This window comes from Vigna unguiculata, chromosome 8, assembly GCF_037176805.1.
Source record: "Vigna unguiculata cultivar grain cowpea cultivar isolate G323 ecotype 2 chromosome 8, ASM3717680v1, whole genome shotgun sequence".
Lineage (NCBI taxonomy): Eukaryota > Viridiplantae > Streptophyta > Magnoliopsida > Fabales > Fabaceae > Vigna > Vigna unguiculata.
Window position 1 is genome coordinate 4,231,501 of NC_140799.1, and position 72,089 is coordinate 4,303,589.

Genomic DNA, 72,089 nt, shown 5'->3' on the forward strand with positions numbered 1-72,089 from the left:
TCCCATATCCTTGTAACGCGAAGGGTTATTGGTCCAACTAAAAGGGAATTTTGTACTCCCATCCGCATTCAAAAAATACGGCTCGCCTCCCTCCTTCACCACAACCTTGAAGTATCCGTCCTTGAAGTGCTTGAAAGATTGGGAGAATGCATCCAACCTGCTAATGCTAGGACGACTGATCAATGACAGCCAGGTAGCCGGCCTTCGGGGTCTGGTATCATAGAAATACAAGAACGCATAAGGTGAAGGCTCCAAGTACAACGACTCGCACAGAATGCGGAAAGCCTGTAAGTAAGCCCAACTATTAGGGTGTAGTTGAGTAGGCGCCACATTCAAAGCCCGCAGCACGCCCATAGTAAAGTCGTCGAAAGGTAGTCGTATATGAAGCTGAGAAAAATGGCACATGTACATATAAAAGAACTTCTCGGTAGCCTACTCTTGCCCGTGGCATACCCGGTCGATGGCATTCACTCTTTCCAATGAAACAATATCTCCACTGACCCCTCTAGATATGACGGGTGTACAGTTTAGCCAAGAATTCAGCAGACGAGACCACCTAAACAGTGATGACTGGTCACGAACATCGGATGCAACCCACGCATAACCGCCCTTAGCCGGCCAGTTACTTTCCTCCAGCTCTTCAGGAGGATCTTCTCGGACCTCCCTCACCACCTCCATTGGCATCCCGCTTGTGCCAACTCCAGCACTCATACCCTCTCCACGAAGCTGGTCATCTCTATTCCTATCCGACTCAGTACTCTGACTACTACTAGACGCAGATAACGATGAGCTATCGCTACTAGACATACCTGTTTTCATTTTTACGGAAAGATGTCGGCGGAATTTGGGAACTAGTCGGACAATATGATGCGCACAGGATCTCTGATTCCGAAACTCGCAAATGAACCAAGTGAACCCTCAGCTGCTTTCAAACCCATATTTATAGTCCACGATCCCAAACGACTAAAACTCTTCCCGCCAAAATGAAACCCCAGACCAATCGACACCATTATGAAGGATATGACACATAAAAAACGACGGCGCCAAAATTTTAACGATGTGACCACCTGACGCCTTTTCACCTACCTTCTGACACTTCCAAGCCTTAACACTGTTCACCACACTTAAAGGCTGGGGGACTGGTGTATCACACCTAGCCGGTTTTGCTAGTTCACCAACACATATCATCCTTGACCGACAACCCATATCGGACAAGGCTGGGGGACTAGTGTACCGTACCTAGCTAAACTCAACCAAGTAAACATTATACACGTCAAAACCACCTACCATCTAGTACCCGGACACCACCAGCACAAGCCATCTAGGCAGGTAGCCAGTCGAAACCGACTACCTGCCTAGAAAGTTAACCAACATCAATACCCTATCTTCAATAGACCTCTAAGACCTGTTTTAGGACCAGGCCCACTCATGGCCCAAGCTGGAGCCCAAGCTGGAGCCCAAGACAAAACCCAGCCCATACGATAGTCAAACGTCATTAATGTTCTATAAATACACGTGGACCCCATCATTTAAAGGTACGCATTCATTAATTGCTGATTTGACTCCCTGAGAGCTCTGACTTACTTGAGCTTCGGAGATTCTTCTGCAGGTAACCCCTCTTGGGTTCAAGCCGACATCTATCGAATGGGAAGAGGCCAACTGAGGAGATAGCGGACTACATGGTAAGGTGACTCTTGTGCCTGACTTCTTGTTTGTTCTTCTGCAAGAACAAAAATCATTGTTAAAATATAATAATAATAATAATAATAATAATACTATTAATAATAATAACATTATTATTATTATATAATTGTTAATAATAATATTATCATATATTAATAATAATTAATAATATTAATATATCAATAATACTATTAATAATTATATATTAGTACTATTATTATATTTTTAATAATATTAATATTAATAATAATATTATTATTATCATATAATCTTATTAATTACTAATATTACTAATATTAAAAAAATATTAATAATAAATAATAAATAATGATAATAATATTATTAATAATATATAAAAATTATTATTATATATATTATATATATATATATATATATATTAATAATTATAATATTAATAAATAATAATATTATTAATTATTATTACTGATATATTAATATTATTAATATATAATTAATATTAATATTAATATTAATAATTGTTATAATATTATTATTTATTTTAATATTATTAATAATTATATATAATAATAATAATACTATTAATAATTATATATTATTATTATTATATAATATTATTATTATCAGTATAGTATTATTGTTATTATATTATTATTATTCAATGTGTAAGGAGTCAAATTTCAACCAGGGACCATTTTCAAATTAAGTTCAAACTTCAGTGACAAAAAAACATATTTTTTCTAATTTTTGTGAAAAGCGTTGGCTAGGTCAATGCTTATTCTTTTTTTATAAAAAAAAATTAAATAACATGTGTCACGCCGTTTGTTATTTTTAACACAAAAAATAGGGTCTAAAAACAATGATTTTGAAAATACAAGGATCAAACAGTGATCAAGTTTCGACCAGAAACCATTTCCAAATTTGGATCAAACTTTAGGGACCAAAAACATAGTTTTCCCTTAATTCTAAAACCATAACAAGCATAGAAAGGTTCATATGTGTACTAAATGTACCAATTTTCTTCGCTCTGCAAATTTTTTTTCTTCAAGTGGGTTAGTTTAACTTTTTTTTCTTCAAGTGGGTTAGTTTAATTGTAAATTGATAAAGTTAATTATGAATTAGATTAAAGTTAATACAAATGTCTAATACAAATCACTACCGCTAACTTACATATAGATTAAATGTATAATACAAATCCATTAAATTTATTTTTTCAATTAAATTAAATTAAATTTGACGTAGGATCAACATAATAGATTTATCGTTGGATAACCCTATTCAGCTTGAAATGGTCTAAGTTTGATATGGGCTTGATGTATCAATTGAAAACAGACCGAACTTGACTTGTTCCGAAAAGACTTAGTTCTATCTTGACCTAGTTCAACTTTATTCTAATTTGACTCAACTTAGCCTAGACCTGGACTGATTTGACTAAACTTTGACCAGTACCAACTCAACTTGACTTGATGTTAGGATGACTTGCCTCAATTTAGGGGTGGAATAATGTGAATAGAAAATAATAAAGGATCATTCTAATGTTCAACAGGGAAAGAATATTGATGGTACATTCAAAAAATATGAAATATGAGTGATAAGTCATAGAGTTCGTCATCACATGTTAGCTTGATAAGATCAAATTTGAATTCTTATAACTTTGAACTCTAAAGGTTCCTAGAAAGAGAAACTCAATTTTTCTATCGCAATTGATATATCTCCCATTCTATTACAAATACAACTTTTTATAAGATGAATGATCTAGGACCTTATAATTTTCACATTAATTCTCACTAAGCAATATTTAATATATACTAGTAATTAACTCCATGTAGTATTGTCTTTAATTCTCATTATATACATAATTATTTCACACATGAGAACGCCAACCGTTAACTTTCTTGTGATTTTTTAATTTTCTCTTGTGATCATTCAACTACATAACAAAAAATATATAATAGCATTATAATGAGAACTCAAAATTGTATTCACCCATCAAACTTACTTTAACCTTGGTTTAAGTTGACTCTACTCAACATGAACTTACACCGACTTGACTTAATATAGGCACAAGCGAACTTAACTAAACATGGACACAAACTAACTTGATTTGGCCTAGACTCGAATGAATAGGCTCAACCTAGGGTTGAGCCTACTAGTCTCTAACTTTGTTCAGTTGACTCGCCATGACCATAGTTTGATTAACTTGCCTCGACCTTGGCCTAGGTTAACTCACCTCAAGTTCCCCTTGACCAACATGGCTAGACATATGATCATGTTGAATCGATTAGTCTTGAGCTTAGGTAGAGTCACCTTAACGTTGACTCAGACCAGCTTAACTTGACTAGTCGGGTCTGACTCAAATAAACTGGATTTGGGTCGGACTTAACTTGAATTTTGACATGAGTTGACTCAACTTTGCCTTTGATTCATGCCAACTTGGTTCGACCTATGGCTCGAGCCAACTCAACCTTGGCTTAAGCCAAGTCTCCTCAACCTAAGTTCGAGTAAACTCGCCTTGGTTTAGACTCAAACTAACTCGACTTGTCTTTTGGTCCAATCGATTCGGCTTCACTTGGACCTTGATCGACTCGAGACAACCTTTGTTCTAGATTGACTTAGCTAATCCTTTGGCTCAAACTAACTCAATTTGACCTTTGACCCTACTAACTCAACTCAACTTCCGATCAAACCAACTTGGTTAACCTAAGCCTGAACAAACTTGATTTAACCTTGACACATCTTGATTTTGGATTTTTAAAGTCCAATATCTAGTTTACATCTAACACAAATCTAATAAAATAAACGACACTTAAAATTGAAAAATATGAATAGATTCTACAATCTAGAATTTACAATTTTTTTTATCATGCTTACCCTTTTGGTTCATATATTCAACGACACTATTGAAATTTTGGTAATTTTTTTATTTCATATTGTATTGAGTAAACTTTGATATATATATATATATATATATATATATATATATATATATATATATAATATTTTCTTTTACTATAATTAAGGTTAGAAATGTCAATATATGATTCTAACCTCGTATTCAAATCAATTCGTAAGAACTCAAGTAAGGTATGTTTGAAAAAAATGTCATTGTCTCAGATGTTTTAGTCTCACACCCTTAGTTTTAGGGATGACAATGTTGACCCGACGGGTGAGCTAGGAGGCCTGTGGAAATAATATGAGGTGGGCCAAGATATTGAGTTCACTAACTTGTAAAAATTCAAATCGCATAACCCACAGTCCGCTTGGGCCAGACGTGGGGTGAGGTAGGTTGACCCGCAAACTCGCATAACCTAACACTCTTATTCCAAAGTTAGTAACTTCAACTTGTGAATTGTCCAAGATGCATACTTATTTTCACTATTTTTGTCGTGAGTTTCCTAATATTATGATTTTAATTTGTGAATTCTAATGCTTGGCTTTGTCAGGAAATGTAAATCTAAATCTGCTTGACTTTAGAAACAGTAGACTAGTAGTATTTGAAACTTATTTTTTAGTTTTTTTAGAGACTTTAGTTCATGGTCAATTTGGAGAGGAAGTTAAGTTGGAGTTGATCTTACGAGTTGCAACTCACGTTGGTCTAATTGTAAATTTTGGTCTAATTGTATGTTTATTTAGTAATATGTTCTCTTACTTTTATTTCAATAATAAATGTAAGCCTAATACATGTAGTCGAAAGAATAAACACCTCATTCAAATCACCTTAACCGATTTTGAAATCAACTTGGTTTAAATGTATTAGAACTCTCGTAGGGAATGACAACAAAATTTTGGGAAACAATTACATCTTTAATCAAAATGACTGAGATTATATTGATCGAGATGTGCAAGTCCAACATAATACATTACCAGGTCTTAGAATCCATTTACTAGGTCGAGATGTGCAAATCTTGGACAATCCCAATTGTGCAAGTCGTACACAACACATATATAAATATATTAAATAAATAAATAAAATGAGATTAATAACAATTTAATATTTAAAAAATACTTATAAGACTAATAAATAAATAAAATAGGATTGAAGATGCTTATTTAAGTAAAAATAATTTCAAAATAAATAAGTAAATCGTTAAAATGATAAATGACTCATTACATTATCTTAATGAATTCTTATACTTGACATGCTATAATTTTAATAATAACGTGTCGCTTACTTTTATAAATTTTTTACCTCTACTTTTTTTTTTGTCTTACTTTCTTATACTATTTCTCCTTTTATTTCCTCCACTAAATTTTTCTATCTTGATTCATCCTATGGATATACTTAGGCAAAGAAAAATTCGTTTTTATTTATTTTTACTACATGCAATGACGGAGAAAGAAATATTTTAATTTCTTACTTCTCTCTTCTTGTGTAAGACGAGATAAGTTTATGTTATCTCCTTTTCTATTTTTAAATTCTATTAATTAAATTGTTGATCATATAATATTTCAGGAAATAGAAAATTATTTAAATTATTCAAAAGTAATTTAATTTAATGTATCATATTTAAAAAATAATGAGTTCTAAATTTTAAAATTTTCTCACCCTTCGCTTCCTTTATTCATCACAAAAAAAAAAGAAGGGAGAAATGGTTGCATATTAAAGAGTGAGTTGATGCATTGGTTCCATCCAAAAGAAGAATTTTTCTTCCTAAACGTAACTCTCAACGATTTATATACATAAATAGCAGTTGTGTAATTGATGAGCATCGTAATCAAATAAAGAGGATATGAGAATCCAAGGACAATGGCACACCTTAAAAGAAGGAAAAAATGGTAATGAGAAAAACATCAAGATTTGGATAACATTAGTTAATAAGAGTAAAGATATAAAAGTACAAATATTTTATTGATTTGTAGGAGAAAGAGTTAGTTGCTCACAGCTTAGGATGGAAAATTAAAAGTTGGGCCATTAACTTTTCTTTTGTGCCAAAAGTTGGGCCATTAACTTCGTGAAAGCGATTTCTAAAAAGGTCTTTAGAACTCGCCACTTCCCAATTTATAATTGCTTTACTTCAAATTAATATCTCAATACAAACTTATATACCATATCAGATCTTCCATTCCAAAATTTGTATATTTTGCCTACTCCAAAAATAAAAAAACCTATATCACCTAAATTTTCTAAAAGAAATTTTGTTTTTCTTAAGGTATATTTTTCTAAACATTTTATTTAACACATATGTGTACAATATTTTATTTATTTATTTATTTTTATCAGCAAAGAATAAACTAAAAATTAAAAAGAGCACTTAAGGGATGCTCTAACCCTTATACAAAAAGTTGTCCTGTATACATTGATGCATTAGTTTGGCATCATAGCACTAGCTAAACACATATCTGCCAAACACCAAAAAATGACAATGGAAAACTACTTGAAATCCTCAAAGCAAACCGAAAATTCAAATATATGCATTATACTACAGTAATGGCTAAAACACCAAAACAATGATCAGGACTAAAGTATTTTTATCTTTGTTGTTGTACCTGCAATCGTTCCTTTGCTACACTTCCCTCTGCATATTCCATTGCATCTTTAAGAAAGAGCTTCTGACATAGTGCATAATGTGCAATTGTGAGCCAAGATAACTTTATATTCTCATACAAACATCCCTCTTCCTCACCAGTTCAAGGGCACAACCGTGTCTTTCATTTGATTCCGCAATTGGACTTCAACCAACTGGTGCTATTGACCTTGCAATACCAAGTTTCTTTCCTCTATAATTCCTGTATTTGTTCACCTGACACACTTGAACACACAACAGTTACCATATCAAAGAGATTTTAAACAAGTATACGGAGATAAGCACCAATCACTCTATCGTTCACAATTTTAAAAGGTTAAATAGGTAGTTAGTTTTGTTTTAAAACTTTGAATTATTTTTTATTTTCAAATTTTATTAGTGAATAGAGGTAATCTTTGTGACCAAACGACGTTAAAAATGTGTTGATATAACAAACTATATTGTTACGTGTGTTCATGTGTTGATGTATAGACGACGCACTCGTAACAAAGCTCATGGAGAGACCTTAGTGTAGGTATAGAGGGGTCATGGACTCCTTCACCTCCCCAATTTTCTTATATTTATATAGGTACAATTTATATATATATATATATATATATATATATATATATATATATCATATTAAATATGCTTTTAATTTCTGAGTTCTGACATGAAATTAAAAGTATATCTTAAACTTTAATATGGTTTGACCTCTAAACGTTAGAAATGAATGAATATAGTCTTTCTAGTCCAATTACTTTAAATTTCTTTTAAAGTATAGACGCATTTCATGCTACACGTTCCTTTTTCAATATCTATTGAAAAACACATTTGACACATAAAAAAAAAATTAACCTAATTAGGTTAAAAAGACTATATCCATTTATTTTAAAGTTTGAAGACTAAAATATATTAAAATTTCAGATAATAACGAATTATTATTTTGCGTCAAAGTTAAGAAACTTAAAACATATTTAACTTTTTATCTTGACATCCCCAAGTTTTGTCTGAAGATCCATTACTGATAGTTGTTAGCACATTAGCACATCTTTAACGCCGTTAGAGCTATGTGACTTCATTATTAAAGTTTGGAGAAGAAGATGATTCAAAGTTTAGGTGAAAAACAAAATTTAAATTTGCATCAAAGTTAAGGACAAATTGATGTATTTAATCCAATATAAGATGTACACCAATTGGGACATCATTTTTTTTTTCTTGAAATATATATGTAGAAGTATAAGGTATATTAAGTGGAGTAGAATAGGAAGCATGAGAAATGAACCTGATGTGGTTAGATTTTAGTTGCATGCAGAGTACTATCTGGAATCTGGTTAAGGGAAATGCACGTTCACATGACCCACAAATTAGACGTTTAAATGGGTACACGTCCCTCCCAGAATTGTGATCAACATATTTCACCAAAATATACATATTCATAAAAAGAAGCCAATGAGAAGAATACACATATATGCAACTTTCAAGAATAAAAAACACAAGTTAGGTGACAAAACAAATAAGACATAATTTTGGTTGCAACTTCATTGCCCCAGCAAGGCAAACTAAGGTGGCCAATATCCAATGGTAAACCTAGCACAAAATACCCAATAAGAGAACTACAACAGATAGTGCAGTACTTGCAAAAAACAAACAAGAAATTTGTGCCACTTATCTCATTACCGACAAAAGTGCTAGTCACTCAAACTCTTCAATCATTCAACTCCCACAAACAAACAAAGTGGAGTTTATACCAACAATAGAATAACAATAAATCGGAAAACATTTATCTGTCATGCTTGTTAAAAGAGAGATTATTATTGCTATTCTTTTTACCACGCTCAAGAGTCTCACATCTTTTAAGAGTCGAGATAAAAAACGGTTTAAATATTTTTTTCTTCCTTCTATTCTCATATATGTTTTTTAAGGATATACCTCAAATTCATATTAATTGACAGTTATTCTTGTTGGAACTCTCACATCGATTATAGATAAAGCAATTTCATAATATATAAGTGAGGTGCAAACCTCACCTTACAAACCGATTTTGTGGGGTTGAGTTAGACTTAAAATCCACTTGTATCAAAGCCAGGTTAGAGCCTATATTAGTAAGATTTCTTGGACATTCTGTTCCACCTGCAATCGGATCACTTACAGACTACCCACTAATTTCTAGTCTCATGCACGATATGAATATACTTCGACGTGAAGGAATACCACAATCGGCCGCTAACGGACCACTAATTTTTATTCCCACACTCGAAATGAATATACATCGACATGGGAAAGTGTGTTGGAAGTCCCACATTGATCAGAGGTAAGACTTAAAGCCCACTTCTAATAATTCTACCACGGGATCAAATCTTATTGTACGAGATTCAATATTTTTAACCTGTTGTTTTTTTGTGAGCTTTGCTGAAAACCATTTGTTAAGTGACAAATCAACGAATTTAACAGTTACAGACAGCGATAATAATGATGTGTTGAAGCATGAAAAGTAAAAGGTTGGTGTTAATAAGAGTGGTAGAAATTAATTGTAATATATCTTGAATAGGGTTTCTGACAAGTGACAAGCTTCTAAATTGACTGAGTTGATTAAAATTATTGCGTTGTGAGAAATGATAAGTGGATAAGAATGTGTAAGAAAAGGACTTATCAATTATATGATGGTTTTTGTGTGTTGGATTTGGAGTATGAAATATGCAGAGAGTGTTGATATTATTGGTTATTGGATTGAGAAGTTATTTGACTCCGACCAATATGGTTTTTTGAAGAGATGGTGATATAATTTCGCATGAGACAAGTTTGTGCTCACATATGTTGTAACGTGTCAAAATAGGAAGAATCAAGATGAGAAGCCACTACCTATTATTTTCTGCCACCATCTTTGATTGAGCCAAAGACTTGAAACACTGAATCATCACAGCTTTGAAAATAAGAACCCTTGCACTATCAAACCTTCAATTCAAAAAATATACAATCTCACACACTCTCTAATGTAACGTGGGTTATGCATGTACACAAGAATTTCTTTTTCAGGAAAAATAGGCCAAGCAAAACAACATATGTAATGAAATTTGTTCAAGAATGTGTCGTTAACCAACTTAAAGGAAATAATAAAGTGACTCAAAACCTTACTACACTAAAGTTAATTTTATAAGCTTTAAGTCAAGTTTAACATTTACTTAATATGGTTTTAAACTTTATTCGTATGTATCTTGCTTTGTTTTATTGAATTAATCATGTGTACTAATCTTCTTTTTTTTTTCATGTTTTAGATTTGAATATTTCATATGTGATGGTAAGCGTAGTTTAAATTAACGTGAATTTTATCTTTCAAATTAATTCTTAAAATTGAGTTAAACTTAAAATTCAGTTCATAAAATTATATTATAATTTATTTTAATGTTATTGAGTCTACCATATTATCTATTATCGACTCACTTTATATTATAATGTTTAAAATGTTATATATATACTTCTTGTTTTCTCTAAAAGTGTTGAATATCATAGACAAATTAATTTGTTTGTGTTTAATACGTTTTATATTCAAGTTATAGAATTTGCAAACAAAACAAACGAGTGTATAAAATTATTGAGAACGTATTTATGACTTATATAAAATTTTGTATTAGTGTTATATAGTTTATATTACTCTTTACTTTTAAAGATTTGATATTGTTATAAAATCAAATTATAATATATAACCAAGAATAAGTCTTATTTTATTAAATACGTAAGATTAAGTTAAATTTAAATTTGTATTATATAATTCAGTATTAAACTCTTTCAATTTTCATATAATGAAGATTCCATAAGAAAAATAAAACTGGTTTTTTAATATTAAATTAAACTCAAATTTATTGAGTTAATAATATTTAAATTTTGAAAATTGGAAAATGGAAAAAATGAAGAATTGTCGTATGAGTTAATATATATATATTTTTTTAACATTTGAGGGGTGCAACGTGTGTAGTACAAATATTAAAGAGGGTCAGAAACGTGTCACTCTTTGATGCTTGAGAAAGCAAAAAGTCCTTTAAAATTATTGTACTGATAAAATGGGTTTTATTAGTGAGGGACGGTGCACATTGTCTCGTCATCTTTTATTTTATTTATTTCTTGTTTAGTTCCATAATGTTTCATATGTGAAACTTAGGTTTAATTTTCCCATTTATAATTGGTCACAAAGAAGCACACAACTAAGATAGTTGTTCGTAGATGCAGCAATTTCAACCTCAGTCACATCAAACATGTGTATTATTTATACGTGCATATCTTAACGAACCTAAACCATATCCTACAAAATCTAGTAATAGTCACACTTAACTAATTTCATTAAAACTTCCAAACCCTCAAGATGCGACACAAAACTTCCACACCCACTCTAACAACATTTTTGCTTTTCAACAAATCAAAATCTTTTTTTTTTCTACTATTCAAAAATACAATCTACATTTTATAACCATGTTTCAATGTTATTTTCTAATTTAGATTACAATTTTATCGTGAAAATATTTATTGCACAATTTTTTAAAATGAACAAGATTATTGCAAAGTGATTACCAAAAACGCTTACCTTGTTTTTAGATGAATTCTAAAACAAAATTTATTTTTTAGTTTGTGGTGAAATATTTAAATTAATGATAATTATTTTTAGTTTATGAAAAAAAAAATTCTAGTTTATTCTTTCAATGTAAAATATAGGACGATTGCATTCTACAATTTAAAGAGAAAAAAGATGGTCATTCTTTATGATTTAGTATCAATTTGACCTTCAAAAGATACAAGTTATTGTTAAATTGGTCCTTAAATATTTGCCTTATTATGTGAGCAAAAACCCCTGTAAATTAGTTACAATTTTCCTTCTTTTAAGACTAAAAATCAACCATTTTTTCATTTTTATTTGAAATTAAATTTAAGTATAATTTAAAATTCCAAAAGTTTATGAAAATATTTTTACGAAATTATGAAATTAAAATTAAACAACAGTATAAAAAAATGAATTTTTTTTAATGTTTGCCCTTTTCTCACCCATGTCTCTAATTGCTTATGTGTACTTTTGCCCCTTTCTTTCTCTCTTTTCTCTTTCGTCTAAAATTTTCCTCTTTCTTTTCATTCATCTCTTTCTTTTACACATAAAAATATCGATATTTGTGTTTTAATTATTCAATATACAAAAGCTATTGAAAAGGTAGTCAATATATTTATTTTCATGAATTTCATGAATAAAAATGATACTTTTAAAAATAAGATTTAATTACGTACATGGTATAATTAAACTGTCCTACCCAAATTAAGAATTTCAAATGTAAGAAATTTGAATTAATTTATTGAAAATTAAATTTCAATAAATTAAAACTATAAATTAATAAAAATTTTAAACATTATTAAAGTTTTGTGCTCAACTTTTGTCGAAATAAAGTAGCAATATGAAAGAGGAAACTAATTAATCATTTCACACCCATCTCAAGTGCTATATATATATTGACATGGTGGCACGATATGTATCTTTAAAAAGAATTGGTGAAACTTGATTTTAATGTCAAGAATTTGTATACGAAATGTCCCCTTAGTCTGATACAGCTAAATTTTATTGCAGAAAAAAAAGAAAAAAAAATGAAGATTATGGAGAAAAGGAAAAAGGGAGAAAAAAGTGGAGAATATTAAAAGTACTACCTATGATTATGTAAAGAAAAACCAATGATAGCATGAAGTAATAGGTGAGGTTCACATGTATGGTTGCTCGTGTTATCGTGACTGTGACTGCATATTGACAAATTGCAAAACAAAAAACCTTTCATGCTTTAACATACCAACCAAACTAAACGTAAAAGTTGAGTTTTTTTCAATCCAAACACATTAATAAATCTAAGTGATGTGATTGAGATCTTTTATGAATCTAAAACATGCCACAAAGTAACATCGTACGTAAGTCAATAATCTAAACGCATGAACTCAGAACAAGTTTGGTCTACTTCTGCCTAACCTTCATCATGATGACGAAAAACAATTCTCAAAAACTGCTTCAAGATCACGCTTAGATCAAACGTTACCATTTTACTCTATTTATCTAAACGTTTCAAATTTATCAAATTGTTTTTTTTCTGAAGATTTCGTCAAAATTTGAAGTGTGTGATGATTTTTTTGTTTCACAAGAGAAAATACGCATCACTGAAGTGTGTTATTTGTTAGATCATGTGCTAACCACTTAGTCAAAAACTATAATTGTGAGTCAGGGTGCAACTCTTTCTACTTAAGAGCGTATGTGTTCAAACATTATGATTCGACTGTGACTTGACCCACGGACCTCCGACACAAGATAATTACTATCACCCACAATATTATTTTGAATAAAGTATGCATCTTAATAATGCCACAAGCCACTTATGAGGAATCAGTTTGGTGGAGTTGATGAGGTTGGGTGGGGATAAGACATGTTAAAGTTTCAAAGAAAAATAACTCATTTTTAAGCATTTGAAAGAGAGAAAAAAAACATCATTATTTAGATTATATATTAAGTATTATATGTAAAGAAAATCTATAAATTTGTATCATGTATAATAAGATAAGGAGATTCTGAGATGGTGAAGTGTGACAACATTTCACCATGCTCCAATCGTGTTTGCCAAGAACCCCACTTGCTCATTGAAGCTTAGAAGATTATTATCTCTTACTGATCCACTTGGGAACAAAGAAAAAGATTTTGTTTTGATAATTTTGAAATTTATATTTGAATGATGGACCCTCATGTCACAACCACATTGTAGAAAGATCTTATTACAAGTCTTATATTTAAATTTCGTTAGGTCATTGTATAAAAAAAAAATCTATAAGTAGTTTTTTTTTATATTAAATGAGTTTATGACATTCTAAAATGTTTTTTTAAAAAAACTTGTGACTAAAAGTTTCAAATTAAGTGATTGACCTGCAAATATTAAGTCAATGACTAGAAATTGAAATAAATAATTAGTTTCATTAATAAAGAAAGTTATTTCTCTTATAAAGAATACTCTTTCATGCTGAAATGAATAATACTCACATGGAAACGAGAGTTCTTTTGTTGGTTAGAGAAACTATGGTTTATATTTCGGTTCATATTTCGTATACAAAATTTAATGTAATAATTACATAGTACTAGTTTTAAATAATGTTTCAGATCTAGTTTTGAGGTATAAATACAATCCTCATAATATGTTTTAATTAAATGGGACCCGTGCATAATTTGTAGTCGCATTTATGAAAAAGAAATGTATACCCTGATTATAAAAACAAAATATCGACGAAATAAAGTTAAATAATTAATTAAAAAATCAGAAATAATATAGAGTATTCAAAGGGGTCCATGATGTATGCAAGTTAGTCATTGTTGCAATGATTTTAGAACATTAGCTTAGAAATTTTAACATGATCCCAAAACATGAATAGGAAAAGAAACATAATTGTTTGCATAAGTATATAATGTAATTGTAACTCATGTTTGCTTTTTGTTCGCATTTTGCATTCTGCTTTTTCAAACAAACTATGTATGCAATTACGGTTTGTCTGATAATGACAGAACTAAAAAAAGCACTCAAATAAATTACTTTTACCTGTCAATGTTTCTTTTTTACCAGGGATGAAATGATTATTATTATTTTCAACTCTTTTATTAATAATATTATCTATGACAATGATTCACATATACTTTTAATATATTATCATATCATAATATATCATCATTATAAAAGAGATAACAACGAAATATTTAGACAAAAAAAAAATCTTTTCTATTACATAACATCCACACTCATATATGATCAATAGCAAGATATTTTCATATTTTCAATTAGTTTTTATTAGGAATTCAAAGTGAATCGTAAATTTTACATTTGGTGAAGATGGTTGAGATGAGATGGGTAACACGAATGGAGAAAAGCCTACAAACTTTCACTATTTTAGGTTGAAGGTGAAGTGTATGATTTTTTTTAATTTTAATTCAAAATTATTAATGATTCATTAATGTTAAATCAATCTCCCTCCCTCTATTGACAGTTGTTTGTTTTATAAAAAAAATAATGCAACCCTTTTACTCCTAAAACAACTATTCTAACTCCACATCTTGGACCTAGAAAATTAGGACTCTATGCATCTATTTAGCAAGGTATTGAATTTTACCTATTTTAATATGTGCCTAATAAAAGGAACAAATCAATCATAAAATTTTATTTATGTGATACATTTAAATAATCTATTCATGTGATACATTTATGTGATTGAAAAGAATATAAAAATATATACCTTTAAATAAATAAACTATTTCAAATCTATTTATAAATATTTAATAAAAATATATTTATTCTCTATTTAATTTAAATTCGTATATATTCGTATAAATAAAATTAATCCCATTCATTTTATTACGATCTTGATAGTTAAACACATACTTTTGGTTTATTTAGTAACATTTATTTTGGTCTTAATGTTTGTTTTTTGCATTTGTTCCTACTTTGGTAAAAAAGTCGATGTAGTGTAAGCATAAACACAGGATATGATCCTATTATTGATTTTAACAATCAATCATAAACAATATCCATACTGATAATCATGCTGTAAAAAGTAAACGGAAGCGTACCTGACTCTGTGTGTGTGCTCTCAGAAGGGGACCACGACCATTTATAAACTGAATTACTTAAGTTTTAGTATTTCTAATTTGGTCCCTCATCAAATTAGAAATTACTAACTGATCTCTACACAACATTTATTTTCATGACATATGCCTTTAGCCAAATTTTTAATTTAGTCAGATCACTTTATTATTTGGCTTTATAAATAATGGCCCTAACACATTTAATTATGTGTCATATATATGCATGACCCAAAATTACTAACAATCTCCCACTAGTCACAAATATATATGTCCTTACAACCTTATAAATGTGTTAGACTTTATGAGCTCAAAATTGTCATTATATTACTCGAGCATACTCCAAAAGTCCCGTCCATTGATTATATCAGTATGTAGAACCAAACCAGTTTTTCATTGCATCAATCGCAACTAAAACCAACAATGATCACTAATTCTGACACAACCAAATGACATGGATTCATCATGAAATGTGTAGCATGAAAATTTATGTGAAGGTGATCTGTATATACACATCTATTTTCAACTAGTCCAAACTTTAATTTAATGAGATCAATATAAAAACTTAATGTATAAAGTGTAAAATTAAAACCACATATATAAATAACCAAATATGTCTTAAAGTTTAATGTATGCATACAAGAAATTAAACATAGAACATAAAACATATAAAAAATGACTATCTCCCACTAAACCTCATATTCCTCAAACCGTAAAACACACATGTGAGCAACATGCTCATGAAAGACCTTGGGTGGAAGTCCTTTAGTTAGAGGATCTGCAATCATGGAGTTTGTCCCTAAATGTTCTATGGAAATCTGTCCACTCTGTACTTTTTCTTTAACAACTAGGAACTTAATGTCGATGTGCTTCGACTTAGTCGAGCTCCTATTGTTGTTGGAATACAATACAACTAATTTATTGTCACAATATAACTTAAGTGGTCTTTCAATGTTGTCCACAATTTTCAGTCCTGTGACAAAATTTCTCAGTCATATCCCGTAATTAGATGCCTCATAGCATGCTACAAATTCTGCTGCCATGGTGGATGAAGCTGTAAGGGTTTGCTTGACACTGCGCCAAGAAACCACACCACCTGCCAACAAAAAAATGTAACTTGAAGTAGATTTTAAGCTATCTTGACATCCTGCAAAATCTGAGTCAGAAAACCCAGTGATCTCCAACTGGTCTGGACCTCCGGTATGTGAGCATATAACCTCTTGTTCTCTTTAAATATCTCATGACCCTCTTTGCTGTTTTCCAATGGTCCATTCCTGGATTGCTTAAGTATCTGTCTAGAACCTCAACTATGTATGCTATGTCTGGATGTATACATCCTTGGGCATACATCAAACTCCCTACAGCTGACACATAAGGAATCTTCTGCATTTTCTCAATTTCCAAATTTCCCTTTGGGCACTGATTGATAATCCTAGTATACCCCAAGATCGATCTCGATGTATCTGAATTCCTAATACAAAGGAGGCGTCACCAAGATCTTTCATTTCAAAATTCTTTGACAGAAATTTCTTAGTTTCGAGCAATATGCCTATATTATTAGTGGCAAGCAGAATGTCATCAACATACAAGATCAGGAAAATAAACTTGCTCCCCTTAAACTTGTGATACACACAGTCATTAACAAGATTCATCTCGAAGCCAAATGAAAGAATTACTTGATGAAATTTATGGTACCATTGACGGGATGCTTGTTTTAGGTCATAAATGGATTTAGTCAATTTGCAAACCATATTCTTTGGGTCTCCCGACGCAATTTTCTGGTTGCACCATATAGATCGTCTCTTCAATGTCACCATTGAGAAACGTCGTTTTGACATCCATTTGATGAAGCTCCAAATCATAATGTGCAACAAGAGCCATAATTGTCCTAAAAGAGTCTTTTGATGAAACTGGAGAAAAAGTCTCTTTAAAGTCAATCCCTTCTTTTTTAGTAAATCCCTTAGCTACAAGACGAGCCTTATACCTCTCCACATTACCGTTAGAATCCCGTTTGGTCTTAAATAACCATTTACAACCAATGGATTTCACACCTTCTGGTAATGGGACAAGTTCCCAAACCTTATTGTCTTGCATGGATTTATACTCTTCCCCCATTGCTTCAATCCATTTTTCTGAATTAGGATCCTTTATGGCTTGACGGACGGTGATTGGGTCATCTTCCATCACACCATTGTTAGGATCTTCATTTTCTTGGAGAAATACAACATAATCATCTAAAATGGAACTTCTCCTTTCTCTCATGGATCTTCGCAAAGGTGCTGGCTCATGAAGCATAGGCTGTTGAGGATCTTGAGTTTGTTCTTCACGAACAACCAAATCATCTTGAGTATGGGGTTCATCAGCAATGTTTTGTGGAGGTTCCGAACTTACTTCATCAAAAGTAATTGTTTGAATCAGTTCTGGAATTATTACTGATTCTTCCTCCAAAACAAATTTCCTAATCTGATTCTTCCCCCCAAACTCAATATCCTCAAAGAATGTAGCAGTCCATGTCTCAAAAATTGTCTTTAATATGGGATCATAAAATTTATATCCCATGGATCTCTCAAAATAACCAATAAAGTAACTACTTACTGTTCGGGAGTCCAATTTCTTTTCATTTGGCTTATAAGGCCTTGCCTCAGCTGGACAACCCCACACATGGAAAAGCTTTAGACTAGGCTTTCGTCCAATCCAAAGCTCATAAGGTGTTTTAGTAGCTGCTTTAGTTGGTACTCTGTTTAGAATATAAGCTGCCATCTTTAGTGCCTCTCCCCAGAGTGACTCTAGTAAGGTGGAATGACAAATCATACTCCTTACCATATCATTAAGAGTCCGGTTTCGTCTCTCAGCTACACCATTCATACTGGGTGATCCCGGCATGGTGTACTGTGGGACAATTCCACACTCCTCTAGGTACCTGGCAAAAGGTCCTGGACGCTGTTCACCTGATCCATCATATCTGCCATAGTACTCACCACCACGGTCAGATCTAACAAACTTAATTCTTTTTTTGAGTTGATTTTCAACTTCAACTTTAAAAGATTTGAACACATCCAAAGATTGTGACTTTTCATGTATAAGAAATAAGTATGTATATCTTGAGTAATCGTCTATGAATGATATAAAGTATTGTTGACCATTCCAAGAAGGTGTAGGAAATGGCCTACAAATATCCGTATGAATCAACTTTAAGACGTCTGAAGCTCTATATGCACCCAATCTCTTCGATTTGGTTTGTTTGCCCTTAATGCATTCAACACAAACATCAAAGTTTGTGAAGTCAATGGACTCTAAGATTCCATTTGACACAAGTCGTTCAACTCTATTTTTAGAGATGTGACCTAAGCGCTTGTGCCATAATACTCTTGATTGAGTATTGTCAATTTTAAGTTGAGTACCATGAGATTCTGTATTGAGGGTTTCATTATAGGTGGTCAAAGTATCAAGCAAATATAGATTATCATAAGCCAAAAGTGAACCAGTTCCAAAAATATTTGAATTAAAAGACAAACTAAATTCATTGTTTCCAAATGAACAAGAATAACCAGATTTGTCCAAATAAGAAACTGAAATTAAGTTCCGTCTAAATGACGGCACAACAAAAGTGTCTTTCAAATCCAAATAAAAACCAGTACATAGTAATAATCTAAAATGCCCAATAGCCTCCACCTCCACCGATTTTCCATCTCCAACATATATCCATCTTTCAGAATTAGTTGGCTTCCGATAGTTCAGGCAACCCTTCATAGAAACACTGATGTTAGTAGTTGCACCTGAGTCTAACCACCAAGTGTTACTAGGTACTAACGCTAAATTGACATCAGAACAGACCAAAGTAAGAAACATACCTTTCTTTGCACGCCAAGCATGATATTTGTCACATTTCTTCTTTATGTGTCCAGTCTTATTGCAAAAGAAACATTTGCTTTCCTGAGATTGTTTCTTTTGTTCTGGACCCTTAACAGCTTCCTTCTTGGGATCCTACGATCTCTTTCTTTTGCCCTTAGCCTTTGAGGTGCTTGCAAAATGAGCACTTTCTGTCTTGTCTTGCTTTTGTCTTTCCTCTTCTTGCACGCAATATGAAATGAGCTCATTAAGAGACCATTTATCCTTTTGACAGTTATAAGATACTTTAAACTGATTAAACTGTGCAGAAAGAGAAATCAACACCAAATGAATGAGTAAGTCTTCTGAGATTTCAAGCTTTAGTGCCTTGAGTTTGAAGACAATATTAGACATGCTCGTAATATATTCCCTGATATTTCCTTTGCCTTGATATTTCATGGAGATCAAGTTCTGAAGAAGAGTACTTGCCTCCGCCTTATCGCTTTTTGCAAAGCGCTTCTCAATCTCAACAAGGAATTCTTTGGCAGTAGTAACGTCTTCAGAAACAGTGCCCCTAAACACCTCTGGGATGCCGCACCTAATGATCATTATGCTCATGCGGTTTGAGCGATCCCACTTCTCATGATCCCTCCTCTCTTCAGGAGTACTCTCCGCCGTAGGAGTAGGGGTTCCTCAGTCCTTAACGCAAGGTCCAGATCCATGCAGCCAAGAATAATTTCAATATTCTCCTTCTAGTCCTTAAAATTTGTTCCATTGAGGATCAGAACAGAATTCACATTGGCAGATACAGAAGCAACTGAAGATATATATATATATATATATATATATATATATATATATATATATATATATATATATATATATATATATAAAACAAGAGGAATAACTTATTATGCTCACATACTAAAATAAATCATTAAAAAAATATTCAAATAATGGTTTAACCCATCCCAAAACACCCAATGCACCATTAATATCAAGTCTTTGGACAGTAATATCAACTGCTAGAGGTATCTGGTTGTAATGATCAAACATTGATAATAAAGCACGTCCAACAAAAACCTAATCTTTGGATTAATTTATCATCGACAAAGTAAATCCTTATAATTATCACATGTTTATCATCACAAGTGTGTATGCAATCCGGCCAAATATTAATCTTCCTTTGGGCCGATCAATATTCGTATGAACGTACATAAACACCAACATTTAACATTTTTTCACGAACTATCTACTCAAGAGAGGTCACTTTGGTGACTTCTTGATTCAATTAATTCATTTAAAATATTAAACAAAACCAAAATTTGATTATATATTTATTCCAAAATCAAATATATTTATTTTATATATTAAACAACCAAAAAATATATAAAATAAATAAAATTATTTATATTCTAAAATATAAATCCTTATGTTCAAATGTCTTGAACCCAAAATTCAAAATTAATTAAAATAATTTACTTCAATTAGGGTTTTAAGAAACCCTAGGATTCTCAATTTGAGGTTTTTCTCCCAAAAAACAAAATTGGGATTAAGGGTTTCAGAATTAGGGATTAAGGGTTCTGAATAGAAATTAATTAAATTAACCAAAGACAAACATGAATCAAGTATGGGTGGCTCTGATACCACATGTAAGCATAAACGCAGAATATGATCTTATTATTGATTCTAACAATCAATCATAAACAATATCCATACTGATAATCATGCTGTAAAAAGTAAACGGAAGCGTACCTGGATTGGCCATAACCAGTGGCGGAACTTGGACAAAAATTGTAGGGGTGCCAAATTAGATTTGTTAAATATAATTTTTTTTAGTTAAAAAAAAAGAAGCTCTTCATCTTTTTTCTTCATATTCTCTACTTAAAACAAACACATATAATAGTGGAATTCAAAAAAAAAAGATATTACTATCATTCACTATTATATCGTGATACCGAACCATGAATACCATTTTAGATCGTACCTCATCAATTTGATTTGGTGATATTGTCAAATTTGAGACAGTTTTGCTCGAATCGCGTTCTAATGAATTTTTAAATTCATTATATGTAATTCTAAGAACTTTAGAGATTTATTTTTTATTGTCTTGAATTCTTGGTTGTCATGAAATTTCTCAAGTTTAGTTAACGTAAATGCATTTTTTTCATCTTTATCACAAACCCTCCTCTTTAAAAAAAAGAATCAATTTTTTTATTTTTATCATAATCTTTCTAATATAAATTCATCACGTCTCACCTATCTAGAAAAAATAAAATTTATATTCACAAGTCACAATTATCACATTGCAAAACATAACAAAACTCATACCCCTTTAATTAAATAAGCAACACTGTATAAATTCAAAACTTAAAAAAAAAAATTATCATAGGCAGCGAAAAACACAAAATCCCTAAATTTCATAATTAAGGGTTACAATAATTTGGGAAAAATTATAATTAGGGTTCCTACCAATTTCATAAAAGAATCCCTAGAATCATAATTTGGGTTTATATTAATTTGGAAAAAACTTAATTTGGGAAAAACATCCTAAAAAGAATCATAAATTTAACATACATTATTCATAAAAAGATATTAACCTTGATATGTGAGAGATCATGGAAGAATGTATATTTCAATTCCAATCTATGTGTTTCTCAACCTCTATTTCCCACTCTATCTATTTGTATTTATTTCTCTTCAGACACTTTCATGACAATTTATATGGTGGGAAGATCTTATAGCCAGCAAAAAAAAAACCCTAATATCTTTTATAAATCAATGTCTCCATTAATTTTTTTTTATTTTTTCTCTCTTTTATTATAATTTTTCATAATATAAATTTAATATCAATAATATATAAATATAATTTTAAATATATATATATATATATATATATATATATATATATATATATATATAAATTTAAAAAAAAAATGGGGGAGCCGTGGCTCCCCTACGTCATAATGTAGTTCCGCCCCTGGCCATAACAATAATATTAGCGTAGAGTACTACTAATCAGTGATCTTCTCCTGTAGAGCACCTTTATTTCCCTTTGGGTTTTCTCTCTTGATGGGGATAAGGAGAAAGGAACAGGAAAAGTACGTTATGACTATGTGTGTGTGCTCTCAGAAGGGGACCACAACCATTTATAAACTGAATTACTTAAGTTTTAATATTTCTAATTTGGCTCCTCATCAAATTAGAAATTACTAACTGGTCTCTACACAATATTTATTTTTATGACATATGCCTTTAGCCAAATCTTTAATTTAGTCAGATCACTTGATTATTTGGCTTTATAAATAATGGCCCTAACACATTTAATTATGTGTCATATATATATATATATATATATATATATATATATATATATATATATATATATATATATATATATATATATATATATATATATATATATATATATATATATGACCCAAAATTACTAACATGTAGCCCTATGTGTTATGTTAACATCATTTCTAAGTGTCATTGTTAAAATATAGGTTTGTCACATGTCAAAATATGAGTCATCTCCTTCCTTAGAATCCTTTTAATTTTGACACGTGACACTTTTAAGTAAAAGATGACATACATTTTTACATATGACACTTCTAAACGGTGTTAATGTCAATTTAACGAAAGATATCACATTAAATCCTTTTATAAAAGTAAAGACTCAATCATATCTCTTCTAAAAAAATAGGGACTCAATTAAGTAATATATATAAACCTAAATATAAGGATCAAATTACTGATTGAACTTGCATTTTAAAATTATTATACTGTAAAAAAAATTCTTTATACAGTGTAATTTTTTATTTATATTTTTCTAATACTCATGTTATACTATAAAAGTACAAAAAATAATATTTTAAGTCTCATAATCTAATTGTCTTAAAAAAGTTAAATCCATATTTAAATACAGATATTTTTATCATTTTACAAGTAAATATCATACAAATTCAAATAATTGTGTGGTTTGAGTTTACATACTTCAAAGCTTTTAATTTCAAAATTTAATAAAAATGTTTTTGGAACATAGTCCTTCGTTTTTATGTTAGAATAGATGTTTACCTTCGTCAACAAATACAAAATGATCCCACAAAATTTACAAACATATCATGCTTTGCAAACCTATACACATGCATACATTCAAGATTCAGATTTACCAATGGTAAGTAATTCATCGGTAATTTTTTTGTCAATAAAATTAATGAAAGAATCGATAAATTCTTCGCAATTACCAACAAGTAAAAATTTGTTGATAAATATTATGATTTTCTTTGTCTCCCTTTTTTCATCTTCTTCTTCATTTTCCATCGCCATCTCACATCGCTGTTGTTTATCATTATCGTTATCATTGCTGCATCTACTACATTTGCTCTCTCCTCCTCCTTTTCCTTCATCATTGTTGTTGTTAGTGCCATCAACACTATTGTTGTCATCGCCATTATTGTTGTCGTTGAAGTCCTTATAGTTATTGTTGTTGATGTCCTTATAATTATTGTCGTCATCGTCATTATCATTATCATTGTTGCCTCCTCTTCATCCTTTTTCTCTTCCTTTTTCTCCTGCATTTTTTCCCTTCTTTTTGTCTTTTTATTCTAACTTCTTTCCATTTAGTTCAAAACATACTCCTTTTTAGATTTAGCGAGAATATAAACTGATTTTAACAACAGAACTACATATGGAATTACTAGAAAATTTTAAACAATTCAATTACCGACATAATTTTCTTACGGTAACATTCGTTTTTCATTAACTTTTAAAGTACTAAAAAGAAAATATAAGTGGATGAAATAATATATATATATATATATATATATATATATATATATATTATGAATATAATTATATCTATACAATTTTTTTTAATTATTCTGTTGATGAAACATGGTTTAAAGTATTGAAATTTGTACATACTAGCGTAAACACAACCGTTATCGCGTCTGTGTATGTATTTTTTAAATATGTGGTGATATTATATTAGTAGGTGATAATATTGTAATGTTATTAAGTTAATATAAAAAACTTGTAAAAGTAACAGTCAATTTTTAGAAATTTAATAAATTATTATATTTAAAGGATAAAATTAATATTTTAAAATATGGACAAAAAAAAAATCTCATTTATATATTATTATAGATACGTAACATATATTCAAAATGAAGCATTATATTAGAATCTAAACAAGTATCTTAATAAAATTAAATTTTATTTAATTGTGATATTTAGTAAACGTAAGGTAAAGTTAATTTTAAATATAAATAATTTAAATATTTATAAATTTTTTCATTAAATATTACATGCTATTAATTATGATATTTACTAAAAAGTTTATTTAAGACGTGAAGATGTAATAATAATCATTTAATCCAAATTACAGATGAAAATAGATAAAAAAATAAAACATGATATTATCGAATCTAATGTTTAAAGTACACATTTATTCTCGTCTAAATATATTATAATTTTATAAATATAAATAAGAGTATAAAAAAATAGAGGTCAAATTTATAAAAGAAAATCATTTAATTTTTTTTCTGAAAAATATATCATAGAAAAGTTTATATAAACGTGAACTTTAAGTTCCAGAAGTCGATCAAATCTAATAAGATTGCACTTTATGTAAATTTACATGTATTTTTGATATATGATATTGTGTATTATAAACGTTAAGATAGATCAACATTGAATTTATAGTTCTTGTTTGTTGATTCAGTTTGCACATACACTATTTTTTTTTTAGTTTTAACCCAACAAGCTTGAGGTCCAATTATAACCACTCAAAATAGGCTACTACTTTTTGCACCCACAAATCCTTTTCTTGTACAGCCACATTTTAAAATTCCTACTTTGCCATTCTTTTAGTAATTGACAATGAAGAAGCCCTTTTTTCGCACCATTTATAGATTCTACAATATTCAAAATAAAGACTGATAAACATGCATATTAAAAATTTAAAGAGGGCTTAGTTATAAATATTATTATTATTCTGCTAATTTTATCATTGTTTATAGTATATTGTTTCCAATTTATCTTTGTGTTCACATTATTTAGCATGTATACAAAACAATACGTAGAAGCTAGTTCATTGAGTTGAGAAAATTTTCTTTGCAACTTCTTAATTTGATGAAGAAATAAGTTTAAGTGATTATTTAAGGTTGTTTGAGTTAGACATTTTTCTTTTTTGGAACTTCTTAAATTATATTAAAATATATTTAAAATGACGCTTAAAAATAATCAATTATGTAATAATTGCTTTTCGCAAATTCTTTTACCATTGAAAAAAGAAGAAGTTCAAGTATAGAATATTTTTCATTTTTTGTGTATTTAATAATTTATTTATTATCTTTTAAATTTTTTGTTTGTGATTTTTCGCGCTTAATCCAAATAGACAATAACAGAAAATCAAGATAAAACATACAAATTAAATAATGATTAAAAAAAGTAGAGCTATGAAATGAACTGTTATAATTCTTTTATAAGCCATGTATTTATAATTTCCTGTTTATAAGCTTATCAACAAGTCGTTGTAGTATAGTGGTGAGTATTCCCGCCTGTCACGCGGGTGACCCGGGTTCGATCCCCGGCAACGGCGATTGTTTTTCTGCTTTTCTTTTTTATTTTTTTTCTTAAATTAATAGAGGTTTTAACAAAATAGCAGTGGAAGATAAGCACGTCAGAACAGCGTTAGAGAACAAAAAAACCGGCCATGGGGTGGGGTCACCTCGGAAGGCATGGGTCAGATTCAGGCGACGGAACGGAGGCTGGTCCGAGCACCCCCGCCACCGAACCACGGCGGTTCCCACTGGCAGCACAGCCAGAAATGATGCGTGCCGCCGAGAAGGACGATCAATACGCATCTTTCGTCTACGAAGCCTGTCGTGACGCCTTTCGCCACCTCTTTGGTTTCTCTCTCTCTGTTTCTCCCGTTAATATAACGCTTCCCATTCCGAATGAAGTTTCAATTAACTGTATTCTGTTGTTGTTGTAACTCTTGCCACAGGTACCAGAGTTGCAGTGGCTTACCAAAACGAGGTAACCTCTCTTTCGTTAGAGCGAGTTTTGAATTGGAACGTAAAGTGAGTAATCGCATATTTCTGTTGATTCCATCGTAGACGAAGCTCTTAGGGCAGATGCTTTACTACGTTCTCACAACGGGCTCCGGCCAACAAACCCTTGGAGAGGAATACTGTGACATCACTCAGGTTTCGTGCTCGAAATTTTGAAATTCGGTTGAGGATTGGATTGCCTTTCGAATTTGCATTTTGTTTTTTACACTGTTCAAGGTTTTTAATTGCCTTAACTGGTTGATTTCACTGCGAACTTTAATAGTGTGAAAAAGTGTCGACAAATACGACCTCTAGGATGCAAATATGTCAGAAAACGTGAGGGTGTGGTCTTATTTTCGGTTACAGTTCATTGTTTAGGGCCTTGGTATTGTTGTATTCTTGAATTGATTTGATGAATTCGCCTATTGTTTCTGAGACGAATGTTGTTGATTGGTTTATTAGGTTGCAGGAACTTATGGACTTCCTCCTACACCTGCGAGGCGTGCTCTTTTCATTGTATATCAGACGGCTATTCCATATATGGCAGAACGGATTAGGTTGATAATTGCTGATTCATTGGATGTTTACTTTTCATTCCAATTTATATGATTGAGCTGTGCGCATGTCAAATTTTGTGACGACTTGATTGTTTGTTAATTACACAGTTCTAGAATTGCTTCACGAGGCATTGTCCTTGCTGACTCAGAGTCTGCCGAGGGTTTTGGAGAAAATGCCCAAAGGAGCCCTGGTTCTCAGATTTCTGGCACTGGTCCTTTATCCTCGTCGGGACAATCTGTGACAACTCTGTCAAGGTTGAAGGGGAAACTGAGTGCATTTTGGTTGCATTTGGTTCAGAGATGGCCCACGGTATATTAGTCTCAGCAGATAGTTTTCACATACAACATGGATTTGAAGTCAATATATTCTTCTTTGGGAACACTTGATAATTTTATTTACATCCATAAATTATCAGGGAATTTACTAGCTAAGTTATAGTTGGCCACTCTTATGACACAGGTTTTGTGTCACCTCCTCTGAATCTGTTGTCTAACAATTGGACTTCATTAAATTAGTGTAGTTAAATGCAATTCTTTGAATGTTTTCTTCCGCTGAATCTAGTTTTTATTCCCTGTCACCAGATGCTCCCTTTTGTTCGTGAGTTCTTGCAGTTGGCTCTTCGTGCTAACCTTATGTTGTTCTACTTTGAAGGTGATTCTTTAGTTGTTAGACTCATAAAAGTTGTGAAATGTGTAAAATCTGAAAACAAGTCTTTTAAATCTTCCCATTCCTTTATTTTGCAGGCCTCTATTATCATATATCTAAACGTGCTGCTGGCATTCGTTATGTATTTATTGGAAAAGCATCAAATCAAAGACCTAGGTAACGTCTTCGAAATTTTTAAGATTTAAAAAATATGTGGAGAATTTGGGAAATTCCCTGAAATTGCTTTGTATAACGTCTGTCATGTGAATGCCAGATTTTGTTATTATTCACTTGGTTTCGTTTCATATAAAACCATGAATTTGACATTTTTATAGTTGGAAATTACCTTAGTTTAGTTCCACCTACGCAATTTAATCTATCATTTCTTATCAGTTATTTTAGTAATTTTCTAAGGAGATTTTAGACTTAGAGCTCCTGTTCTTAATAATTTTTGTCCTTGCAGATACCAAATACTAGGAGTATTTCTGTTGATTCAACTTTGTATAATAGCTGCTGAAGGTCTCCGCCGAAGAAATTTTACTTCAATTACTGGTTCAGTTCATCAAGCATCCTTTGCATCCCACGATAGATCAGCAGGTTATTGATGATTATTTATTCAATTATTTTCATAATTTTTCATTTTCGTAACAACGTAACACACACATATACCATTATGCACTGGACAGTTTTTATATTTGTGCCTTTTCAGTTAGTTTTTTTTTTTCATAACCTGATTCACTTATCATGTACTGCAGGACATGGTTTACCTGTTTTAAATGAAGAGGGTAATCTGGCAACTCCAGATATTGACAAAGGAAGTTGGGTCTCTGATTCTTCATCTTCTGAGGTTCAATTCTCTCATTAGATTATTCTGTCCTCACCACCCGTTTTAATTGCAATATTTTACTGCATGATTGTTGTTCTTATTGAAGTAAATTAAATGAGACCCGGTGTGCAATATATTACTTGGAAATGCAACGGGATGGAATAGACATGTTTGACTTTCGTAAGCTCTGTTTGGAGAAACTTCTCCATAAGTATATCCAGAGGAGAAAAATAAGAAGACAAAATAAAATCAACTTTTTATAAGCTAAACTTAGATTATGTATAAAGTAAATTATCGAAGCTATTTTTAGTAGCTTCTCCAAAATTTGATTTTTAATTTATGTACAGCCTAATTTTAGCTTAAGTTGATTTCATTTTATTCTTCTTTCGTAGAAGTGTTTAAGAAGAATTTTCCTCCGAACAGGCTCGTATTTGTGTTTGAAATGCTGAGGTTTAATCATAGAATCAGAAGTATAAAGGAAATTGCTTCTTTAACGAGTGGTAACAAGTATTAAACGAAAAATTATATTTCTTTCGTCTGAGATTTGAGCACGCAAAATTCAGTTAACACTTTATTTCTTTATGTAAGTAGAAGCATTCAATGGGAAGTACTGAATGTTCCTTTATTAGTCCCCTTGTGATACTAGTTAGCTAAAGCATATAAAAGTGGAAGTAGCAAAACAAAACTAAAGTGTATACTTTGATTATGTAGGCATGTTTCAACTAGTTTTGTTCCTTGATGAATTAGAATTTGTATAATCGTTTTTGTGATTACTATCCCTCTGGTTTTCCGTTAACTTGTATGGGTCACAATATCAGTGCTTTTCTTAAGATTCGAATTGTTCACACTTTTGGCGATGTACTTTGAATTGGATGCTGTTGATTTCACATGGCGACATATTTAAATGAAGAGCCTCCATTTAATAGCTAGTTCCATCATGTCATCTCGAGTATCAAGTGTTTGATAAATCCTTTTTCTGTTTTCAGCATCATGCAGTTAGTGGGGTTAGCAAGTGCACACTTTGCTTGAGTAATCGTCAATACCCAACAGCTACTTCCTGTGGCCATGTTTTCTGCTGGTATGTCTTGGTGCTTTCGCTTTGCTTTCCATTTACATGATTCTTTCCCTCTCTTATCTTCTGTTTGGTGTAATACATGTAGGAACTGTATCACAGAATGGTGCAATGAAAAGCCAGAGTGCCCTCTTTGCCGCACCCCCATAACACACTCGAGTCTAGTTTGTGTATATCATTCGGACTTCTAGAATCTACTCCTCTTTATGTACATATATAGAAGGTAGCATCAAAGGCAACATTTTCCTCATCCTGGATCTGACAAGGACTGTATGAACATTTGAGTAATTCATTTTTTTATAAGGATGTCAATAATCAATTTCATTACACTCTAGGCGTTCAAGTTTCATATTTTTTTAGTATAATACTGTAATGGATTGAATATTCTTGTTGTTGGAAAAAAAGGACCATTCTAATAGAACTACAAGTGCATGGTGATTCTGAATTAATTGTGTCCTCTCTTCGGCAGGTGGGGCAACTGAGATAAGCCAACAATCCTGCTGTTCAATTCGTCCGATTTTAACGGCCTGTTTTGGTTTTTCCTCGTACACGGGATAACTTTTTATTCCTAAGTTGTATTTCACTTGTTTATTTATTTGTTTGGAAGAAAAATAAATCATTATTTATATTAAAAATTTTAGTTGAATAAAATTAGTCCTTCGAATATTCAATGCATCAATACTAGGTTAAAATCCGAAATTACTAATTAAACTAAAATAGTTAAACGATTTGATTTACACGTGTTAGTGATTATTTATTAATGATATAAACATTATGTAATTACTTTATTCATAGGTGGTGATTTTAAGTCGATAATCTCAATCATAACTTTCATCTAAGGTATATGGATTTTATACAAATTAATAATTTTTTTGTGATTTATATCTATGTTAGTGTTTTATCTGTATACTTTTTATTTATTTATTTCTTTGGAAGCTTTAAATAGTATTAATGACTTTTTTTCAACCCTGTTCTTAGCTTTCCTTAGATTTTACCATTGTTTAAGCATCCATCACAAGTATATAAAGAAATAATAGGGAAGAGTGTATTAGAGGCCAAATCCTGATACTAATTAATTTTTTTTATTAAGATACCAATTAGCAAGTCATGTTATAAAGTTACATATATATATACAAAAAAATTCAATTATGAATCAGTACGATATAAGGATTTAAAGAAGGTAAGTGGTATTGGAACTGATAACAAAGGGTTTGATAAAAATATTACAGGGAATATAGGAAATGGAAAAAAACCAAATTTTGGAAAAATAGGTATACTAATGAAATATCACTTGCTGGAAAAATTCCCCAGAGTATGTAGTAATTTCATTTTGAAACAAGCAACAATATTAGAAATGGTTTATAATAATTCTGTGTGGGAATGGAAAATAAAGTGAAGGGGGAGCGGTTTGAGTGGAAATTAACACATAATAAAATATTGGGATACGATTCTTGAAATGAGGATGATGAGTCAGAGATATACAATGTAAAATCTACATATAAAATTTTACAAAGTAATACTTGTGGTGATTACAATGAATTATTCAATATGATATGGAAGACAAATGTAATCCTTAATGTCAAACATTTTATTTGGAGAGAGGATTTGAATAGTGTGACAACTAAGGTGGGAGAGGGAGTGCTTTGAATCGGAATTAACACAGGCAAATATGTTGAGATAAATATTAATAAAGTATGCACCACAGATACAAGGACATGATTATTGGAAATGAAAGGGGATGAGTTAGAGATATACAATGTAAAATCTGCATATAAAATTCTACATAGTAATACTTGTGATGATTATAGTGAATTCTTCGATATGATATAGAAGACAAATGCAATCCCTAATACCAAACATTTTATTTGGAGAATAAGTATGAATAATTTGACAACTAAGGATAACCTCCAACATAGAAATATTCTAACTCCATGTAAGATGTGTGTGTTGTTTACAAACTTCGAAGAGTCAATTCAACATCTATTTTCTAAATGTAAAGTAGAATTTTTTTTTTTTGGATTAAGGGTGGGCAAAAAATCCAATTTTTATGATCCAATCCATTTTTTCTATGATCCAATCCATTTAATATCCATTTTATTAAAAATTCAATCCATTTTATTGGATCTGGATATCAATATAATCTACATTTAATATATTTTATGGATTGAATATCTATTCTCGAAATCTAGATTTTCAAAATGGATAATCCAAAATATTCAATCCAAATTTTCACTTTATATTTTTTGTTAGGTTAGGCTAAAGGTTGAGACGTACTAGCCCAAATTTAGTCATATTTGATTGAGTTGGCGTGACCCTATACAAAATTTGGACGAATTAGGCCAAATTCTGTCAAGTCGGTCCCGATTGAGATTTGACCTAGTTGGTCCTGGACAAAATTTGGAAGTATTCGGTTTAGTTCACCCCGACCCAAATTTGACTGCATTGGGCTGAGTCGACCTAGACAAAATTTGACTGTATTCGACCGAGACAACCGTGACCAAAATTTGGTTGTATTTAGCCTAGTTAGCTCCAGTCAAAATTCAGTTGAATTCAATCGAGTTAGACCCGATTGAGATTTGGCCGAGTCGATCCAGACCCAAATTTGATTGTATTTGGCTGAGACAACCTAGGGTGAAATTTGGCCATATTCAAATGAGTCGGTCATGATCGAAATTTGACCGTATTCAACTAAGTCGGCCATGACCGAAATTCGGCCGAATTCAGTCGAGTCATCTCCGGTCAAAATTCGGTCGTGTTGGCCTCGACCAAAATTTGACCGAGTTGGTCTTGGCCTGAATTTGGTCGTATTTGGTGTAAGACCCGAGAAAATTAAATAGTTAATTAAATAATTATTTAATAAATGCGGGTAATAGGAGCATTTGAAGTATTTAATGCGGATTGTTATAATGTGGAAAAGTATTAGCTCAAGTGGTTGAGAGTACTTTGATTGTGTTAGAAGGCTTGTGTTCAAGTCCTATGTATGTTATTTAATTGTGAATTTTTATGTTATATATTTGAAAGAGTGATGTGATCACAACCTTAAAATTGAAGGGATTATCACAACTGTAAATTGGTTGAATTGGTTGTGCACTTGCTTTGTGATTGAAGGGTTGTGAGTTCAAACCTTGTTGAGAACAAAATTGTTCTCTTTTTGCCAAATTTTCCTTGGCATGAATGTGAAAAGGTTTAGAAACTCTAGTAGCCAAGAAGGCAGCCGAGAGTGCTGAAAAATATGCTGTAAAGGGTATTGAATAACCATTAAAACATATTTTTTTATCTTAATTTTCGTTTTAGGGGTTAAAGGGAAATTAAGAGTGGACTAATTTTGAGAGAGAGGGTAATCACGGGGAAAGAGGCCTGAAATAGTGGGGTGAGTGCTAAACAACGGGTTTTGGTATATTTGCACGAATTACAGAGGAGAATTGGAGTGGAAAACCAGTTTTGGGACTGCAAGCCAAGAACAAGGGTGTTTTGTATTGCAAACACATCAAATCCGCTTGTAGCAAGGAGTCGAGGTAAGGGGAGTTGCTGTGTGTGTGTCATTATAATTGTAATGACTGTATTTTGCCTTGGAATTGCCATAATTGTATGAACTCTCGTCAAATTGTGCTATTTTCTACAAATTCTGGAGGTCTGTCCAGAAACCGCCTGGCGGTCATGCATGTGCCGCCAAGCGACACAACAACTGTTCACCCAAATTCTGGGTTTTGGCACGAGTTGCCTGGCGTTGGGCCGAAATCTGCCAGGCGGAACAAGCGGTCTGACATAGTGTTGTTATTTTGGTAAATTCTGTGATATGATGATGTTTATGTTCGTCTTTGATTTGGTTGTGTGATTGACTCATGTTGTGATAATGATTCGTATGGTTGGGTTATTGTTAACGATGACGGAGGGAAATGAGGAGATCATGTTAAGAATAGGTAATCCCTCTATTGAGTAAAATTATTGATCTTTGCGTTCAATTGGAAGGGTTGAATTGTAGAAATATTGCTTTGTAAATGTTGGGTTGTAGAACTCGAGACAACAGAACCATGGGATCGGGAAGGGAAATCGCAAATGCAGAAAATTGGGTTTGTACCCATAATCTGATGCGCCGCCCGACGGCATCTTATTGATCGCTAGGCAGTAGGGACGTCACAGGGCTGTTTGGAAAAATGGGCGAGTCTGTTTGGGGAAAGAACTTGTTTGTGAATGGGTTGTGAATGAAATGGACATGAAAAGATAATTAAAATAGGAAGTTTGGAATGTTTGATCTATAATAACTGGTTGTGGTAAGAATATGTGGATTTATTAATTATAAGAGTTGAGACGATTGTGACTTAGTGATATCAAGGGAAGGAGAGGCTTTGAGGTAAGGCTGAAGCAGTCTAAGAGAGGACTGAATTATACCTCTTCCACTAGAGGAAGTTCACTTAAAAAGATGGATTGGGTTTGAGAGGTATAAGTAGATGAGTAAGCTGAACTATTATGATTGAATTGAGAGTAGTAGTGTGATAAAGTGGTAATAACAGTTTGGTATTAAGGAATCTCAGAATGGGAGTGCTGGGTTAGGTGATAAGAGTGTTAAGTTAAAACAGACCCTTTGAGGATGTGATATTATGGTTGCTAAATGCCAAGTCATGACTAGAGTGAGTTAGGAAGTGGATTATAGGTAATCGACCAAGAGTGGTGTGCCACTAATTCTTCACTTCGAAGTTGGACAATAAGAGAACAAGATTATCTTAGTGTTGTTTAATGGTGTAAGTTCATGTGCGCTAACCTATGTAAGAAAATCAGATAGTGTGATGTCACTGGTGTAGCGCCTACGACACGGGGGTGTGCGCCAGGCGATAGAGACAACTGCAGAGGTCCCTGTACTGCGTGGTGCCTAGCGGCAGGGTGTGCTTCGCCAGGCGGTGACTGAAAAATAGTGGTGCTGGAAGTGCGCTGGCACCTGGCGGTGAGATGGTACCGCCAGGCGGTCTGGGCTGATTTCGCCTGGCGGCGTGTTGACTGAGCCAGGCAAAAAATGTTGTTGTTCCTGTTCTATTTTGTGTGTTGCTTTGAGCAATGATGCTACACTTGGATCGTGAGATGTTGTGCCATGAGCGGGTAGGTTCATGGATGGTGGTTAACATGTGATGATATGAGCGGGGAGGTTCATATCCAGTTACTCTCACGTGGGGATACGAGCGAGGTAGGTTCGTATGTTCCGTGCTCACGTTTGAGAGATGCCACGTGCAGAGAGGTACGGGGCTGGTGGATCACATGTGTTGGACTACGGGCGGGTAGGTCCGTAGAGCAGGACTACGAGCGGGGAGGTTCGTAGAGTAGGACTACGAGCGGGGAGGTTCGTAGAGGCAGGACTACGTGCATATATGTTATTTTTATTTTTATTATCTTAGCTCACCCTTTCTATTTGTGTATGGCGATGATCGTGTGATTCGTTACACGGGAGCATATGTGGATACAGGTGATGTTGAGGATGCTCAGGCGACAGAGTGAGGGCTAGCTGGGATTAGAGCTAGGCTTATTTGATTATGTTTTGTTTTATGTTTATGGATTCTTGAAAATTGTAAAGTATTTATGACTACTTTCTTACTTTTGGCGCGTGTTTAAGTATTTTAAAATTTTCCTGCATTTAGGAATAATAATATCATGACATTTGACTTTCTTTTATTATTTATTTATTCATTTAAGTAATATTCCTTAAGGATGTTACATTTGGCAGAGTCAATCGCGACCGAAATTTGGTCATATTTAGGCGAGTCGGTCATGACCAAAATTTGGTCGAGTTGGCACTAGCCCAAATTTAGTCGTATTCGGTCGAGTAAGTCCCGAACGAAATTTGACTATATTCAACTTAGTCGGTTGTGATCGAAAATTGGCCATATTCAGTCAAGTTGGTCTCGACGACAAATTTAGTGGAGTCAACCCTGACCGAAATTTGGCTGATCAGGCTCTGGCCCAAATGTGGCCATATTTGGCCAAGTCGGCTCTTGCCAAAATTTGGTCGTATTAGGCAAAATTGGCCCTGGCCGAAATTAAGTCGAATCCAGTCAAGTCGATCTCGAGTGAAATTTTGTCAAGTCGACCTTGGCCCAAATTTGGTCACGTCATCCCCGACCGAAATTTGTTCGAAAGTCATCCAAGTTCATCCCATGATGAAATTTGGCCTCGTTGGCTCTGACAAAAAATCTGCCAAATTTCAATGGTGTCAGCCATATGGACACAAGTTTTAAAAAATTTAATTTGAATTTATTTTATGAAAAATGGATTTTGGATTTTGAACTTGATGCAAATATTTAGATCTGGATTTAAACTTGATCTAAATATTTGGGTCTGGATTTTTAAAAAATCCAATATACTTTTTTTGAAAAAATGAATTTGGATCGAAAATCTAATCCAATTATTTAGATCCAAAATGGATGTAGATTGGATCATTAAAAATCCAATCCATGATCACCCCTATTTGGGATCCATGTTATAAATGGATAGGAATAATAACAGTCTCACACAACATAGTCATGCAACATTTTAATCATTTTAACATGTTAAGATTAAATAGAAAAGGAAATATGATTTGAAATATTACTTGGATGACTTTAATTAGAAGTATTTGGAATCATAGAAATAAGGTCGTGTCAGAAATGCAAAGGTTGACTGGGTGGAAATATTTGCAAGTGCACAACTCAAAGCATAAGCTTGGATAAGCTTGGATTAGAAACAAAATTCTGAAAGCTATTTTCTCATGATTGATGTCTATGTCGGAAAACATATATTACACGTATTTAAAAATAACTCTATATCTAAAGTGTAGTTTCAATGTGAGTTAGAGACCTATCATCTTTTTGTGTTTTGTTCTTGTTAGTTGTGTGCATGTATGTAAGAATGACAAATGAAAAATTTGGTCTCAAAAATCCTAATTACAACCACAAGAAGGATTACATGAATAATACTATGGAAAAGAAACTCTAAAAATTTTCAACAAGTATATCACCGATGATAGTGATACAAGGTGTGTCTAACATTATATTGTTTTGCAGGAGTTATAGGTTTTTTTGAGGTTTAGAGTTACGTTTTGCTTGAATCAAACGACAAAAAGAGATGTTGAAAAAATCTTGTACTATTTTTGGGGTTTATGTTGAAAAAATGAGGAAAAATGGGATGTACTATTTTTTTTTTGTAACTTTCCTTCTTAACATGTACATAAATACAATAAAAATCAACATATAATATAATAATAATAAAAAAATTAATGATATTAGGTTTTACGATTAATAATAGTAATATATTAAATAATTGTACACATCAATCAAATCTTGTATAGACTTTTATAGTTTCTTTTTTCATTTTTTTTCATCTGTATCTTAATTAAAAAAATCTCACACATTTTTTTCCTTCAAACTTACTCATTTTTACTCTTTCAAATCCACTCTCTCATTCAAACTTTATACTATTATGACATATACATGTTTTTTTAGAAGGATTAAAATATCTCAAGTAATTATTTATTTATTCGATCTCTATTGCCGATAATATATATAAAAGAATACTCGTTTTTGTTATTGTTTTCAGTGAAATAAAAAAACGCAAAAGAAATATACCGTACTGACAAACAAAAGTATTAAAATATAACGAACTTATATTTAATATTTGAAAACTAGGTAACGGCATTATACTTTATGTTATATTCTTCAGTAAAATAAAAGGACGCAGAAGAAATATACCGTACTGACAAACACAAGTATTAAAAATATAAGGAATTTATATTTAATATTTGAAAACTAGGTAACGGCATTATCAAACCCTCCTAGGGTTTACCGTCGCGCTCCTCTGTATATAAGTAAAAGCAAAACTCCTCAATCGCAAGGGAAGGTTCTCGATTTTCCAAACGGCGACGGTAATTGATTCTTCATCTCACTTCTTGCCTTCATTTTCTTTAAATTTTCCATTACATATTTGATAGTATTCTCTCAATAAAGGCTATAGAATTACGCTCTGTATGTCCGTACTTTTTCGTTTAGGGTTCATTTTGGATCTCACAGTTGAGATATTTTCTACGTCTTTTCATTTAATAGTGTATTTTAATCAGCAATATCGTTTTTTCATTTTGCTGCAATTCAAGTTCCGAAACCTAAATCATCTTTACAGCGAGTTTGTTCTTTATATACGCCTTTCTCGTGTCTGAGGATGACGATAGTGTTTTCACATTCATGGCACAATGTTTTCTCAAGGAATGAAATGGATTGCACATTCCTTGTGCATTTGGTGCCAATGGTACATTTCACATTATCTTCTGATTGTAATATAAGCACATATTGGATAGAAAATTCATTTTAGCACACATTGATTCTTGAAATATAAGCATTGTCTTCCTTGGCTTTATTCAATAATGAAAATACAGTGCTGAAAATATTGATTTTTTGTAGTTAGTCAGCCTTTTTTACTGTTGTAAATCTGGAAAATGTTCACACATTTCCTGTATAATTTTTCTTATAGAGTATGAGTTAGATTCATTCTAGCATATACTTCTAATCATATGAGCATTGCTATCCTCCTTGGTTGTTTTCATTAGCCTTGAGGGGTTAATTAATGAAAATAATGCTTAAAATAAAGATTTTTCGGAGTTAGTCAGGCTTCTTGTGCTGTTCCATATGTGCTTGGAGTTTGGAATATACTCCCACATTTCATAATATTTTCTTTCACAGCATTTGTATATTTTTCTCACATTTTATCTCTTAATGCTAAAATCTGGAACAATTTTCGAACATAAAGTTCGAAGTTTCTATTGGTTAAGTATGGTTGAGAAATGGTAGTTCTGTCATTGAAAATTGTCTTCTATACAAATTATTTAGTTCTCATAAATTTGAATTAATGTAAAGTGTTATTTTCACTTGTTTGAACTATCTTTTAGGTTTTTTTCTATTATAAGCAAATTGTGTTGGCTCTACACCTTTTATGAAGAAATCGTCCACCTCCATAACATTTTTCTTAATTTAAAAGAATCAAACGGTCAAATGAAGAAATCATATGAGGACATATGATTTTAGACCTGAAACTGAGTGAGGAGAAAACACTTTTGCTTTATAATCAATTACATATGTTACGATTACCGATGTGTGTGTATTTTGTGATTTTAGGTTATGTAATTGAGATTTTTTTATTGAAATGGTTTATTAAATTACCGATATAGACATTTTAAAAAACAATTACATAAATAGGTGAAGTTGTGCTCATTGGACCCATATATTTTCTTTCAAATTTTTTTATAAACTTATGTTGAAATCTTAAAGTATTTTTCTAAAAGATTTTTCCAAAAAAAATATGTTTTCTTAAAATTTTATAGTGATTATATATTTCTTTTTTATAGATTTTTTTACTTTGAAATATTTTGCTAATAAACTATAAATAATATTTTTGATTTCTTATATGAATATATTTTGAAACTCTTTAGTTTAGTTTATTATTTAAAATTATTTATTTAAATAAATAAATATGTATATTTTTAATTTTAATGTACTTATCAAATTATTAAGTAAATAGTATTATATGATTTTAATAATAAATAAAATTATTCATCAAATTATTAATAAATCTGAAATTAAAATTAAAATTATTGAAATTATATAATAATAATTTTTTATTTAATTTTATTAATATATTAAAACTAAAAATATAATATTTTTTTGTTAAAAAAATAAATTTAGTTAACATTTAAAATAAATTTATCTAAAAATTTCAAAATAAAAACTATTTTCACATAAAATTAAAAAAAATAACAATTTTTTAAATACTATAGAAGAAATTAAAAACATTGTTTTAATTCTTTAGTTAAATTATTAACAAATATTTCAAAGTAAAAAATGTATATAAAAGAAAAAACTACTTATACGAGTGTGAAACACATTTATAAAATAGTAAAAATAACATATCAACAACTTAGCAACATAGAGAGAATAAAAACTCTTTATATTAGTTAAAGAGGAAAATTACACTCATTTCGCACATAATTTTTCACCTTATATTAGGAGTCGTTCCTTGTAACCGATTACCAAATAGGTGTGATCGATTACAGGAATTCAGAATCATAAAATACATATTACAAAACAAAAACGTCTTTTTCCCACATGATTTTAAGTCTAAAAACGTGTGCCTCCAACATGATTTCTTTATTTGATCGTTTGACTCTCTGAAATTAAGAAAAATATCATTAGGGTGGACAATTTTTTCATAAAAAAAAATTTGGGAACAACACGATTTGCCTACTTTCGTAATTTTGTTTTTTAAATCTGTCTATTACCGTAATTAGATATGCATATTTGCCTATGATAGAAAAAAAAAAAAAACATATGTTCCAACATTTTTTTGACCTTTGCCTTATCAAAAAATGTTTTTTAATGACAATTGACATTGAAAATAGTTAACAATGATAATTTAAGAATCATTGTTGATATAGATTGTTGCAAGGGTGTTCCTTCTTTCCCCTTTTAATATAGAGGGCATCAAAACCCTTCCTATGTGACACCACTAAAATAAGGCCACGTATGTGAGAGTAATGGTTGAAATTCAAAGTAGTATTTGACTAAATGATTTGGACAGAAGGGCAAATTGGGTCGGAGGAGTCAGACTAATTCGAAAATTTTTCGTCATCTTCTTCGTGGAGTTTGCAAAAAGAAACATCAATCATCTCTCGTTAACCTCTCATTGCAATTAGTGTCTACAGTGGATTCTCTTCCTCTCACTTCATTCATGTTTTTATTTTTGATTCAATGCATTTTTTTAGGAATCCATCTTCCACTACAAGAATTTAGGTAAATAGCGTTGGCCAAAATCCGACACTAACAGGCCAAAGTCGACACAAATTTATAATTATTGTCGATTCAGTATCGGCATGCTAACCACGATAAAACTTTGGTGGCTAATTTAGATGTGTCGGCCAACAGACGCAAATTGCAATATAATAACATCATCCCGGTGACACAAATATGTTTGGTTAAATGAGCTTAGCATTGGCCAAGGGACACTATTAGAGTGGGCCATACGACGATAATAGCAAATAATAATTTAAAACCGGTTGTTAAGTGTGTGGGCTAACAGACGCTTTATATTAAATGATGTGTGGACTAGCTGACAGTAATAGTAGATAATTAAAAATGCATTATGAATGTGTGGGCTAGGGGATGCTTAAAAATTTAAATTGTTAAAGGATGCGTGGGTTAGCCGACGCAAATTGCGAGGGCTACACAACATTACTATAGCTACTCACGACAAGTCCAGTTCCTTTTGTTCTCAACCCAAATTTTACCTGCAAGCATGATCACTATCACATAATCAATATAATCTCAGTTATCCATTCATAAGTCATTTTAATTAGAATCAATAGTTAATTAAACTACTTACATCCTTCATTGAGTCATAGATATCAAATTAGGATGCATATAAGTTTATAAAACCTAAGTAAGTGGATAATGCACCAAAGTGTAAAGAGTTCAAGTCATAATTTGTTTACAATGTTCACCATACAAAAAAGCCTATTAACTAAAACTGGAAAATAAAGCTGAGGAAGTTGAAGTCATGGTCACTCAGCTTTACAAAAAGTCCATTGAATATAGTACCTTTGAAATGAAAAATCAATATGTAAGACATAAATATATAAAACATACAAACAATTGTACACCCTCTAATTAAGAACCACAACTTGTAGAAAAGGCTATAAAAAAATTAACTTTAACAAAGTTGTAATCTGCATCAAATACTGAAATTTAGCTAGGACAAAGTTATAATATGATTTACCTCATGAAGTCCATGTTCAAGGGATGGGTTGATCACCCAATAAAGGATCATAATGTGTATGCACGTGACTGGTACCCGTTGAAGATAGGGATGGCAATATGGGCCTAGCCCGCAGGCCTGCAAAGAAAACGCGGGTCGAGCCAGGATGATTAACCCGTAGGCCCGCATTGACCCTACCTGCAATGACCCGTGACCTGTGCGGGCTGGCCCGTGACCTATGCGGGCTGGCCCGTGACCTGCGCGGGTTGGCCCGTTGACCCACATAAGCTATTTTAGTGTAACCCTAACCTAAAAAAATCAATTCTCTTCTCTCTTTCTCTGCTATCTTCACACACCACACAAGTCACGACTCACAACAACCACTACTGCTCTTCCAATTTGTAGTCGCTGATCCAGTGTTGACCATCGCCGACCTGCACGCCGCTGGTCCACCGCACCAGAGCGACATGACTCGCGTCACCACCTCCACCGATTTATTTCTCTTCTCTCGTTGTTGCCTCCATTGTCGTAGGACAGACCCATCTGTTTCTCTTCTCTCCCTACTGCCTCTATCACACCGGCGTGACAATGTTGCTGCCTCCATCGCACCGGCGTGACGCTGCTACCTCCGTCTGGACACCATTCCAGCCTTTCCCGTCTCTCGAACTCGAACGCGTTGATGATGACTCACGACCACCCATCACGATTGAAGGCTAGAACACATCTCTTTCGTTGAATCCGTCACGATTGACGGTAAATTGAGGGGGATTTTGCTGGAGCAGGGTTTTTCGAAATTGAGAGTTATGGCAGCAACTTGTTAATTCAATTGCTTTGAAATTGTATCCTGAATTGGTTTCCTGTTTTCTGAATTTGTGGTTGAATGATTTAGTGCTTGTTGTTTTGGTGTTGTGCTGGTTTTGATTTGTTTTTTGATGTTGTTATCTGCTTCCTCGCATCACCACCACCTCTATAGGGCATTTCTACCCCAAAGTATGCAGGCCAACCCATAGGCCCACAGGCCAAGCTATCTGTAGGACGGGCCGTGTGTTCCAGCTCGAGAAATGTGTGCGGGGCGGGCCTGTCCAACCCACAAGATGTGGGCTTCATGCGGGGTGGGCCTAAACGGGCCAGCCCATCCCGTATTGCCATCTCTAGTTGAAGAGTCTGTAGTATGTCTTTCCAACACCAATGCTAATTGTCGCTTCATCAACTTCATTTCTTCTTCCATCATCGCACATTTCTTATTTGTTTCAACCAAGCCTTCAGATGTTGCAATAGCCTTCTCATCAACTGCAATAGCTCTCTAAGTGGCTTGTCTTACTTCTTCACGAAGTCTCTCTGCCTCTTGCAACTGTTTTTGCGTAGGAAGAATTGCGCGGGATATTGTTAAAGGTTGAGTAAGGGATGACACACCATCATGAATGTTGGCAGCAAAGTCTGTGGTGCCATAAACTCTACCTCTATTCTTCCCTCCATCAACATCTTTCCAGCATTCCATCTTAGTAGTTGTTGTAGATTCTGCAGAACTATCAGATTCTTTATCCCACATACGTTGCAAATATGCTTCCTATTCAATCATAATATTTGAAAAGTGTTAGAATTAAATAGAAAAAAATAAAAATAAGTCGAGTAATGAAACATACATAGGTTTCACATGCACGTGCATGTGTAATAGCAATTTGTAATCTATAAACTCAAAAATCTTAAAATAAACTATATTCCAATTTAAGTTTTCTTTTAAAATGTGTTTATTATTTAGTATTATATGGTATGAATGAAAGATTGTTTTTTTAAATTAACTTCTCATTTATACGCTTCTATCGTTCTGTATATAAATAAAAAAATTATTCCATAACTTTAGAACAAAAATTTGGACACCAAACTCTAAAATATTAAAGTAGTATTAGAAAAAAATAAGATACTAATTAAAACTACTAACTAAAAAAGATACCGCACATCCCATTCACAAATCAAATACTTGCACTAAGTGTTCAAAAATCAAATTAAAACTAAACCACTTTCTTTCATACCATCAAAGCAAAGTATTAGTGGTCAGTATATTCTTTCCTTTAAATCTTAAGCAACATTTACTTCATATCTCATCAAAAACCATTTGCTCATAAAGAAACAAGTAATATGTTGCAGTTGCAGGTTCGAGAGAGTCTTGATAGACAAGACTTTAGCTCGTGCCCATTTCAAGGTCTCTCATAGTAGAGATTCAGATGAACACTAATTACAAAAACATAACCCTTCTTTCAAAAATAAAGATTACAGGATGCAAACTAACAACAGAAAGAGTATCTTTTATTTTTGTTTACAGTGACTCACCTAAGTGGTTTGTGATGCTGACAAAGAGAATGGTTTGTGAATGATTCTGATATTTGTTTAAGCAATAACCATTCCTGCACATATTCAAAGCCATTATGCACATGCGTTGAATGCCACATTCACAAATCAATTACCAACAACTTATGATTTGGCCAAATACCGGTAAAATAAAATAGATTCATCATACTACTAAGAAGAATATAGCAGAATGCATCGTTAACTTTTTGAGTATCTCATGTAGCAAACACACTTCAAACATTCAAACATACTTCATATATCCAATGTGGCAAAAAAAAATTAATAGAATACCAATGAATTAATAGAATCCCTCACCCTTGCGGTCTACACCACCAACACTCCAACACTACAGGGCCACCACTTCGACACTACAACAACCCCTTTTTTCAATTGGCCTCCCATCACCTCGCCTTCGCTTAGGTAGATAAAAATAGCTATAACATGGGGTATTCAAATGGAAAAATAGCTGCCAAACATTTCGGAAACAATTATTCAATCAATTGGGAAACTAATTTCTTCAAATGATAAATATATTCAAATATGAGGGATTAGAACTCATTAGTTCATTTCATAGAGAATGCGAGAAAAACATCAAAGCCACCATCTCCCTTTCGATGCTCATTACTCACCTCCTTTAGCACCAAAGAAACACTGAAGAGAACACGAATATGAACCCACCATGTCTTTCGGGCCCAACAGCCGACAACTTCACCACGTCTTCAGGGTCGATCCCGCCGCTCTTCACTAACCACAACTCACGAGGACCGAAGTGGTTTTCCGTTGAGCGCCGATTAAAGAGGAGACTAAAACTTTCCGGGTGGAGGGATTGAAAATGAGAAAGGAGATGAAGCAAAATGAGTGGAGAGAAAGAAACTCTCTACGCGCGAGAACGAAAACGAAGAGTTAAAATTTAGTAAAGTGAAAATAGGCAATTGGTAAAGTTAAAATTTATCTCACTTTTTCACCTACTTCTTTAAGCGTCGACCAACCCACTCTCCCTTCTAAAAAATAATATATATTTTTTTAACTTTGGCCAAGTCATCTTCACAAAATTAATTTTTTATTTTATTTTTATTAAATTGCATCGCCTAACTCACGCTACTGATTGCGTCCCTTAGCCCTCCCTACTATCTTGATCTATTTTTCCATTAAAAATAGGATAAGAGTGTTGGTCAACCCACTATATTCTTTAATAATAATTTTTTTTTTTTTTTACTTTACTCTAAGCCATCTTTGCAAAATTATTTTTCCTTTTTTTTTTTGCTAACTTGCGTCGACTAACTGATGCTATCGATTGCGGCTTAATCTATCCTTTTCCATTACTTTCACAAAATAAGATAAAAGCGTCCCTCGGGTGATGCTAGTCTAAAATACAATTGTGTTCCCTAACTATTGCTCTAAAATTTATATTTTTTAATACGTTTTTTTTAATATTGAGTAACTAGCGTCCCTTGAGGGACACTAAGGGTGATTATCAAGAGTTGCATAGCCCACGCTAAACTTAACATTTTATTTTGTGACTCTTAGTCGTCATTATTTTTTATTCTAATAGCATGCATGATAAAGCCGACCCTAATATTTCGACTCTAATTGCTTGAATTCTTGTAATGTTCTGTGCCTTGAGAATAATATTTTCGCTTTTATTCATTCATGCAAGCTTGGGATTGCTGCTTCAATATTTACCTACATGCCTTCACATTTCAGCCACCTCTTTATGTGAACAAATTAGGTTTTTAAGATGCAAATAGTTTCTGATTACTCTTAATTTCATCTCATTACCTGAAGCAACTTTGACGAAACTGAATCATTATTGGGAGACTAGCAGTTTTGTAACATCCAATATATATATATATATATATATATATATATATATATATATATATATATATATATATATATAATAAAATAAAATTTATACCACAATATTTTTTTAGTATGTTAACACCTAAAAGTTAATGATAGATTACTTTTCATATATTGTAGTTATACTATTTATCTTCATTATTTCTGACATTACAAAATAAAATCCTAATAATCATATTATATGCACTATTAACAATTTTTTTTTTGTGATCAAGTCAATATATTTTAAAGAAACCATATTTAAGATCTTCATTGACAAAACATTTTATGCAAAACGTTGATAGTACTTATAATATCTACTAGCTGTAAATTTACAAAATAAATGGTACTTATAGATAATAATTCTTTACCAACAAATTATATGATTGTTGAATATTCTATATATTATTGAAACTAATAATACAAAAAATTATGAATATACGTTTAATAATAATCGATATATGAATTTATATACAAAAGTTTGAGTAAATGCAAAATGAATAAATGAAAAGCGGGTCACAATCAAATGCAAAATCTTTTATCCTTTCAATGTGAAAAAATCTAGGATTGGATGTTGAGAACTAATGAAATCAGAATAGTATAGGAATTAAGTTAATTAAGAATCAAACTAGAAGTAATGATTACCTAATATAGTATAAATAGGGGTGGGGTAAGAGAAATAGAGAGCGAAAGAGAAGCTGGAAGAAAAAAACAACAAAGAGAAGCTTTTGTGTGGATCCATTGAAAGAGAGAGAGAGATTACAACAACGAAGAAATTTTTTTATCACAGTCTCCATACAACCTTGGTCTGTTTTTCATAGTAACTAAGGTAATGGAAGGACACATTTATCATTTTATCTTTTTACGATGATTATTTTTTTTATCTCTATATTTACCTTAAGTGAGGTGTCCCTAACCCCATTCTAATTTATATTTAGTTCTCGTTCATATTTATTTATATTCATCTCCAGTTATGCATTGGTCCTATTTATTCAATTTATATTTATTCTCATTTACTTATTTACATTTATCTCCAGTTCCGTACTGGTCCTTTGTATTTATTTTTATTTATTTTAACTATTCATTGATCCTATCTATTTATTTATATAATTATATGGTTTAATATTGAAATAAAATTTATGATAAATAAAGTTTTGATTATTGTAGTTGGAGGTATGACCTTGGGGATTTAAACGAGTTAGTATTACTCAAGATAGTGAACTAATTTATTCTGACTAGTCACTACAAAATTAATCAATATCTTTATAAAAGTATAATAAAAATCCAGTTTATGGATTTGGGAGAATTTTCATTTCATTTTATTTTATTATGATATGTTTTTTTTATGTGATATTTGTCTCACTTCCCTATTTTATGATTGTATGGGAAAAACAAAATTTTATAACATTATCATAGATGGCTGCTCCCAACATGCCTGATCCCTTGTTCGTCGACATTGTGGTTGTTTTTCTAGGAAATGCATGGCAAACCAATGTAGTGAATAATTCTAAATCTTCAGGGAACGAGAAACTCTACCATTACTTTTCTCTCTGCTCCGAATGCACCGATTGTCATCGAAGGACAAATCAGAGTTACCTTTTATTTACCCAAACAGTCCAAGGGAACCCTATCCATAACTTTTTCCCTCTACCTGTTTGAAAGCCAGTATATGAGGGAAAAACTGTAAATAAATAATATTTTTCCCCTTCTAGTGTAGGAAATTCAAATGTACTAAACGATGTAGATATAAGATGCATACAATACTGTAAATGTGTGTGTGTGTGTGTATATATATATATGTATATATATGTGAATATTTTAAGTATAATTAGATATTATCGTATAATTTTGCCTTTAAATTTTATAATTATATTGTAGAAAATAATAATAATTAAATGAATAGTAAATTTTTTTTTGTCACATTAGATGGTATCAGAGCAACGTTTCATGCGAGATCTGTGAAATGTGCTCATTATATATATTTTTTTACTAACTCATACAATTCTAGATGGCAAACATTAGAAGGAACAATGAATTAACTGAAGCAATGCAAGCTATCCGAGACATGGTTGCTACTCTAATGAGGAATCAAAGACCTGAAAGAAACCCTGAATCACAAGGTTTAGTTGAATTTAGGAGAAACAAACCCGCACAATTTTCTGGAGGATATGATCCAGAAAAAGCTGAATTATGGATTAAGGAGATGGAAAAAATATTTTGAGTTATGAATTGTGCTGACAACCAAAAGGTGAATTATGTTGTGTTTATGTTAATAGGAGAAGCTCAATATTGGTGGGATGGTAACAGGAGATTACTTGAAGGAGGAAGAATAATTATTACTTGGGGTGTTTTTAGAACAAAGTTTTTAGAGAAATATTCCCCTAATGATGTGAGGAGAGCAAAAGAAATAGAATTTATGCAGTTGAAGCAAGGAAGTATGATAGTAGGGGAATATGCTTCCAAGTTTAAAGAATTAGGAAAATACTCTACTTTCTTTTATCACCCAGAGGAAAGGATGAAATGTATAAAATTTGAAAATGGACTTAGGGATGAATTGAGAAAAACAGTAGGAATATTAGAAATTGTTGATTTTCCTACGGTTATTCACAAGTGTAGATTTTTGGAAGATTTTGAGAACAACCAAAGTATCAAACCAAAGTATTTTGGACCCCAGACAAATAAAAATAAGCGTATTAAGGGAAAACCTTACAATCGCCCACAATGGAGGACTCAATCCAACCCATCTTCATCAGAAAATTCTACTAGACCTGTATATGATCATATCAGATGCTTTAAATGCGGACAAGGTCATCCTGCTAAAGATTGTCATCTTAAGGAACCAGTCTGTTTCAAATGTGGGAAACTTGGTCAGCTATTCTCAACAGAAGCCACATTTCAATCCAGCTGCAACCAAGACAAGACCAACGACAACAGGAAGAGTGTACACCATGACTAAAGCTGAAGCTGCTGAAAACCATGATCTAATTCAAGGTATGTGTTTTATTAAAGGAAAAAATTTAAATGTACTGTATGAATCAGGTGCAACTCACTCATTCATTTTCAATTATTGTGCTCAACATCTTAATATGTCGTTCTCTTTTCTAAAACTAGTTTGGTTGTTTCAACTCCCACAAATGACTCGGTAATTACCAATAAAGTTTGTTTAGACTGTCCACTGTTCATTGAGAATAGAAAATTCCTTGTAAATTTAATATGTTTACCTTTGTCTCAATTAGATGTAATCTTAGGTATGGGCTGGTTATCTTTTAATCAAGTCCTTTTGAATTGTGCTGAGAAATCAGTAATATTTCCAAACTCTGAGAATCTTTTAAAATCACCTACCAATTCAAAAAGTGAGCCTTTAAAGAATGAAATTCAAGGGTACTTGTTATTATCTTCTATGGAAATAAAAGAGGAAGTTGAGTTGAAAAATATAACAGTTGTTCAAAATTTTCCTGAAGTCTTTCCCAATGATATTTCTGGTTTACCACCCAACAGAGAAATTAAATTTTCCATAGATTTGATGCTTAGAGTTGGACCAATCTCTATTGCACCATATAGGATGTCACCCTCTGAATTAGCAGAATTGAAGAAACAATTAGAAGAGTTACTTGAAAAACAGTTCATTCGTCCTAGTGTGTCACCTTGGGGAGCCCCAGTTTTGTTAGTTAAAAAGAAAGATGGAAGTTTTAGGTTTTGCATAGATTACCGTCAATTAAATAAATTCACTATAAAGAATAAATACCCTCTTCCTAGAATAGATGACTTGATGGACCAATTGAGAGGAGCCTCTGTATTTTCTAAGATAGATTTAAGGCCGAGATATCATCAAATTAGAGTAAAAGTAGAAGACATACAAAAAACTGCTTTCATAACTAGGTATGGCCATTATGAATATCAAGTGATGCCTTTTGGTGTGACCAATGCTCCTGCAATATTTATGGATTATATGAATAAGATCTTCCATCCCTTTTTAGATCAATTTGTAGTTGTTTTTATAGATGACATTCTTATTTACTCTAAGACTCTTGAGAAACATGAGGAACACCTTCGGATTGTCTTGCAAATCTTGAAAGAAAAGAAATTGTATGCTAAATTGTCTAAGTGTGAATTCTGGTTAGAGGAAGTAAAATTTTTAGGACATGTGATTTCCAATAAGGGAGTGTTAGTGGATTCGACCAAAGTAGAAGCAGTTTTACAATGGGAACCACCAAAAACAGTGACTAAGATTCACAGTTTTCTCGGTTTGGCAGGATATTATAGGAGATTCATTGAGGGATTTTCTAAAGTAGCTATGCATTTAACCCAACTCACAAAAAAAGGCCAAGCTTTTGTGTGGACAGAAAAATGTGAGAATAGTTTTCAAGAACTCAAGAAAAGATTAACCACTTATCCTGTTTTAGCATTACCTGATCCTACTGGACACTTTGTTATATTTTGTGATGCTTCTAAAATGGGATTAGGTTGTGTTCTTATGCAAGATAGAAGGGTAGTGGCGTATAGTTCTAGGCAACTAAGAACACATGAGAAAAATTACCTAACCCATGATCTAGAACTAGCTACCATTGTTTTTGCACTTAAGATATGGAGACATTATGTTTATGGTGGTAAGTTCGAAGTTTTTAGTGATCATAAGAGTCTCAAATACTTGTTTGACCAAAAGGAATTAAATATGAGACAAAGGAGATGGATGAAATTTCTAAAAGACTATGATTTTGAATTACATTACCATCCAGGAAAGGCAAATATAGTGGCAGATGCTTTAAGTAGAAAATCTTTGCATGTCTCTTCACTAATGATTCATGAGATAAATTTGTTAGAAAAATTTAGAGACATGAATCTGTCGGTCACCCTAAGCCATGATAAAATGCAATTAAACTCCATTCAGATCACTAATAATTTACAAAAGCAAATCCATGAGGCACAAGAAAGTGATGAGTTCATTAATAAGAAAAAGAAATTGATAGGTCAAAGGGGTGGGGAGAATTTTGGCATAGATAAAACTGGAACTTTGAGATTTAAGAACAGGATGTGTGTACCCGATAATGAGGAAATTAAGGAAATGATTCTAGAAGAAGCACATAAAAGCAAATTAAGCATACATCCGGGCACAAAAAAAATGTATCAAGATCTCAAGAAAATGTTTTGGTCGCCCAAAATGAAAAAGGAAGTGGCACAATACGTAGCAAAATGTCTAGTTTGTGAAAAAGCTAAAATAGAACACCAAAAGCCAGCATGAATGCTACAATCCTTAGATATACCTGAATGGAAATGGGATAGTATAGTAATGGATTTTGTAGTTGGCCTCCCACGAACCATTCAAAAATTTGATTCCATATGGGTTATCGTGGATAGGTTAACAAAGTCTGCTCATTTCTTACCCATTAACATTAGGTATTCATTGGAAAAATTGACTGAATTGTACATAAAAGAAATTGTTAGGTTACATGGAGTTCCAATAAGTATTATATCTGATAGGGACCCTAGATTTACTTCAAAATTTTGGGGAAGTTTACATCAAGCCTTAGGTACCAAGCTTCACCTTAGCTCAGCTTATCATCCCCAAACTGATGGACAATCTGAAAGAACCATTCAATCTTTGGAAGATTTGCTGAGAGCTTATGTGTTAGAAAATTCTGATAGTTGGGATTGATACCTACCCTTGATTGAGTTCACTTATAACAATAGCTTCCATTCCAGCATAGGTATGGCACCCTATGAAGCATTATATGGAAGGAAATGTAAAACACCTTTGTGTTGGTTTGAGACCAGTGAGAATTCAGTATTAGGTCCTGACATGATTCAACAAACAACCGAGAAAATCAAAATGATTAGGGAAAAATTGAGAACAACTCAGAGTAGACAAAAAAGTTATGCTGTCAAGAAAATACGACCTCTTGAATTTCAAGAAGGTGATCATGTATTCTTGAATGTAACACCAACCACTAGAATTGGTAGAGTGATGAAATCAAAGAAACTCACTCCCTCGTTCATTGGTCCTTGCCAAATTCTTAAAATAATAGGTCATGTTGCTTATCAAATTTGTGTACCCTTGTTGCTTTCCAACCTTCATAATGTTTTTCATGCGTCTCAATTAAGAAAATATATTTCTGACCCAAGTCATGTGATAAGACCTGATACAGTACAATTAAAGAATAACCTTACATTTGACGCAATACTTGTACAAATTATGGACAAGAAGGTCAAAGAATTGAGAGGCAGACAGATCCCTCTAGTGAAGGTCATGTGGAATGAAGCTAATGGAGATATTACATGGAAATTAGAAGAGAAAATAACAAACCTTTACCCTTATTTATTTAAAAAATAAATAAATAATTAAATAATTAAATAATTTTTAGGGCAAAATTTATGTATCAGGAGAAGAAAATGTAACATCCAATATATATATATATATATATATATATATATATATATATATATATATATATATAAAATAAAATTATACCACAATATTTTTTTTAGTATGTTAACACCTAAAAGTTAATGATAGATTACTTTTCATATATTGTAGTTATACTATTTATCTTCATTATTTCTAACATTACAAAATAAAATCCCAATAATCATATTATATACACTATTAACAAATTATTATTATTTTTTTGTGATCAAGTCAATATATTTTAAACAAACCATATTTAAGATCTTCATTGACAAAACATTTTATGCAAAACGTTGATAGTACTTATAATATCTGCTAGCTGTAAATTTACAAAATAAATGGTACTGATGGGTAATAACTCTTTACCAACAAATTATATGATAGTTGAATATTCTATATATTATTGAAACTAATAATACAATAAATTATGAATATACGTTTAATAATAACCGGTATATGAATTTATATACAAAAGTTTGAATAAATGCAAAATGAATAAATGAAAAGCGGGTCACAATCAAATGCAAAATCTTGGAAAACAAAGTGTTAGTAAATAGAGATGGCAAATAAACCCGTGCCCGTGGGTATCACCCGAACCCGTCCCCGTTTTGACGGGAAATCCCCGCTTTGACTGGGTATGGGTATGGGTATGGGTAATACCCGAAATTTTCAACTGGGGATGGGGATGGGAATATATATATATATACCCGCCCAAATACCCGTCCCCGCTTAAATTACTAAACTATTTATAATTTATTAAATAATCTAAAAAATATATATAAATAAATAATATATTTACACATAAAATATAATACAATATAATATAATATAATATAATATAGTATATATACATATAAATAAAATATACTTATATATATATATATATATATATATATATATATATATATATTTACACATATACATGTAATATAATATAATATAATATAATATAATATAATATAATATACATATAATATATATACATAATAATATAATATAATATATATAATATATACGTATAAAACAAATTAATCATTTAACTAGTGAGATCTTTTATAAACAAATTTATAACATTACAAATTTATAAAAATTTAAAAGAAATATATATATATATATATATATATATATATATATATAAATAAAAGCATAAAATATCTACGCATATACATATAATATATATACATAATAATATAATATATATTATTATATTTATATTATTATATAATATAATATAATATATACTTAAAATAAATATATATCTATAAATATATATATATATATATATATATAAACATAAAATATCCACACATATAATATATATACATAGTAATAATAATATAATATATAATATAATATATATAAATAATTATATATATATATATATATATATATATATATATAAACATAAGATATCCACACATATAATATATATATACATAGTAATATAATATAATATAATATAATATAATATAATATATATATATATATATATATATATATATATATATATAACATATTTCTCATTCTCTTTGTTTTTTGTTATATAACATATTGGCAATTGCTTCAGTTTTAGATCCAAGGTACAAGATGGACACATGTTAGAATATTATTTTTATAAATTGTATGGTAATGATTTTGATCTGAAACTTAGTAGGATTCGTCAAATGTGCTATGATTTGGTTTTGGAATATCAATCAAAAAAGAATGAAACTTCTTCTTATAGAGCTACATCATTGGAGTTGGGAAAGGATGTTGATAATGATGCGAATGAATTTTTAGAGTTTATGGCAAAAAAGAAAAAATCTAGAACTACAATTATGAAAACAGAGTTGGATTATTACTTGGAAGAAGATAATTTGCCGGTTACACAAGAATTTGATATCCTATCATGGTGGAAAACAAATGGGTTAAAGTTTCCAACCCTTCAAGCAATTGCAAGGGATGTTTTAGCTATTCCAATAACAACTGTAACTTCTGAATCTGCTTTTAGTACTGGTGGTCAGATATTAACTTCTCACCGTAGTCGACTTCATCATATTACTATAGAGGCTTTGATGTGTACAAGAAGTTGGATATGGAACTCAAACCATCTAGGTAAGTTACTCAAATTTATTAATATTTTTTGTTAGTATTTTTTGTGAATTCTCATCTAATATTCTACATTTGGTGTTTGTAGGTGTTAAAAAATTAAAAGGAAAAGATGTTCTCATGAGTGAAAATGAATCTGATGAAGAAGGTACATTATATTCTAGTAATTAAAATTTTCAATTTCAATTATTATATCATATCTAATTTTTCATTTTTTTTCTATGTGTAGGTGGATCGAATGCAAATGAAACCACTGATCATTTGTAAAATTAATAAATATTTTGGTTATTATAAAATTTTAGTAATGTGTAATTTTTTAGCTTTTATATAATTATTTGAATTTTATTTAGTTGTTATTTGATACTTTAATTTGAGATTTATACTATTATAATATTTTTCTTAATATTTGACATCATGAAAATCAAAAAGAGTATGTTATTTTAATATTGAATATTTTGATAGTATCATGATTCCGTTGGTGTGATTTTTAAATTTTTTTTATAAAAAATATTTAATTGATATATGGAACAATAAAAAATGGGTATGGGTATGGGTATAAGAAAATACCCATTACCCGGTGGAGATGGGGATGGGTCAAAAGTTGTATACCCGTTGGGTTTGGGGATGGGGATGGGGATGAATTTTTATTATGGGGATGGGGATGGGATCATGATACCCGTACCCGCCCCGCCCCGTTGCCATCCCTATTAGTGAATTGAATAACAAATGAATGACAACGTTATTATCGTATCTAATAAGAATTAAAAGAAAAGAATATATATAGAAATCAGAATAGTATAGAAACTAAGTTAATTAAGAATCAAACTAGAAGTAATGATTACCTAATATAGTATAAATTGGGGTGGGGTAAGAGAAATAGAGAGCAAAAGAGAAGCTGGAAGAAAAAAAAAACTGAGAGAAGCTTTTGTGTGGATCCATTGAAAGAGAGAGAGAGATTACAACAACGAAGAATTTTTTTTATCACAGTCTCCATACAACCTTGGTCTGTTTTCCATAGTAACTAAGGTAAGGGAATGAGACATTTATCATTTTATCTTTTTACGATGATTATTTTTATTTTTATCTCTATATTTACCTTAAGTGAGGTGTCTCTAACCTCATTCTAATTTATATTTAGTTCTCGTTCATATTTATTTATATTCATCTCTAGTTATGCATTGGTCCTATTTATTCAATTTATATTTATTCTCATTTACTTATTTACATTTATCTCCAGTTCCGTACTGGTCCTTTGTATTTATTTATATTTATTTTAACTATTCATTGATCCTATCTATTTATTTATATAATTGTATGGTTTAATATTGAAATAAAATTTATGATAAATAAAGATTTGATTATTGTAGTTGGAGGTATGACCTTGGGGATTTAAACAAGTTAGTATTACTCAAGATAAGATGTTCTTGAGTTACTTTGTTGGCCATGAGCTCATTTATCCTGACTAGTAACTACAAAATTAATCAATATCTTTATAAAAGTATAATAAAAATCCAGTTTATGGATTTGGGAGAATTTTCATTTCATTTTATTTTATTATGATATGTTGTTTTTTTTATGTGATACTATTTTATGATTGTATGTGAAAAACAAAATTTTATAACATTATCATAGATGGCTGCTCCCAACATGTCTGATCCCTTTTTCGCCGACATTGTGACTGTTTTTCCGAAAAATGCATGGCAAACCAATGTAGTAATGTAGTAAATAATTCTAACATTTCAGGGAATAGGAAACTCTACCATTATTTTTCTCTCTACTCCGAATGCGCCGATTATCATCGAAGGACAAATCGGAGTTACCTTTTATTTACCCCCAACAGTCCAAGTGAACTCTGTCCATAACTTTTTCCCTCCACCTGTTTGAAAGTCAGTATTATGAGGGAAAAACGGTAAATAAATAATATTTTTTCCCTTCTAGTTTAGGAAATTAAGATGTACTAAACGATGTAGATATAAGATGCATACAGTACTATAAATAAATATATATATATATATATATATATATATATACGCGAATATTTTAAATATAATTAGATATCATCGTATAATTTTGCCTTTAAATTTTATAAGTATATTTTAGAAAATAATAATGATTAAATGAATAGTAAAAAAATTTTTTTCGTCACAGGTTTGATTATCCATTCTCTCTCTTTGTAATTAAAAGTCATCCTCATTTTTATATATATAGCTTGCCAAATCCCTTTTAAACTGTTATGTCTAGTGTGCTTTGTATCTTGAATTCAAAATATTTAATGCTAGTAGCTTCATACATTAGAAAAAAATCCAAAAGAAGAAAAAAGCCATTATTAGCTCTTCTTTATTTTCTCTTCTAAATAGGCCATTATAATTTACAAAAAAGATAATGACTTAATAGTTATATGTGATTTTTATTCCTGCATGCCTTTCTTGCGATTAGATCACATCTTTTATTCATTCTCTCCATTTTTGATTTGTTCCAATCATTGCATACACATTCTGTACATTTACCTCATTGAAACATTTTAACAAAACAGTTTGGTAAAAACTGTGTTTCATTCATGCATTTCATCAAACAGATTTGGAATTTACTCGTATGCATTGTTTTTTTTATTCCAAATATTTAGGTGTGAATGCTTAATTTCGTCCGAATAAATAAATTTATTTTAAAAAAAATAAAAACAAAATATGAAACAAAATTTTTTTTAAAGATTTTTAAACTTTAATTTAAAAAAAAAAGAAATGAAAAAAGAAAAAAAAAAGTAGAAGAATCCATTTTGTTATCACACTTCTCATCATGAGACCAACAACTCAACATATCTTCTAGTCCTGTTGTGATAGATAAATTAGTGATATGATTCAAATAATTAAAAACAATACCTCTTCATATAATTAGAATCAATATTACTAATTGGGATTGATTTTTGTGCTCTTATTTGCTATGATTTGATTCTCATAATGTGCTGCTATCATGATCAATTCCTTCGTTATATTGTGCATTACAATTAAGACTGAGATTGAATATGCACTCTACAGACCGAACAAAAAATATTATTTACACTTCTCTAATTTTTTCCCATCACCACTTCCACATACACACCTCCTTTATTATATCTCTTTCAAAAAAAAAGTGAAGGAGGTAGAACAAAAAAAAAAGAAGGCATTCTCTATACTCTCTTTTTCTCTAATTAGCACACACACAGATGTATCTTATTTTTGTTTCTCTTGAAAAAAAAACAAAAATATTATAAAAGGAGGCAAGAAAAAGAAAAGATAAAAGGTACGTAATTGTTAGTTTCTTTTTCTTTTGATTTATTTTTTTAATTTTCATTTTTTTTGAAATCATAATTTTTTTTTCCATTTCTTTGGTGTGTGTTTGACCGTGTTACATGACACTCATTTTAGACATTCGTTCCTTTTTTTTCTAAAAAATATATACCAATTTAAGAATAAAAAAATAGTTTTTTTTGTTTACTTTTTAATATCTATTTGGTTGTTCACGTCGTAGTAACATCCACATCCACTTTTAAATAACTTTAAAAAAATATGAAAAATTATCAAAGATTAAAAACATAAAAAAAAAATCAAAGATTAAAAAAAATAATTTATTTTCAGTGTCTGTTCGGCCGCTCGTGTCGTGTGGCACCAATAATAAAATAATACTAAAAATTTGAATGAAAAAGTTTTCAAAATTAATAAAAAAATTAAAACATTTCTCAAATATATTTCCAAATAGTTTTTCATAAAGAACTAAGTAATCCTGATTCTCCGTTCACATGGAGATGCGTAGGAGTGATGATTAATCCTCGTCGAGCCCAAAAAACCAAAAAAAATATTGTTGTTTCTTTTGTAAATTCATTTATTATTATTTTTGGAGAAAATAAATATTTTAAAAAACCACATAACTTTTGCATATTTAATTAAAGGTACCGTCTTAGGACGGACGTTGTGGGTGCTAATACCTTTCCCACGCGTAACCGACTTCCAGACCAAAATCTGGATTTTCGCAGATCTTATTTTATCTTTTTTTTATTTTTCCTTAGTTTTCCAAAATAAACTATGGTGGCGACTCCAAACTTTGTTTTTACATATTTTATTTTTGGTTCGTTATCCCGTTGCGATTTCGGTTGCGACACTAAGCACATCATTCTAAAAGTTTTGAGTGATTATTTTCATTTTTTAATGTTTTCAACTAGGGATGTCAAAATGGGTCAGGCCCGCCGGGTCAGCCTGCCTACCCGCCAAAAAAAGGGCAGGTCGGGTTGCAATTTTCAACCCGCCAACCCGTTGTAACCCAGCCTGCCTGGCCCGCCAATTTAGCGAGCCAAAATGGGTCAGCCCGCCAATCCTTTTTTTTTATTTTTTTATGTTTTAAATTAAAAAAATAATATTTTTTTATATATTATATAAATAAATTTATACATATAAAATAGATTTATAATAAAAAAGTTAAAAAAATAAAAAAAAGGCCAGCCCGCCCTAAAACGGACGGGTCACAAAATCTGGCCCGTTCATATTAACATCTATATTTGATTAGTCTATGTATATTTTGGATGTTGAGAACTTGTGCAATTATACTATGGTATTGTCTCAACTTTAACCAAGAGAAAATAAGAAGGTTAGAGGGCATAAACTGAACATTGAAAAAAAAGAAAAACTTCTTTTCAAACCCAGAACAGAAGGCTGTGTTTAAATCCTATATTGCAGCTATTGTATCGGGATAATCATATCAAAATCCCAAAACAAAAAAGTGCAAAAGTAAAAGTATATAAGAAATTAATTAAAAAAAAAGTGGAGAACAGTATATAATCTCTGATAAAGGTACAATTTTTAGAATAAAAAATGTAACTTAAATAATTTTCTTATAAAATAGTTTATCCTCGATAGTTTATAGTTGATTTTTCTATAAATTCTCAGTACATGGTTATCATTTTATTACTATATATTGCTTTTTAATACTAAATGGAAACAATTAATGTGTATTCAAATGATTAAACTATTTTTTAAAAATAAGTAAAGTTTACAATATTATAAGGACCAATAAATTCAATGTACTTTATTTTATAGTTGTTTATAATGTTCTACTGTTATTATTATTTATTAAATTCATATAAATTTATTCTGAATTATTTCTCCAAAAGTTTGTGTAATAGTCCTCTCTCTGTTTATTACAAAAAAGAAATTACAAAAACAAAGTTATAAGAGGTCCCACCGAGATTTGAACTCGGGTTACTGGATTCAGAGTCCAATGTCCTGACCACTAGACCATGGGACCAATTTGTTTATGTTTTTGATATTTTCATATCTAAAAGTATGTTTTCTTTTCGTCTTATAATGTTTTGAAAATTTTAATTAGACGTCTAATTTTTATTTAATTTAATTTTTAAAATTACATAATTAAGTTATTTTTGTTATGTTGACGTCAATTTTGTATTCATACATTAGTATTTTTGTTTTTCTTTAAATTTTTTTTATCACATCTTAAATTATTTTTTGTATTATGTGATTATGTCGGTGTTACCTGATAGTACAATGACAAATGTTAGTAATGATGTCTTATAATTTAATTAGGATTTTTGTAAAATCTTCTAATTAATATGTTAATCGATAAAAGGATTGGAGTCAGTTAGATGTATATACTAAAATAAACTAATATTTTTTTGAAAGACCAATTACTATATTTAAAATTTTGACTCAATTTAATTTTAATACTTTTTTAAAATGAAATAATCCTTTCCAAAACAAAATCAAATAACTGAACTTCCAACTTTTATATTTATATATATATATATATATATATATATAATTTAGAATTTATATATTAAAATTATTTCATTTAAATATTTAAAATAATTTTATTTTTTAGAATTAAGCTTATAATTTTTTAAAAATACTAAAAATGTAAATATAAATGTAAAGTAACCCTCTTAAATTTTTCAAATAATTTGACAAAGATGTGAAGTCACACTTGTTGCAATTGTGATCATTTAGTTCATAATAATAATTGAGAATAACTTTAGTTGTTTTATTTATATATTACTAGCGAAAACATGTGTTTGCATTTTTTTTTTTTATAAAAAATTGAATTAAATAAGAAATATATAATTAACTTTTAAAATAATTGTTTAATGTAAAATTAAAAAAATAAAATATATTAAAAAAAAGTTTATAAAATAATTTTTAAAAACAAAAAATGTTTTTAAAATAATAGTTGAAAATAAATTATTTATTAAATAATTAATTTTTAAAATAATATTTAAAGATAAAATTGAAATAACAAAATATAAACATAAAAGAAAATATCTCTTTATATATTATTATATTTGATGATTTTTTAAACAAATGTGGAGTCCTAGGTCAACAAAACTGTTTATTTTTTAGTTATTGTTTTTGAGATATACTTTAATATTCTTTGTTGTATTTTAGTATGTTTTTAGATATTGATCATATTATATTTAACAGTTACACTTCGTTTAAAAGTTAATATTAAGACAGTTTAAATATATTTTCTTCCTCATATCCTTTTAAATGTTCTTTAAAAACAAAATCATGCTCCAAAATTAAGAATACGATTTTGTTATCTATATATTTAAATAAAATTAAAATTTACTAAATTGACGCGAAATGTTTTAGTTGACATTGTATATTATTTATTATTTATTTTAAAATAAGTAAAAGCTTTAGGATCGGTTTTGACTTGGCCCAAAAATGAGCTGAAGGTCCAAATCATGTCAAGACTATTTTGCTTCCTATACCCTCTCAATTTCTAACTGCATCCTACATAATAGGAAAAGGCTTAAGTACCAACCACTGTTGTAGCTGCTTCCATCATCACTGATGCAAAGGAAGAACGTCGCAACAGAAGAAAGGAGAGAGAAAATGCTGTTAAAAGGAAGAAGAAGAGAGAAAATGCGATAAAAAAAAAAACAATTTCTGAAAAACTTTTTGAAGTGCATTTCATGTATTTTGAAAAATTCCTTTTAGAACATATTTTTAGTAGGATGTTCCGAAAAACTCATTCTGAAAGGTTTTATATGCATTTTGGAAATTTATTATAGAAATCTCATTTTTGAAATTTTATTCTAAAAATTTTGGAAAATGTTATAGAAATTTTGAAAATCTTATTCTAAAATTTTACTTAATCATAATGACCCTTTTGCAATGTTGTAGTTAGGTAACTTCCTACCTAATAAAAATATGGTGGTGAAAGTAAACACAGGCATGCTTTCTTTTGCTTATTGATTGTGTGTAGAATGTTGTGTTTTAGAGATTCGCATTTTCAAACTCAGCCATCAACAGTCACAAGAAGAAAACAACAATGCCAACCTTGGTAAAGAGTCCATATACCATCATAAGAACTCCTTATATATTTTATTTAATATTTGCCCCACCCCAGTAATAGTCTTATAGTGTGGATGACAGGTCCAACAAATATTAAATATCAGTAAAATTAATTTTTGATTATTTTAATATCATACTAAAAAATAAATTTTAAATTTAATTTTATAAAATTAGTTTGTAAGATGAGATTTATACTAATTTTATATATATTATTGTAGATTTGTTTATTTTTATTCAATGTGAATTTTCCGACAATACTTCTCAGAAAGATAACGAAAATAAAACTTTATGTAAATTGTTGAATCAACTAGAATTTGGCATGGTAAGATACTAAAAGCGATTAATTATTTTATACTACTAGACATAAAATAAATGATAAAATATGAATTAAAACTAAAATTATAAAGTGATTTGTCTTTTAAAATTATTTTGTGTACATATGGTCTAAAATGTGAAACTAAAATGGCCTAATACGGAGTCTAATAAAATCCATAAGCCCATTACAAAAAAGATGAGTTAATAAGGGAAAATGGTTCCTCTTAGGTTCTCTTTGCAAATTTTTAACAAATATTTATCATAGAAAAATAGTGGATGGGTCCAAATCTAAAAAATCATATATTCAAATTGAAGTCTGGAAGTTTATAATCCAATGAACTAAAATAATCCAAAAATGATATCAACAAATAAAATTATGGCTGAAATCATGACTAAATGTTATAAAAATGTAAAACTAAAGCAAATAGGTAAAAAAAAAAAAAATCAATTTATTACTAAAACATGTAAATGAGCTAAAAGCATAAAATAAATCATTTTGGAGAGTATAAAATCACTATACAATAAAGCTAAATAAAGTTATAAAAGAAAGTACAAAATATGATTATCTTAAATCAATAATTCATAAGGATTTTCTAACCTCTTTAACTTCACTAATTTATGACTGATCACACAATAAATAATAAACATATAAATTAAATATCAACAGAGAAAAATAATATACCAATGTGTACATATATAATAAAGAAATATATAAAAAAGTTTGATGATTACGTCTAATTTCAACTAAAGAGCATTCAACTACTCATAAAATTGAATAGTGGGGAACAAAAAAATGATAATCACAATATATTTAATATTTTCATCCGTTTGAGAAAATAAATTTATTATTATTATTATAAGAAAATTAGAATCAAAGAGCTTATATTAAAGCTTATTCTACGAAAAAAGGCTCCTAGGTTGAAATGAATAGCCAATCAAAGATATAATACACTGTTTCAAAAATTAAAATCACTTTTAGTGTGCTTGTTTATATTTTCTTCTGTAATAACAAAATATAAGTATTCTCCTTCTAACCTAATTCCTACCTAAAATATTATTATCAGTATTTTGAATTTGAATCTCTGCAGTAAACTTATAATTACATATGTTAATCAATGTTATATGAGGATGATAACTAGTGGTGATTAATTTAATTAGTATAGTGATATATAAATTAGATTTATATACTACATTAACTAATTATATGGTTGTATATGTATTTATTTTATATATGATATAGATCTTAATAACTATTAATTTATTAATTTATATGAAAATTAATGCTTCAAAAATATTAATTTATTTTTGTTTGATCCAAATACTTTGTAATAGATACATTCTATTGAATCTATTGAAGAACATGTAAATTACTGATTTCATGAAATGACATAATTATCAGGGCACTTATAATTAAAAGGATTAATATATAGGGCATTTAATCCAACTTTTTTTTAAAAATCACTAATTTCTTAGACAACAGATGGTGTGTAGAAATTAATTAAATTATATTTGTAGGAGTGAAAAAGGGACTACTTTGTTATTAATATTATTATTATTTTTGAATAAAATCGTTGATGGAAAGTTAGTTGGTAATAACTTTTTAGACTAGTATCGAAATCTAAAAATTGTTCTCATGCAAGAGAAATTTATCAATACGATCGAAAAACCTATTGTGCTTGAATATCTTAAATATATAATAGAATATGATAAAAAGTTATTGTATTATAATATATTATTTGTACAAACCTTGAAGATATTATATCATAACATCTTGTAAATATCTTAGCATAATTGATATTTTTAAAATAGTTACCGTCAAATAATTTTTTTAATCATTTTATTATTTGTGAAAAATCATAAGAAATATATTGTGTTTAAATTTGTTTCTTTTTACTATGCATGATGATATAAAAAAAAAAACATAAACTACGTTATTTAAGAGTACTAGAATACAACAAAAGTTATTTTTTTGTTTTCTTAATACAACAGTATAAAATAAATGCCAAAAAAGAAATGCATAAATAATATTATTTTTAAGAAAACGAGTATTCAACAATTTTATATTAATTAATATCTGTCATGAAATAATTTAGTAAAATATCGCATTCAGGTGATTCTTCACTCAGGTGTATTTTTATTTGAATTAATAACTTTTTTTCTTCCTGTATGGTGCTTTTATTTATTTTTTATTTCTTTTATAATGAGGTTAGTTGAAAGAGAATATTCAAGTACATAATTTTTTAATATTCTACAAATAAATATTAATTAGAAGACCTATTATTTATATTTTGAAAACATATACCGCGTTTACTATTTTCTTGACTTAGTAATAATGAGACTTTTTTTTAATTTTTGAAAATATTAAAATGTATAGTTTTTATTAATATATATAGTTTTTTATTAATATATTGCTCATAGAGAATAACTGAAATTGGAAAAAAAACAAACCGTAACCTTAAACAACAAATACGTTGACTTGCAGTGACTATGTGGTTTACGGTTAGAAAATAAGTGCTTTTACATCTTTAGCCTTAAGTGTCCTATTAAACACCTTGTTGAAGTGTCCGTTACCAAATGGAACAAACTTTGGCACTTCTATATTTTTTTTTAATTAAAACTATAATTCCATTTAAATTAGATTTGAATTCATTTTTTAATCACTGTTCTGTACGATGATATATTGTGATATAGTAAATAAGAGGAATATTCTTCTTCTAACTTTGTTTATTTCATCTTCACATTAACTTTATCGAAATTTGAACAAAGATTATTATTCAATGAGCATCGTAAAAATATTTTTAAATAATAATTAATTTTAATAATACATAATTACTAGATATTAATTTATAAAATAACAAATTATTAATTATTAATTATTAATTATTAAAATAATTACTATTATAAATAAAAAATATATAGTTGGTCATTAAATTGGTCACTACTAACTAAAAATTAATTTTAAAATTAATTTTTTTTATAATCAAAATTTTGGTAGCTAATATTAAATGACCAATTTATAAATTAGTTCATTTGATAATCAAAACCTTCGTAGTTAAATTTTAAAGAACAATTTAGAGTCTAATTATAATTTTTTATTCATAATAGTAATTATTTTAGTAATCAATAATTTTTTATTTCGTAAATTAGTTTCTAAATTAATTATTATAGTGACTAACAATTTTTTATCATTAAAATTAATTGATCATTAATGAGAGATTTTATTGTAAGCGAGACACTATTCTCTATAAAAATAAAATAAAATCACTTTCTTCTTTAATTTTTAGTTTTTCAAAAAAAAAGTTATATGTCTATCAATAATAATAATACTTACTTATTTACACAAATACTAATAATAATGTTTAAACATTTTTAACATTTATTTAAGTTGTAAAATTTTTTTATATTTCAAGCCAAAGTTATGTCCTCCGAAAGAAATCAACGTATACATGAATATTTAAAAGAAAATAAAATTCTAAGTAATATGAATATATGAAATAAAATTATAAAATATGGAAAATTGACGAAAAATACTGCAAAAATAAAAAAAAAAACATATCGTAAATTATAGAACTTTTAAAATTCTACACTTACCGTGCATTTTTAAAATTAGATTTTGCTACACTTGATGTGAAATTGGTGATGTTGAAAGCTCTTTTTTGTTAATGTCTCATTATTCAATTTTTCTTTTATTCATCATGAAATTATGAATTCATATTTTAATTATTAACCGTTTCCTCCTAAAGTATGAGTTAGATTGTTCATCACAAGTGTCTATCACTAGTAATATTTTTTTACAATAAATTGAAAAAATTGACTACATTTGAAGTGTAAGAGTTGTTCATAAAAAAATCTAACATCACATTCAATATAAAATTTTAAACTTAATGTTTGTATTTATTTTATTACGTCACTCAATTTTATTTTATTTTACTTTTATTCAATATAGAATTATGAACTCAGGTTTAAACGTAGTTTTAAATATTTTCACTATAAAGATACAACATGTATCTTTTTGAAGAATAACTTGTGTGCCTTATAATCTTAAAAAAAAAAATCTTAATATTTTAAAAAGGTAAATGAAGTATGTAAAATTTGTTAATTTATGGTTAACATTGATCATGTAAAGTTTTCATAATTTAGATAGCACTTATAAGAGGGAATGAAATTATAGAAAAATTAGTTAAAATATATAATGATCTATTTTTTGGGAATTCATAAACTAATTATATAACTAAATTGATGATATTGTAGCAGCACGTGTGTGTGGAGACAAATTGACGGCGTGTCACAGAAAATCAACAACTCAATGAGATAACAATTTAATAAACAAATAAATAAACAGAAAGGAAAAATGGAACATATAAATTTGGTTATGGAGCACCCAGAAGAAGCACTAAGGAATGCAGCAGCAGCCACCACAGTGAAACCAAGAATTTAGACAATTTGTCTGGTTTCGTGTTTTTTGTTTCCATAGTGTCTTTGTCTAAAAAAAGGTATGTTTAAATAATCTTTAACCTTAACTCTAAATCAAATGAAATTTTAAACTATATTTAAAAAAACAAAATCTTATCAACATTTAAATTTAAGAAGTTTTAATATCAAGTTTCTTGATATGGTACAACATACATTACAACAAAATTAAATAAGTTAAGAAAATAAAATATTTTTAAACTACTCCTAATTTGGAGTCTAGAAATATAAGACAATTTTAAAATAAAATAAAATAAAGAATTAAATATATTTTTGATTTCCTAAATTTCAGTGAAATTTAGAATTAGTTTCTTTTCAAAACTTTTGACCAATTTAGTCATTCATCTTTAAAAATATCTAAATTTAATTCTTTTAACCAAATTTTGTTAAGTTTATCTGACATTTCAAATATATTTTATGATAGTATTTGAATTGTTTATACTGTTTAACACATTTTCGTTTTAATGTTAACTCAAATATTATCATAAATGCGTTTAAAATGTTAAATAAATTTAACAAAATTTAGTAAGAATGACTAAATTTACATATTTTTAAAAATAAAAGACATCGATATAAAATTTCTAAAAGTTACTAATTTTAAAATTCATTAAAATCATATTTAACCCTAAAATAAACAAAGGAATGAAAGGAAAGGGGTATTGGGGGTGGAGACAGTAAGGAACATAGTGGCCAGACAGCACAGAATGTAGAAACCAGTAAGCACCAAGCACGCTTCTTGTTCATAATATTTCATCATACAAACAAATTTCATTCGCAAATGGATCCTTTCTTTAAATTTATTTTCCCAATAATTTAATATTAATATCATCAACAATATTCTTTTTTAATACTTTCAACACCAACATGATATATAAATCCTTGATTCATGTTTTGTCTAATGTCAAATCTTAATTATATATATTGGTTATTTGTGTTAAATTTCATTAAAAGTAAATAATAATAAAAAATTAATTAAGTTATTAATAGAATAATCTTATTTGAGTATGGCGGCACAATAAATTATTAATGACTAAACCTTAGCATATTTCTTAACACGACATTTAAATTAGGATTTCCCTTTTGCTTTTTTTTAGCAAAGAAAATATTTTAATATAATCTTTACTTCATTAAATTAGCATTTGAAAATTTTGAATGAATTGGGATGATTCGACAGTAAGATTGATATTCCTTGACAAAGAGAGTTGGAAGAAAGAAGATTTAAAAAATTGTTTTGGATGTGATATGTATTTGTTATTGACATCATCCAAGATACGAAAATCAATGAGAAATTCAATTTTGAAGTGCTATCAAGATTATACTCAAATAATTAAAGTTTCTATGGTTGGATATCAAACTATCAATTTGCTGATACTATGAATATTCTCTAGTTTGTATTAAAATTATGATTAGTACTACGTAAGTGTAGAAATGTTAAATCGTGCTTTAAGATTTTTTTTTTTTTTTTACTCCTGTTTTAAACAAAAGAAATATATTAATGTGGAATCTGTCTTTGCTGTCACCAGAAGATTTTAGTTCAACAAAGAATCTTACAAGCTAAAACTATTATCTATGACAATTACATTATTGTTTAATTGACGTTTTTTATTCTAATATTCTATTGGGCACGGATACTTATTTTGACCTAAAACATTTAAATATAAAAAAGGACAAGGTATGACAAGAAAGCTAGATTCATGAAATGTGAGTTATCAAGTGGATTAGCCTTTTAAAAACTAAATTTTATTATTTGGTTTAGTTTGTTGGTTGGTCAAATCCGACCAACCTAATTTAACTCAAATATTTTTTTCCAATGTTTTATATTTTAAGAGAAAAAATAAATAATATATAATAATGTCAAGCTTAATATAAATGTAATGAATAATCAAACAAAAACTTGTTAAATGAAAATTTATAACACTTTTTCTGAAACATTTATACCTTAAAATATATTAATTAATCTTTCTTGCAGCTCTCTAAATAAATAAAAAAGATGTTAAAATAAGAGCATTTACATTGATAATAGTACTATTCTTATACAAATTGTCTTCTTAAATATATAGCAATTATTTGAGTTGATTTATAGGTGGAAGTTTGTTTCCTCTTATTTTAATTTTCTTTATACTCCATACATTAGAAGTAGCACCAACCGAGTAATTTCTTTAAAATATTTTAATTTTATTGTTTGTTGCCTCTTGGCTATAAAAATAAAAGAAATGTTAAAAGTGATAATGTTTGCTGAGTGATTTGATTTTTATACTACGAAATTATTCTCTGTCCTCAGTGCATGCGTAAACATAAAATCTCTCATAATATCTAAAAAAAATCTATATGATGTACTATTTGATCTTATCTTCCTGAACTGATAAAATCTGCAGAATAAGAGAACATAAAGGAATATAGTATAGGACGGCACACTTATGTTTCATTATTAAATGAAGAATAAAAATAGTAAAATGACTTTTTAAAGATATAATCTAGTTGATTAACATTAATGGAAAATTGTAAAATACAATGAATCTAGGAGCATATTTAATGATTAAAATGTTGTTAGTAAGATTATGTATAATTAAGTAAAACAACTTTTAGCCTGTACCGCACACAAAATGAACAGAGGCAGCAACTAATCTTGAAAAGAAAGTGAAATCAGAAAAGGTTTGACAAAAGGAAAGTCATATTATAAAGGGCAAAAAATGTGTAAATATAGAAATGATTAAAGGCATTGACTCTAAGGGAACATTGTGTAAAAGTATGTTCTTGCATCTGAATTCAATTTTGCACATAAAGTTCTTGAAAATGATTCTGGGTATGTTTTTGCAAGGTTTCAGTAAACCACACCACCTTTTGTGTTTTGTGGATTTGTCTTCAAAAGTTTCTCCTACATTATCAAGGAAAAGATTCCTTGTTAAACTCCAACTTCTAACCACTTTTCAAACAAGTACACTTGTTTCATTATATCAATTACCACCATTAATCAAATTAAATTTTATTAGAGTATTTTTATTGGTTAGTTTATATCTAATTTCACTTCAAACACTACTTTAATAAGTTCTTTTTACGACGATCAAAAGAGATATATAAAAACGATTCTTAGATCGTCATTGAAGTTGACCTCGTTAAAAGTAAAGTGAAATAACAATGAGTCAAAACATTGTCGTTATATTGTCTATATGACTACGACGATCTACAGAGTTGTTGTTGAAATTTGTCTCACAACAACCACTGCCTCAAATATAATGACAGTTTTTACTCAGACTGTCGTAGTCTTTTGATATATAACGACAATTATGATAAAAATTATGGTTATATCTTGTATTTTTTTTACAGTAGGTTTGATTTACACATTAACCCATAACTTATAATTGAATTAAAGCCAAACAAAATTCCAGACAATTCAAAATGATCCAAAGATAGTTCCAAATGTTCTATAATTTTTACAAATAACTAATATATTAAAATTAGTATAAACTAACTCTAGACACAAAATACTTTGCCCACGCTTGTTGAACATAAGCTAATGCTCTTGAATCCATTGTACTTGAGTTATTGAATTTCGACAAAAGTATATGAGAAGGTAATAGTAGTACATATGAAAATTAGTTGAAGTTAAAATTATTTTATGTGAAAGTTAACATATTACCTCATCCCAACTACTGTCATAATTGTCTTACACAATTGTTGTCATCCATTACATGAACGTAATAGCCACACTCAAAGCTTCTAATTTGTTTACTACACACTCAGTAAAACTATTTAGATAAATTAAATGATAATACTAAATGAATGACTTATATCATATAAATACCCGAAGGGAAATCCAAAAGACTATTTTAGTATTGGTAGTCGATCTACCATTCAATATATTTTGTCCATTAAAAGCATTAAAGTTAAAACAATCAATGTTAGAAAACATAACATTGTATATTGGAGGTGAATGTATATAGTGGAAAACATTTCTTAAAAAAGACTTACATATCAATTATGTTCTTCAAACAAGGGGATGAGGTTTATGACAAGAGCAAAACCATAAAGTGGTATGCTCTGGTACAGATACAACTAACAGTTGCCAATGACGAATGCATTGAAAATTAGTTGAAATATATTTAAAATGCCATACACATTTTTACCGTGTAGCACAACATGTTGATTTTCAGATGCAGGATCGGCTACATAGAACACTTATGAAGCTTGATATGTCCTAATAAATGGTTCATCTTGATATGTTACATTTCGAAAGTCAACCAATGTCATTCCCGATTCATCAACTTTCACACCAGTTTTGTTGTCAACCCATTTGCATATGAAAACATGTACAAAAAACTTGGTATAACTAACTTCCTAAATGTCTTATATGACACTGTAATATGGCATGAATCCCACAATGGATGAAATGGATTTAGAAATCTACGATACCGAAAATAGACTATTTTTCCTCCCATGATTTAATTGCTCATATGATGTGTTTTCTTCACAAATTAGACATGCTTTATGACCTTTCACACTATAATTTGATAAATTTTCATATGCAGGAAAGTCATTGATAGTACAAAAATAACATGACATGCATTTGATAAGATTTATTGGCAAACCCATCAAAGTCTTCAACCTCATCATCCCATAACAACTTCATGTCATCAATCAATTAACTAAGATAAACATCAATATCATTCCCTAGGTTTCTTGGACCAGAAGTCATCATAAATAACATCATGTACTTTCTCTTCATACATAAACTTGGAGGCAAGTTACAAATCATTAACAAAACAGGCCATGAACTATGATTGATACTTAAATTTCCATAAGGATTTATTTAATCTGTAGCTAGTTCAACTCTCAAATTTCTTGATTCGTTTTCAAATGTAGGAAATTATTTATCAATGTCCTTCCATTGCACAAAATCTACAGGATGACGAAGTAGTTCATCACATTTCTTCTTATCAGCATGCCATATAAGGTTTTTAACATTAGTTGGATTTGCAAACATGTGGTTAAACCTTGGAATTATTGGTAGATACCAAACTGTCTTCGAAGGAGGGTCGTGCTTTGTGACCTCATTAGTATTCTCTTTATCACCATCTTTGACCTTATAACGTGACAACCCCACTTGGGACAATTTTTTAAGTCTTCAAACTCATTTCTATATAAAATACAATCATTAGAACATGCATGAATATTTTCATATTTCCTATCCATCAGACAAAGTATCTTTTTTGCCTCATGCATTCGGTCATGTAGTGTATTACTTTCAGGAAGCATTTCTTTCAACAACTGAAGCAATTTTGTGAAGCTTTTATTAGTCCACCCATTTAATGTCTTCAAATTTATCAACCTTAACACTATTGATAATCGTGTAAAGTTAGTTGAACCAGGATATAACAAGGTCTCTGTATCTATAGTTATATTTTCATACACAACTTTAACAAAGGTCTACACTCCAACATCACAGATCATGTCCTCTAATCTATTGTCCATTGTCGAGTACATATTCATGTGTTTCAGCCACACCTGGAGTGTTTAACAATTCACCGTGTCATATCCATGTTGTATAATTTTTTAAAAATCCATCGCATAAAAGATGTTCTCTAATTTCAACCACATTCAATATTCTCCCATTCAAACAATTCACACGTCAATACCACATATTTCCTTTGTTTTTTACACTACTAACATGGTGTTGATCGAATTCTATGAATTTCTCGACCCTCTCTCATAATCATCATTTATACATGATAAATTAATCAAACTTTGATCTATCATT

At 30.0% G+C, this 72,089-nt stretch overlaps 1 protein-coding gene, 1 long non-coding RNA gene and 2 other non-coding genes across 4 annotated transcripts; 3 read left to right on the plus strand and 1 right to left on the minus strand.

Moving 5' to 3' along the window:
- Positions 1 to 26,152: 26,152 nt before the first annotated feature.
- On the plus strand, positions 26,153 to 26,224 carry TRNAD-GUC (transfer RNA aspartic acid (anticodon GUC)). Its single transcript has one exon. It is a non-coding gene; the product is annotated as a tRNA-Asp (tRNA).
- A 54-nt stretch (positions 26,225 to 26,278) lies between these two features.
- PEX10 (peroxin 10) lies at positions 26,279 to 30,106 on the plus strand. Its single transcript, XM_028083232.2, has 11 exons — positions 26,279 to 26,534; positions 26,633 to 26,664; positions 26,745 to 26,834; positions 27,141 to 27,235; positions 27,344 to 27,545; positions 27,818 to 27,887; positions 27,980 to 28,058; positions 28,345 to 28,478; positions 28,637 to 28,728; positions 29,694 to 29,785; positions 29,868 to 30,106. Exons 1-11 carry the CDS (start codon positions 26,339 to 26,341, stop codon positions 29,968 to 29,970), a joined length of 1,185 nt encoding a protein of 394 aa, XP_027939033.1. The 5' UTR covers positions 26,279 to 26,338; the 3' UTR covers positions 29,971 to 30,106.
- Positions 30,107 to 37,533: 7,427 nt separating this feature from the next.
- Positions 37,534 to 47,384, plus strand: LOC114195570 (uncharacterized). Its single transcript, XR_003606511.2, has 2 exons — positions 37,534 to 37,661; positions 47,196 to 47,384. It is a non-coding gene; the product is annotated as an uncharacterized LOC114195570 (long non-coding RNA).
- A 12,027-nt stretch (positions 47,385 to 59,411) lies between these two features.
- On the minus strand, positions 59,412 to 59,483 carry TRNAQ-CUG (transfer RNA glutamine (anticodon CUG)). The gene has a single exon. It is a non-coding gene; the product is annotated as a tRNA-Gln (tRNA).
- Positions 59,484 to 72,089: the final 12,606 nt, after the last annotated feature.

Coding starts and splice junctions, on each gene's coding strand:
- PEX10 (XM_028083232.2), top strand. CDS start 26,339: ATGGGGTGGGGTCACCTCGGAAGGCATGGGTCAGATTCAGGCGACGGA. Junction 26,665..26,744: donor CAGTGGCTTACCAAAACGAG/GTAACCTCTCTT, acceptor ATTCCATCGTAG/ACGAAGCTCTTAGGGCAGAT. Junction 27,236..27,343: donor TATATGGCAGAACGGATTAG/GTTGATAATTGC, acceptor TTAATTACACAG/TTCTAGAATTGCTTCACGAG.